The sequence below is a fragment of the Oncorhynchus tshawytscha genome, linkage group LG01, assembly GCF_018296145.1.
Source record: "Oncorhynchus tshawytscha isolate Ot180627B linkage group LG01, Otsh_v2.0, whole genome shotgun sequence".
NCBI classification, from domain to species: Eukaryota; Metazoa; Chordata; class Actinopteri; order Salmoniformes; family Salmonidae; genus Oncorhynchus; species Oncorhynchus tshawytscha.
The window spans coordinates 73,059,081-73,131,169 of record NC_056429.1 but is presented as its reverse complement, the minus strand read 5'-3'; the positions used below and the strand labels follow the sequence as shown (position 1 = coordinate 73,131,169).

Here is a 72,089-nt window from a genome sequence, read left to right as displayed (position 1 = left end):
CACACCAAACGTGGAAGAAGGTGCTCTGGTCAGATGAAACCAAAATAGAAATTTTTGGCAACAATGCAAAACGTTATGTTTGGCGTAAAAGCAACACAGCTCATCACCCTGAACACCATCCCCACTGTCAAACATGGTGGTGGCAGCATCATGGTTTGGGCCTGCTTTTCTTCAGCAGGGACAGGGAAGATGGTTAAAATTGATGGGAAGATGGATGGAGCCAAATACAGGACCATTCTGGAAGAAAACCTGATGGAGTCTGCAAAAGACCTGAGACTGGGACGGAGATTTGTCTTCCAACAAGACAATGACCCAAAACATAAAGCAAAATCTACAATGGAATGGTTCAAAAATAAACATATCCAGGTGTTAGAATGGCCAAGTCAAAGTCCAGACCTGAATCCAATCGAGATTCTGTGGAAAGAACTGAAAACTGCTGTTCACAAATGCTCTCCATCCAACCTCACTGAGCTCGAGCTGTTTTACAAGGAGGAATGGGAAAAAATTTCAGTCTCTCGATGTGCAAAACTGATAGAGACATACCCCAAGCGACTTACAGCTGTAATCGCAGCAAAAGGTGGCGCTACAAAGTATTAACTTAAGGGGGTTGAATAATTTTTCAGTTTTTGATTTGTTAAAAAAGTTTGAAATATCCAATAAATGTTGTTCCACTTCATGATTGTGTCCCACTTGTTGTTGATTCTTCACAAAAAAATACAGTTTTATATCTTTATGTTTGAAGCCTGAAATGTGGCAAAAGGTCGCAAAGTTCAAGGGGGCCGAATACTTTCGCAAGGCACTGTATTTACAACTTTCTTCGCATACCTTTTTATATATATTTTTATTTTCCATAAACACATCTTCAAAACACTCTCCTGCAACCCGCCTAACCAATTTAGATTTTTATTTATTTGATATATTATTTACCTCAAATCTGTAATCCTCCATAGAAGCTAACCAGATGCTAGCCAGAAGCTAGCCAGAAGCTAGCCAGAAGCTAATCCAGAAGCTAATCCAGAAGCTAGCGAGAAGCTAGCCTGAAGCTAACCAGAAGCTAATCAGAAGCTACCCAGAAGCTAGTTAGCTTCTTTACTGGCTAATCGTTAGTATTCAGCTAACTACGGTTTGTGGTCATCAGCTATCCTTTAGCTCGAAAATCTATCGCCAGTTTTGTGCGGCGCGGCTTGGACCGGAACATACCGGACCTATTTTTCTCTCCATGTCCCCGGATTTCAACCGCAAGCTCTGGACATTTATACCTGGATCTCGCAGCTAGCTAGCTGCTATCCGTGTGACTATCACCTTACGTCGATTCCGGAGCAAACATGAATTATTCCGGAGATAGCCAGCTGAAGAGTTCTATCAGTCACTCCTTGGCTACAATCACCTATCCGGACCCGTTTTACTGCCAACGCGGAGCCCCACCGGGCCTTCACAACTGGACTACCGACGTTATCTGCCCGAGGGAGTTATCCAGCTGACTCATCCGTCGCAACGTTACCTGAACGCCCATCTGCGGTCCGCTAACTGTTAGCTGTCTTATCGGCTACTATCTGAATAGACCTATCGAACAATTTTTTTATTTTTTCTTGGGCCTCTATAACTATATCTATTTTTTTTCCGAATTGGATTGATCCCCTCTACCACACGGAACCCCACTAATCATTTTACTCTCTGTTCCAGACGTTCTAGACGACCAATTCTCATTGCTTTTAGCCGTACTCTTATCCTACTCCTCCTCTTTTCCTCTGGTGATGTAGAGGTGAATCCAGGCCCTGCAGTGCCTAGCTCCACTCCTATTCCCCAGGCACTCTCTTTTGATGACTTCTGTAACCGTAATAGCCTTGGTTTCATGCATGTTAACATTAGAAGCCTCCTCCCTAAGTTTGTTTTATTCACTGCTTTAGCACACTCTGCCAACCCGGATGTTCTAGCTGTGTCTGAATCTTGGCTTAGGAAGACCACCAAAAATTCTGAAATTTTCATCCCAAACTACAACATTTTTAGACAAGATAGAACTGCCAAAGGGGGCGGTGTTGCAATCTACTGCAAAGATAGCCTGCAGAGTTCTGTCCTACTATCCAGGTCTGTACCCAAACAATTTGAACTTCTACTTTTAAAAATCCACCTCTCTAAAAACAAGTCTCTCACCATTGCTGCCTGCTATAGACCCCCCTCTGCCCCTAGCTGTGCTCTGGACACCATATGTGAACTGATTGCCCCCCATCTATCTTCAGAGCTCGTGCTGCTAGGCGACCTAAACTGGAACATGCTTAACACACCAGCCATCCTACAATCTAAGCTTGATGCCCTCAATCTCACACAAATTATCAATAAACCTACCAGGTACCTCCCCAAAGCCGTAAACACGGACACCCTCATAGATATCACCCTAACCAACTCGCCCTCTAAATACACATCTGCAACCAAGATCTCAGCGATCACTGCCTCATTGCCTGCATCCGTAATGGGTCAGCGGCCAAACGACCTTCACTCATCACTGTCAAACGCTCCCTGAAACACTTCAGCGAGCAGGCTTTTCTAATCGACCTGGCCGGGGTATCCTGGAAGGATATTGATCTCATCCCGTCAATAGAGGATGCCTGGTTATTTTTTTAAATGCCTTTCTAACCATCTTAAATAAGCATGCCCCATTCAAGAAATTTAGAAGCAGGAACAGATATAGCCCTTGGTTCTCCCCAGACCTGACTGCCCTTAACCAACACAAAAACATCCTATGGCGTTCTGCTTTAGCATCGAACAGCCCCCGTGATATGCAGCTTTTCAGGGAAGCTAGAAACCATTATACACAGGCAGTTAGAAAAGCCAAGGCTAGCCTTTTCAAGCAGAAATTTGCTTCCTGCAACACTAACTCAAAAAAGTTCTGGGACACTGTAAAGTCCATGGAGAATAAGAACACCTCCTCCCAGCTGCCCACTGCATTGAAGATAGGAAACACTGTCACCACTGATAAATCCACTATAATTGAGAATTTCAATAAGCATTTTTCTACGGCTGGCCATGCTTTCCACCTTCCTACCCCTACCCCGGTCAACAGCACCGCACCCCCCACAGCAACTCGCCCAAGCCTTCCCCATTTCTCCTTCTCCCAAATCCAGTCAGCTGATGTTCTGAAAGAGCTGCAAAATCTGGACCCCTACAAATCAGCCGGGCTAGACAATCTGGACCCTTTCTTTCTAAAAGTATCTGCCAAAATTGTTGCCACCCCTATTACTAGCCTGTTCAACCTCTCTTTCGTGTCATCTGAAATTCCCAAAGATTGGAAAGCAGCTGCAGTCATCCCCCTCTTCAAAGCACTCTTGACCCAAACTGCTACAGACCTACAGTGGGGCAAAAAAGTATTTAGTCAGCCACCAATTGTGCAAGTTCTCCCACTTAAAAAGATGAGAGTGGCCTGTAATTTTCATCATAGGTAAACTTCAACTATGACAGACAAAATGAGAGAAAAAAAATCCTGAAAATCACATTGCAGGATTTTTAATTAATTTATTTGCAAATTATGGTGGAAAATAAGTATTTGGACAATAACAAAAATGTATCTCAATACTTTGTTATATACCCTTTGTTGGCAATGACAGAGGTGAAACGTTTTCTGTAAGTCTTCACAAGCTTTTCACATACTGTTGCTGGTATTTTGGCCCATTCCTCCATGCAGATCTCCTCTAGAGCAGTGATGTTTTGGGGCTGTTGCTGGGCAACACGGACTTTCAACTCCCTCCAAAGATGTTCTATGGGGTTGAGATCTGGAGACTGGCTAGGCCACTCCAGGACCTTGAAATACTTCTTACGAAGCCACTCCTTCGTTGCCCGGGCGGTGTGTTTGGGATCATTGTCATGCTGAAAGACCCAGCCATGTTTCATCTTCAATGCCCTTGCTGATGGAAGGAGGTTTTCACTCAAAATCTCACGATACATGGCCCCATTCATTCTTCCTTTACACGGATCAGTCGTCCTGGTCCCTTTGCAGAAAAACAGCCCCAAAGCATGATGTTTCCACCCCCATGCTTCACAGTAGGTATGGTGTTCTTTGGATGCAACTCAGCATTCTTTGTCCTCTAAACACGACGAGTTGAGTTTTTTCCAAATAGTTCTATTTTGGTTTCATCTGACCATATGACATTCTCCCAATTTTCTTCTGGATCATCCAAATGCTGTCTAGCAAACTTCAGACGGGCCTGGACATGTACTGGCTTAAGCAGGAGGACACATCTGGCACTGCAGGATTTGAGTCCCTGGCGGTGTAGTGTGTTACTGATGGTAGGCTTTGTTACTTTGGTCCCAGCTCTCTGCAGGTCATTCACTAGGTCCCCCCGTGTGGTTCTGGGATTTTTGCTCACCGTTCTTGTGATCATTTTGACCCCATGGGGTGAGATCTGACTGTTTGAGGTTGTGGACAGGTGTCTTATATACTGATGACAAGTTCAAACAGGTGCCATTAATACAGGTAACGAGTGGAGGACAGAGGAGCCTCCTAAAAAATAAGTTACAGGTCTGTGAGAGCCAGAAATCTTGCTTGTTTGTAGGTGACCAAATACTTATTTTCCACCATAATTTGCAAATAAATTTGTTAAAAATCCTACAATGTGATTTTCTGGATTTTTTTTCTCATTTTGTCTATCATAGTTGAAGTTTACCTATGATGAAAAGTGCAGGCCTCTCTCATCTTTTTAAGTGGGAGAACTTGCACAATTGGTGGCTGACTAAATACTTTTTTGGCCCACTGTATATCTATCCTACCCTGCCTTTCTAAGGTCTTGGAAAGCCAAGTCAACAAACAGATTACCGGCCATTTAGAATCTCACCATACCTTCTCTGCTATGCAATCTGGTTTCAGAGCTGGTCATGGGTGCACCTCAGCCACGCTCAAGGTCCTAAACGATATCTTAACAGCCATCAATAAGAAACATTACTGTGCAGCCGTATTCATTGATCTGGCCAAGGCTTTCGACTCTGTCAATCACCACATCCTCATCGGCAGACTCGACAGCGTTGGTTTCTCAAATGATTGCCTCGCCTGGTTCACCAACTACTTCTCTGATATTCAGTGTGTCAAATCGGAGGGTCTGCTGTCCGCACCTCTGGCAGTCTCTATGGGGGTGCCACAGGGTTCAATTGTTGGACCGACTCTCTTCTCTGTATACATCAATGATGTCGCTCTTGCTGCTGGTGAGTCTCTGATCCACCTCTACGCAGACGACCGACACCATTGTCTATACTTCTGGCCCTTCTTTGGACACTGTGTTAATAACCCTCCAGGCAAGCTTCAATGCCATACAACTCTCCTTCCGTGGCCTCCAATTGCTCTTAAATACAAGTAAAACTAAATGCATGCTCTTCAACCGATCGCTGCCTGCACCTACCCACCTGTCCAACATCACTACTCTGGAGGGCTCTGACTTAGAATACGTGGACAACTACAAATACCTAGGTGTCTGGTTAGACTGTAAACTCTCCTTCCGGACCCACATCAAACATCTCCAATCCAAAGTTAAATCTAGAATTGCCTTCCTATTTCACTCATGCTGCCAAACATACCCTTGTAAAACTGACCATCCTACCAATCCTCGACTTCGGCGATGTCATTTTCAAAATAGCCTACAACACCCTACTCAACAAATTGGATGCAGTCTATCACAGTGCCATCCGTTTTGTCACCAAAGCCACATATACTACCCACCATTGCGACCTGTACGCTCTCGTTGGCTGGCTCTCGCTTCATACTCGTCGCCAAACCCACTAGCTCCATGTCATCTACAAGACCCTGCTACGTAAAGTCCCCCCTTATCTCAGCTCACTGGTCACCATAGCATCACCCACCTGTAGCACGCGCTTCAGCAGGTATATCTCTCTAGTCACCCCCAAAACCAATTATTTCTTTGGCTGCCTCTCCTTCCAGTTCTCTGCTGCCAATGACTGAAACGGATTACAAAAATCTCAGAAACTGGAAACACTTATCTCCCTCACTAGCTTTAAGCACCAGCTTTCAGAGCAGCTCACAGATGACTGCACCTGTACATAGCCCACCTATAACTTAGCCCAAACAACTACCTCTTTCCCTACTGTATTTATTTTATTTTATTTATTTATTTATTTTGCTCCCCATTATTATTATTTTTATTTTATTTATTTATTTATTTATTTTTTATTTTTTTCTCCCCAATTTCGTGGTATCCAATTGCTTAGTAGCTACTATCTTGTCTCATCGCTACAACTCCCATACGGGCTTGGGAGAGACGAAGGTTGAAAGTCACGCGTCCTCCGATACACAACCCAACTAAGCCGCACTGCTTCTTAAAACAGCGCCATCCTGCCAGCCGCACCAATGTGTCGGAGGAAACACCGTGCACCTGGCAACCTTGGTTAGCACGCACTGCGCCCGGCCCGCCACAGGAGTCGCTGGTGCGCGATGAGACAAGTATTTCCCTACCGGCCAAACCCTCCCCAACCCGGACGACGCTAGGCCAATTGTGCGTCGCCCTACGTTCCTCCCGGTTGCGGCCGGTTACGACAGAGCCTGGGCGCGAACCCAGAGTCTCTGGTGGAACAGCTGGCGCTGCAGTACAGCGCTCAGCCCATTCTTTTTATTTCTACTTTGCACATTCTTTCACTGCAAATATACCATTCCAGTGTTTTACTTGCTATATTGTATTTACTTTGCCACCATGGCCTTTTTTTTGCCTATACCTTATCCCTTATCTCACCTCATTTGCTCACATCGTATATAGACTTGTTTCTACTGTGTTATTGACTGTATGTTTGTTTTACTCCATGTGTAACTCTGTGTCGTTGTATGTGTCGAACTGCTTTGCTTTATCTTGGCCAGGTCGCAATTGTAAATGAGAACTTGTTCTCAACTTGCCTACCTGGTTAAATAAAGGTGAAATAAAAAATAATAAAATGAAAAAAAAATCCCAAGCAGGCAGAGACACTGTCATATAAATCAGAGCCCCTGGTTGTTTCCATCATTGATTCCATCGCAAGAAGCTCCTCTGTTATTTTAAAGTTCTCCTAAATTTCTCTGACAAAAAGTAAAAGTTTAGCAGTGTCTTTGATGTCAGAGTTTTGAGGCCTCCTGGCCTTTTCCTGAGAGGACAGAAAGCTAGCCTAGTTAGAATGCTTGCTTAAGAAATGACGATTTAGATTATATTTCTTAAAAATGGCAACACTTTCTTGGCATACCACTTTATGTCCAATATTAGTAAAAAAGTATTTTTGCTGTCCATTCTTCTTTAAACACACGACATTCAGAGTCCACTTCTCTCATTTTCGCTGGCCTGATTGTGCGGCGTTCAACTGCAAAAAGAAATCCTATGAATAAGAAACGCTCCGCCTAGCTAAACGGGGGTTTGTAAATCAGTAGGTCACGCCACAATATTGCTCTAACGTAGAATAAAGATCAATACGGGGTGGATGAATAGGATATGACGACAAGCTGATCCGATTAGACAGTAGTCTCGTCATATCGTAAAAATCCTATAGGATAATACCAGCTTATGTAGAGGAAGTGAATTAAGTTAGGTGATAAACTATAGGTTGTTTTTAGGTAAAAACGAAGGGTATGCGTGAAAAATCCTATAGGATAATACCAGCTTATGTAGAGGAAGTGGATTAAGTTAGGTAATAAATTATAGGTTGTTTTTAGGTAAAAACAAAAGGATTGGATGAATGAATGAAAATAAATGAATGAATGACAATTCTTTGTGATGAATGAGCAGATTAGAAAGAAGAGGAAGAACAGGCTGTGTATCTGTGACCAACTGGGAATGAGCAGGCCTCTCTGACAGTTAACTGAGTGTAATTTGAGAAAGAGAGCGCATTTAACTCTCACTGGGAAGAGGAATGAAATCGATAAATATTGGGCAAGATAAGTTATACATAAGGATAAAACATTGACTGGATAATGAGTTAAACGACCATTGTAAAAATTACAATACGTGTTAAAAAGAGGTATTAAACAAGGCATGGATAGTATAAAACGGATACGAAGTAGGAAGAAATAACTTAAAAATATACAGATAAACTAAAATATACTGGTTAAAATAAATCTAGGCGGTCTAGAATAAAGTGTGAGAACTGCATGAAAATAGAAGTCTAGAACACATATTAAAAATATCACGAGCCCCGTAAACGAAATAGGAAGCTGCAATTTAAAAACAGCCTCAGGAATTAAACAGTAAAATAGGCTAAGAGAGAATACAGCAAGCGGATAAATAAAGAGATAAGAAAATGGCAGACCAGATACAATGAGTGCATCAACTAACGCACTCAGAAGAAGCACCAGGGGAAAAGAGCCTGAAAAGAAAAGAGACAAACAACCGAAGTTTCCTCCAGTAGGGCCAGAAAGCCCAGAAGGGGGGGGGGGGTTAACATGTCTGCCACTCCTGATGATATACCTGTTGGGGCAGACCTATTTGACAGAAGCCCTCTACAGTGGGACCCCGAGGTATCGCCTAAAGAATGGGAACATCTCTTCCCTGAAATGGACACCTTCCAGATGGAAGCCCAGTCCGGCCTGAGGAGGGAGCCTCAGGGGAAGAAAGAGAAGGAGAAACCCCACAAAGAGGAGGAAAAGTCCAGCAAGCTGAAGAAAATGGGGATTTCCCTTAATTGACTTTTCAGCTCTTGAATTGTCTCCAAAATGAACAATTGAAGTTAGAACCATAGAAGAACAATGACATTGACATAACAGAAGTAACAGTGAACACTAGTATAGCAACAACAGACTCACGCACAATCAAGATGTAGGGTGGAAACAGGAAGAGAAGAGAGGAACCAGTCAAACAATCTAAAAAGACTGACAAGGTTAGAATCTCTGTTCCACCTCAACATATAACTGAAACAGGAAAACAGAAGACAAAAGGATCAAACCCTTACCGGAGATTGCATTCGGTGGATGGACACATCATCGAACGAAGAGAGAAGTCATTTGGGACTCAAAAGGATGTGACCTGACGTTAACCAAAGAAGTAGACGAGTGGGTGCTCACCATGAATCAGATTGAACCAGTTGAAGGTGAAGAATTAATAGTTGAAAATAACGAGAACAAGATTGACCGAAGGGAGTAGCTCCTCAGTCATTAGAATTGAAGAATACCTAAACAGGAAGAGCCTGTGGTAGCTAGAAAGCATCAGAACCAGGAGGGTTCTTTACTGACATTTTGAACTTTTTGACTAACTCTAATGACCTACCTCAAGACAAGAACATTGCAAAGATGACAGACATAGACATATCAGACTCAGACCCACTCAAGGACACCACACAGGAAGAAGAGGTGAAAAACGAATGGTACAAATGGGCTAAGTATACGGCAAACAAACACAGAATGGACCATTGTATTTTGTGTAGAAAATCACCTTTGTCTGATCTTTTGATAGTACCTGAACCTGCATCATTTGAAGAATGTGTTAAATGTAAAATGTTCAATATTCAGAGAAAATACTACATTCCTTTGTGTGACATAGAATGTAGGATTGCTCGAGGGAGCACTAGAGGCAGAACCATATTAAATGAGACTGGGTTGGGAGACAAGGATTGTGCTGCCTATGACATTAGAACTGAATTAAATGGACCTCAATTAGACAGAAGTACTGTGGTTAAAGGAAAATATGAATGTTTTTACAGCCATAGCACCGAAGGAATTGATGTAGGAAACACCACTGTAGAATGTGATACTATTTGGGTACTAGAGACGGCAGGGGTTCGTAGTAATAAAGATAAAGGGTTGATAATGCATAGAAAAGGGGTGTGTGGTACAATAACTCAGGTTGCGCCATCTCTAATTATGCTAAAAAATCAGGACAGAGGTGTTGCGGACAGTTTTTAGATGTGTGGGAAAAACAAACTGTTGAATGTACTGCCAGATGGATGGACTGGTCTTTGTGCCTTAGTTAGAGCAATTCAACAGGTTACTATTATTAAGTCACCCCATGATGACTATGTTAACACTAGAGTTAAGAGGGCGTATGAGAAAGACCCTGAGGTATACCTTGATGCAATTGGACAGCCTAGAGGGGTACCTCGGGAGTTCAAGGCAAGAGATGAAGTTAAATCTGGATTTGAATCTATATTTTTGTGGATAACACCAAATAAGAAATTAGAGTGGATTAATTACATGTACTATAACCAACAGAGATTCATTAACTATACTGACTCGGCTCTAACGGCGTTGGGGGAACAGGTACAGGCTACCAGTAAAATGTCTTGGCAAAATAGACAGGCTCTCAATTGGCTTTTGGCAGAGAAGGGTGGAGTTTGTGTTATGTTCGGGGATGATTGTTGCACCTTTATTCCCAATAACACTGCGCCTAATGGATCTTTTGCAATCGCTATGGCTAAACTTAAAGGTTTACGAGCAGAGGTTAAGGCAAATGCTGGGGTTGACTCTCATGTTTGGGATTGGTTGGACTTAGCATTGGGAAAATGGGGAGCTATGTTTGCTAGGATGGCCATTATGCTGGGAGGGGGGTTATTGGCTCTGGGTATTGTATTTTGTTGTGTTTTACCCTGGGTGAAATCACTTGTGATCCAGACAACAGTTAAACAGATGTTTGTAAGTAGAGCTGACCCTCCAGTGATAGTTAATCCTGTGTCGGGTAGCCCAGGCCACTATACTGATGAAAATGGACAGTTATGCAATACGGTTGGTGGACCCCTTGACTGCCCCTTTGGTAATCCAAACTGCCTATATGGAGTGGTCCCTGGTGGTGGTTACGCTTGCCATGGTTTTCGTAAGGATGGTTTACCTGTATATACTGTCATTCCAGATTCATAAGAAAGTCTACTGATACATATCCACAAAAAGGGTCATTTCTGTAGTAAGTGCAAGAGGTGCTATGTAAGGTTTTAATATATCTACTTTTGCTCACGGCCTTGTGTTTTTGTATGTTTTGTTGAATGTGTTTGATAGGTATATCAATGGATATATCTGGTTTCTTTTAATTAAAAGTTAGTTTTGCCTTCTAAATACTAGGTTAATAAAAAAAAATAAAAAAATAAAAACATGTAGGTAACAGTGGGATATCCCGGTTACAAGTGTCTACGGACCATGTCCTGAATCTTCTAACAGAGGTTGGTATCGCTGGTAACACGTTTGTTGGAGAGGTGTCTGAGAGGGAGGATCATGTTGAAAGCTTAAATTTAGAATGATGTTGTGTCAATTTTATTTTGTAACTGCATGGAGGCCTCGTGTTTTCTCATATTCAATTTATTATTTTACTCATTGCTTTATTATATATATATTTTTTTTTCCCACGTAACTGAGATAACCTCAGGCAAGGCTTTGTACTTACATGCTCATGCTTCAACAAAATGTAATGTATTTTTTTGTTGTTTCTATACCGAACTAGATCTTTTACTCTTATGAAATACTAGAGATGTTTGGTCTAGTTAGGGTTTCTTTCAATGTTTTTAATTGGATCTCATACTCCTATCTATGTTATTGTTTGGAGATGTTTGGTGTAGGTGATTAGGAAGCTTTATTTTTGTTAATCAACTGTTGATATTATGCTCCATATATGTCATTTTAAGTTTTTGGTGCTTATTAAGCACCAGAGGAGGGTTATATGGGAGAAATTATGTACATATATGGAGAAACATAAATACTGTAACACAAGAGAGAGATACACATATAGAGTTCATTTGCCATTCTGGTAAAATACATTGTCTATTGTATAGGAGAGGAGAACTAGAGGAGACACACAGGTGCCAGGACAGCTGGACACACTAAAAACTAGAGGAGACACACAGTCTACTGATCCGAAATAAAGACACACATACAAAGGAACAGATGGAGCTAATTACAGGGTCAAAGCATATAGGGACGTATATTTTCTTTAGGTCAAAGCAAGGGTCTTGTCATCATTAGGATCTAATGGAAAGCAGATGTGGGCGTTATTGGGCTGAACAAGCAGGATGCACAGATGTGGGATGAACTGATATGTGGTGTGTGTATAAAATCAGAGCGAGTGCTCTGAAAAAGTGTGTGTTCCGCGGACCACTCCGGCTTGCGATACTTTTGTATTAAAAGTCTATTGATTTTCACAAAGTTCTTGATTGCGTCATATTTGAACCGATTTTCCACGACATTAAGCACAGTTTTACTCTTAAACTTATTTAGGCTTGCCATAACAAAGGAGTTTAGCTTTTCATATTTAATTCATTTGTAAAGATTTCTAAAAACATATCATTCCACATTGACATTATGGTGTATAGTGTGTAGTCCAGTGACACAAAATGTATTATTTTAAATTCAGGCTGTAACACAACAAAATGTGGAAAAAGTCAAGGGGTGTGAAAACAGTCTGAAGGCACTATAAGTATTATTTATAGGGCACATAGTAGACATGTGAGCTGCCTGTTTTGAAATCTTAAACAACCAGATACAAGCAACATGACAGTCTGATCGGAGAGAGATGGACAGACGAGCAGAGGAACATATAGGCTACTGTAACTACAATACAGAATTGATTTTCTTCTGTCATCTACATTTCAGATTATCAGTAAAAGAGAGAAGTTATTTAATGCTATTGCAACATAGTCTAATCCACTAACCTTCCTCACATACAGCCCCCAATGCCACCGCCTTAGGTGAACTTTGAACCCAATGACCAGGTCAAACTAGATCTATCTGGCTGTAGTGTTGGTTTAAAAAACAAACAACCTCTCCGCTGTGGTAGGCCTTTTCCTGTCAGCCTCAGTCAATACGACTTTGTTGCAACAAGTGTAATGTTGTCCCTCTCTGGGCACTCTAGAACATTGTGTACATCTGGTTCTGGTGTTGACCAACTTTTCTGCTACCCATGTGTAGGCTTATATTGATTCTAAGATGTTTTGTCTGATCTTTGGTTTTCTAGCAAAGTGTTTTATATACCTTCCGGAGCAATAGATCATGGTCCTATTAGACAGATCCCACTGCACAGACATCAATTCAACAGCTATTTCATGTTGGTTCGAAGTAATTTCATTGAAATTACGTGTAAACAACGTTTATTCAGTGTGTTCCCAGTGGGATGGCTGTTGTCAAAAGGATATAGTGAAAACACAACCAGTTTTCAGAGTAGCAATTCGTATGGTATTTTATGATTTCCAATTCGTACAATATGTTACAAAAGTGCTTAAGATCCCGTCAACCTCTTTAAGCAAATTAAACCATTGTAGCACAAGACACTCTGTTACAGAAATAATATGATTGCCTACCCAGTGACCATAGCAATAACCTTTTATGACGGTGCATAGGTTGTGATAGATAAAAATATAATTTAATATCACTCTTCAGCGACAAAAGTCGGAAGTTTACATACACTTAGGTTGGAGTCATAAAACTCATTTTTCAACCACTCCACAAATTTCTTGTTGACAAACTATAGTTTTGGCAAGTTGGTTAGGACATCTACTTTGTGCATGACACAAGTCATTTTCCCAATAATTGTTAACAGACAGATTATTTCACTTATAATTCACTGTATCATAATTCCAGTGGGTCAGAAGATTACATACACTAAGTCTTATAACATAATTTGAGTCAATTGGAGGTGTGGATGTATTTCAAGGCCTACCTTCAAACTCAGTGCCTCTTTGCTTGACATCATGGGAAAATCAAAAGAAATCAGCCAAGACCTCAGAAAAATATTGTAGACCTCCAGAAGTCTGGTTCATCCTTGGGAGCAATTTCCAAACGCCTGAAGGTACCACATTCATCTGTACAAACAATCGTACGCAAATATAAACACCATGGGACCACGCAGCTGTCGTACCGCTCAGGAAGAAGACATGTTCTGTCTTCTAGAGATGAACGTACTTTGGTGCGAAAAGTGCAAATCAATCGCAGAACAACAGCAAAGGACCTTGTGAGGATGCTGGAGGAAACGGGTACAAAGGTATCTATATCCACAGTAAAATTAGTCCTATATCAACAAAATATGAAAGGCCGCTCAGCAAGGAAGAAGCCACTCTCCAAAACTGCCATAAAAAAAGCCAGACTACGGTTTGCAACTGCACATGGGGACAAAGATGGACCTTTTTGGAGAAGTTTAATCTCTGGTCTGATGAAACAAAAATAGAACTGTTTGGCCATCATTATGTTTGGAGGAAAAGGGGGAGGCTTGCAAGTCAAGGGTGGCAGCATCATGTTGTGGGGGGTGCTTGGCTGCAGGAATACTAATCATATTTTGTAAAGAATCACCCACAGTTCTAACATGATTTATTTAGCTCCTATCTCCGAATGCATCTGTTTTGGCAGACAAGGACAGATAATTCAAGACATGTAAACATACAAAAAGTAGACTCAAAAGCAAGTCTTTCACTGCTTGAAAGACAGTAAAAGAATAGTGAGTTTCTTGATTTGATAGTGATACAGTCTTAACAGTGATACCGTAACAGTGAATGGGGATCTGAATAAGTTATTTGAAGAGATTTACTCCAAAAAGATATATATACATTTTCTGAAATGTTTTTAAATGAGCTTTTATTGTTTAAAGCGGCAATATGTAACTTTTTGGGGTGACCCGACAGATCTCTCATTCTCATTGAAAGCAAGTCTAGGAAGCGGATGATCTGTTCTATGTGTGCTATGTCTATGCTTCCCGTTGTTAAGATTAGTTTTTGTGTCTTTTACTTTTGGTTTTGCACAACAGCTTCAAACAGCTGAAAATATAATATTTTTGGTTATGGAAACTATATATTTCACAGTGGTTTAGATGGTACAATGATTCACTACAATATACTTGCTTGTTTTGTCACCTAAACTGAAATTAAGCCAAACTATTAGAATTTTAGCAACCAGAAAATGGTGGAGCATAGTGACATAGTGCATCTTTAATGAAATGACAAAAGAGTGTGTTTTTTTCTAATTATGGCATGGCGTTGTTCAAGGACAGACATACATTTGTTTAAAATCTATCACGTGATGATTTCATTTCAGAGAGACAAATAAACATTCTTTGCTAAATGCTATACAGTATATTCTCCTCACTCTCAGTGAAATAAGTAGTAGGCCCTACTGCTAGATTTTATACAGTCAATTGTAATAAATAACTACATTATCCCAAAAAACTCACTAGTCCTTGCCAATGACAAGCATACCCATAACATGATGCAGCCACCACCATGGATGAAAATACAAAAAGTGGTACTCAGTGATGGGTTGTGTTGATTTGCCCCAAACATAACGCTTTGTATTCAGGACATAAAGTTAATTTCTTTGCCACATTATTTGCAGTTTACTTTAGTGCCTTATTGCAAACAGGATCCATGTTTTGGAATATTTGTATTCTGTACAGGCTTCCATCTTTTCACTCAGTCATTTAGGTTAGTATTGTGGAGTAACAACAATGTTGTCGATCCATCCTCAGTTGTCTCCTTTCACAGCCATTAACCTCTGTAACTGTTTTAAAGCGACAATTGGCCTCATGGTGAAATCCCTGAGCGGTTTCCTTCCACTCCGGCAACTGAGTTAGGGAGGATGCCTGTACCTTTGTACAGCAGTGACTAGGTTTGTTGATACACTATTCAAAGTGTAATTAATAACTTCACCATGCTCAAGAGATATTCAAAGTCAGTTTTTTTATTCCTACCAATCCTACCCTTCTTTGCGAGGCATTGGAAAACCTCTCTGGTCTTTGTGGATGAATCGGTGTTTGAAATTCATGTAACGGCTGTCGTAGGTGGAAGACGGAGAGGTGTGTTCATGATGTTCAGTGTTCATGATATTTTAATTACACTGAACACTGGAACAAAAATAACAAAACAGAACAAACGAAACAGTCCTGTCTGGTACAGAGACAGAGACAGAAAACAACTACCCACAAACACAGGTAGGAACAGGCTACCTAAGTATGGTTCTCAATCAGAGACAACGATTGACAGCTGCCTCTGATTGGGAACCATACCAGGCCAAACACATAGAAGTACAAAACATAGAATGCCCACCCCAACTCACGCCCTGACCAAATTAAAACAGAGACATAAAAAAGGAACTTAGGTCAGGACGTGACAGTACTCCCCCACCAAAGATGCGGACTCCGGCCACAAAACCCAAACCCATAGGGGAGGGTCTGGGTGGGCATCTGTCCGCGGTGGCGGCTCTGGTGCGGGACGTGGACCCCACTCCACCATAGTCTTGGCCCACTTAAGTGGCGCCTTTGGAGCGGCGACCCTCGCCACCGACCTAGGACTGGGGACCCTTGCAGCGGGCTCCGAATAGACGGGAGACTCTGGCAGCGCAAGAGTGAAGGGCGGCTCTGGCAGCGCCGGAGTGATGGGCGGGAGACTCTGGCAGCTCCTGACTGACTGGCGGGAGACTCTGGCAGCTCCTGACTGACTGGCGGGAGACTCTGGCAGCTCCTGACTGACGGGCGGGAGACTCTGGCAGCTCCTGACTGACGGGCGGGAGACTCTGGCAGCTCCTGACTGATGGGCGGGAGACTCTGGCAGCTCCTGACTGACGGGCGGGAGACTCTGGCAGCTCCTGACTGACGGGCGGGAGACTCTGGCAGCTCCTGACTGATGGGCGGGAGACTCTGGCAGCTCCTGACTGATGGGCGGGAGACTCTGGAAGCTCCTGACTGACGGGCGGGAGACTCTGGAAGCTCCAGACTGACGGGCGGGAGACTCTGGCATCTCCGGACAGGTGGGAGACTCTGGCAGCTCCGGACAGGAGGGAGACTCTGGCAGCTCCGGACAGGAGGGAGACTCTGGCAGCTCCGGACAGGAGGGAGAACCTGGAGGGAGGAGACGGAGAGAGCCTGGTCCTCGGAGGAGGCACAGGATAGACCGGTCCGTGGAGGCGCCCTGGAGGTCTCAAACTAAGGGCCTGCACAACCCGTCCTGGCTGGATGGTGATTTTACCCCGGCACGTGCGGGGCACAGGCCCAGGACGCACTGGGCTGTGCAGACACACGGGAGACACAGTGCGCAGAGCCGATGTAGGATATCCTGGCCCGAGGAGACGCACTGGCTGTCTGGAGAGCAGGGCTAGCACCATCCGCCTTGGCTGGATCCTCACCCTAGCCCGGCAGATGCGGGGAGCTGGGATGTAGCGCACCTGGCTAAGAATACGTACTGGGGACACCGTGCGCTCCACCGCATAACACGGTGCCTGACCAGTACGACGCCCTCCACGGCAAGCACAGGGAGTTGGCTCAGGTCTCCAACCTGACTCCCCATGTTCCCCCCACCCAATACATTTTTAGGGCTGCCTGTCGGGCTTCCTTGCCAGCCGTGCCAACTCCTCGTAGTGTTTCCGCTCAGCCTTAGCTGCCTCCAGTTCCTCCTGTGGACGGCGATACTCCCCAGCCTGTGCCCAGGGTCCCTTGCCTTCCAGTATCTCCTCCCATGTCCATTTCTCCAGAAAGCGCTGCTCACCTGTCCAGGAGTCCCTTCCATGCTGCTTGGTCCTTTTGTGGTGGGTAGTTCTGTAAAGGTTGTCATTGGTAGAAGAAGGAGAGGACCAAGGTGCAGCGTGGAGGAGGCACCGGATGGACCGGACCGTGGAGGCGCACTGGAGGTCTCGAGCACCAAGCCTGCACAACCTGTCCTGGCTGGATACTCCCTGTAGCCCGGCAAGTGCGGCGGGGTGGAACAGACCGCACTGGGCTGTGCTGGAGAACCGGGGACACCATGCGTAGGGCTGGTGCCATATAACCCGGGCCAAGGAGATGCACTGGAGACCAGATGCGCAGAGCCGGCTTCATTACTCCTGGCTCAATGCCCACTCTAGCCCGGCCGATACGAGTAGCTGCGATGTAGCGCACCGGGCTATGCCTGCGCACTGGGGACACCGTACGCCTCACGGCATAACACGGTGCCTGCCCGGTCAACCTCTCGCCATGGTAAGCACAGGGAGTTGGCTCAGGTCTCCTACCTGACTTAGCCACACTCCCCGTGTGCCTACCCCCAATTAATTTTGGGGGCTGCCTCTCGGGCTTCCTTGCCAGCCGTGTTCCCTCATACCGCTGGTTCACCTCTCCTGCTGCCTCCGCTCTCCTGGCTGCCTCCACCTGTTCCCATAGGAGGCGATCCCTTCTAGCCAGGATCTCCTCCCATATGTAGGATCCCTTCCCGTCCAGAATGTCCTCCCATGTCCATTCCTCCTTCTTACCACGCTGCTTTGTCCTTGGGTGGTGGGTAGTTCTGTAACGGCTGTCATAGGTGGAAGAAGGAGAGGACCAAGGTGCAGCGTGGTACGTGTTCATGATCTTTTAATTACACTGAACACTAGAACAGAAATAACAAAACGGAACAAACGAAACAGTCCTGTCTGGTACAGAGACAGAAAACAACTACCCACAAACAAAGGTGGGAACAGGCTACCTAAGTATGGTTCTCAATCAGAGACAACGATTGACAGTTGCCTCTGATTGGGAACCATACCAGGCCAAACACATAGAAGTACAAAACATAGAACAAAACATAGAATGCCCACCCCAACTCACGCCCTGACCAAAAAACTAAAACAGAGACATAAAAAAAGAACTATGGTCAGGACGTGGCAATTCAATGCTCGAATGAGGGACTTTAAAGATAATTGTATGTGTGTGGTATAGACATGAGGTAGTCATTCAAATATCATTACTAAAAAATATATATTATTGCACACAGAGTCCATGCAACATATTATGTGACTTGTTAAGCAAATTTTTACTCCTGAATTTATTTAGGCATGCCATAACAAAGAGGTTGAATAATTATTGCTTTTCAGCCAAGGGGGTGGGCTCACTCACAATTTTGCCTAAGAACACAGCCATGAATAAGGGATGGTACCAACACATCCTCTTAGAGCAACTTCTCCCAACCATCCACTAGCCACACTAGCCACTTTAACTATGCCACTGTTTACATACTCATCTCATATGTATATACTGTACTCGATACCATCTACTGTATCTTGCCTATGCTGCCCTGTACCATCACTCATTCATATATCCTTATGTACATATTCTTTATCCCCTTGCACTGTGTATAAGACAGTAGTTTTGGAATTGTTAGTTAGATTACTTGTTGGTTATTACTGCATTGTCGGAACTAGAAGCACAAGCATTTCGCTACACTCGCATTAACATCTGCTAACCATGTGTATGTGACAAATAAAATTTGATTTGATTTGATTTGAACAGTTTGGTGACGTACAATGCCTTTTCCAGCATAATGGAGCACCTTGTCATAAGGCAAGAGTGATATCTAAGTGGCTCGGGGAACAAAACATCAATATTTTGGGTCCATGGCCAGGAAACTCCCCAGACTTTAATCCCATTGAGAACTTGTGGTCAATCCTCAAGAGGCGGGTGGACAAACAAAACCCACAAATTCTGACAAACTCCAGGCATTGATAATTTTCAAGAATGGGGTGCCATCAATGGCCCAGAAGTTAATTGACAGCATGCCAGGGCAGATTGCAGAGGTCTTGAAAAAGAAGGGTCAACACTGCAAATATTGACTCTTTGCATCAACTTGATGTAATTATCAATAAAAGCCTTTGACACTTATGAAATGCTTAAAATTATACTTCAGTATTCCATAGTAACATCTGACATAAATATCTAAAGACGCTGAAGCAGCAAACTTTGTGAAAATTAATATTTGTGTCATTATCAAAACTTTTGGCCATGACTGTATTTGCACCTGAGAGAATATCTGCACCTTAGATATTATTTGTTTAGAAATTCTTTGCACTGACTACCCACACATCCAACCCTTACACACAAACGTACATATGAAACACAGGAGGTTGCCTAGGGGAGGATGGCTCATAATAATGGCTGGAATGGAGTGAATGGAATGGTATCAAACATGTGGAAACCATGTGTTTGATGCATTTGATACCATTACATTTATTATGTTCCAGCCACTACTATGAGCCCATCCTTCCCAATTAAGGTGCCACCTGCCGCCTGTGATTCAAACACACACACACACAAAACACCGATTAACACACACACAAAAGCACCACACGCACTCAGAACTCACATACAGACAAACACATACAGTCTCTTATATACTATGTATTCCACTGCGTAACCAAGTCACTAAACACTGTATATTTGTAAATACAGTATAATATAGTCCATTGTTACTATGCATACTATCCCTGTTATTACTTGTTATTTTTGACTTTACTCTATTTATTGTTATTATTACTATTGACTGATGTACTGCATTATTGAGGGAGCTAGTGCATTAGAATTTCACTGCACCTTTTGTACCTGCTGTAAACTGTGTATGTGACGAATACAATTTAATTTGATGGTATTTTCTGAGGCCCAGAGGAGGCTGGTGAGGGGAGGACAGCTCATAATAATGAATGGAATGGCGGAAATGGAATGGTATCTAACGCATGGAAACCAGGTGTTTTATGTGTTTGAGACCATTCCGTTTATTCCGTTTCAGCCATTACTATGAGCCCGTCCTCCCCATTTAAAGTCACACCAGCCACCACTGCTGAGGCCAGTAAGGTTCTCCCTATACCTAACTTTGTGATAAAGTCCATAACCAGAGGGTGTCGTGGCAATTTCCTGTATTACTAAACATTGAGAGAGCAAACCACACACAAGTCAGAGTTATATTATAAAGTCCATCTTTAATTATATGAGCTTCACCATAGCACAAATTATTGTTCAGTTTGGTCTCCTAAACAAAGTTCTTATCTCATTCTTGGTACAACATAGTACCAAACCATTACCTCATCCAATGGCATATATCAATTGTCAATTCTAGATATTCCCATCTCAAATACAACCCCTCCTGGACAAGATCAGAAAAGACAGTGAGCCTCTTAGGTCATATACTAGGTTAACATCAGAGGGGACATACAATGGTTTCAGACACTGGCATACTCTTCCCCCAAATGGGAAAAGTAGGGAGTGACTAGCACACAGACATTGTGGAGCCAAGAGATAATTGGTTCCCCCTCAATAATCCCTTCACATTGTTTAAAAGACACGTTCACATATGAAGACAAGCCTGACCTCTCCCCTCTCTGGGGCCCAAGTAACTTTTTCCACATAAGCATACTTATAAACATTGATAAAACATCTTATTTATCAATGTTACCTAACTAATTCTGATTCAGCCACGACAAGGGACTACCCGGGGTCCGACTAGACCACTAAAAGGTCATGGTGCTTGCCTACGGAGCAGCAACGGGGACTGCCCCTACCTCCCTTCAGGCTATGCTCAAATCCTATACACCCCAACCCGAGCACTCTGTTCTGCCACCTCTGGTCTCTTGGCTGTCCCACCCCGACGGGTGGTCAGCTCCCGCTCAGCTCAGTCAAAGCTTTTCTTTGTCCTGGCACCCCAATGGTTGAACCAGCTTCCCCCTGAAGCTAAGACAGCAGAGTCCTTGCCCATGTTCCGAAAATGACAGAAACCCTACCTCTTCAAAGACTATCTCAAATTAATCCCACTACCACAGACTCTGCTAACTACTTTATTGAGGGAAAATGTGCTTTCTACAACAGTGGTATGTGGTTATCTCGCCCAGCTGTCTTAAGATAAATGCACTAATTGTAAGTCGCTCTGGATAAGAGTGTCTGCTAAATGACTAAAATGTTAAAATGTAGATCTACCTGCCATGGCCAGGCTCTGGACTGGTACTAGTTCCCAAACTTTTCAAATATTTTTTTTTGCATCTGAGCTCCTAGAGTGTGCGGCTCTCTTTTATTTACTAGTCCCCAAACTAACAAACACCCAGGGCTGAGGTTGAGGCTGGGGCTGTGAGCGGGGCATCCCAGGCAGCACAACCTTGAACCTGCAGAAAGACAAACTGCTGTTAAAAACCTCACACGCAACCCAACTCCAACTCGCTTCTCTCATCCTGTTCGTTCAAGTTTAAGGTCTGACGTTCAGCCAATCCCAAATTGACCCTTCGCTCCTACCCTTTACCACTCCAGATGACTGGATAGGGGTTAGTCTCACAAAGCCGGAAGATCAAGGTCTGATATGTGTAAGCAATATTGCGCTATAAGCAAAAAGCTTTAAGCAAATGGCACTAGCTCCTCGTTGCCGTCTGAAAGGTGGAACTTGTACCATATAGCTATGTGTCACGGCTAGGTGTCGATTTTGAATTGGGAAAGAAAGAAAAAATGAACACATAGGGGGTTTCTACACCTCTGCCACCAAAAAACATTACACAGTCCATGGAAAGCCCCTACACATGCTAAATCAGATTGGTATGTGTCCTCAATAACTTATCTGGTTAGATACACTTGAAAACAACATGGTGCATCTCAAGAGACTTCATCCTGCAAAAAATGAAATAAATAATCTCTCTCTTTGGCTCACACAACACACACTATGCCAGATAACTCTTTATAAAGGTCTGGGAATTAGTAATCACTTCTGATAATAATAATTTTGTTTTTTTTTCATCAGAAATGACAGTGGGTACCTTTATGTGTGTGTCAAATATTACTATTCTCAGATATTTAATACAAAACTTTAGTTTCTTTTTGCAAAAAGCTATATAACCATTGTTTAGCTGGAATGGAATGTTCGTATCCTGTATATTTGACTGTGATATGTGGTTGTCTCACCGAGCAATCTTAAAATGAATGCACTGACTGTAAGTCGCTCAGGATAAGAGCATCTGCTAAATAACTAAACTGTCAAATGAATAATAAAAAAATATACAATTAAATATTGATGTCACAAAGGTATAATTTGTACATTTCTTCAGAAAAAAATTAGTTCTTTGTTAAATTTGACTGTGTTAAACCTAGCAGAACTACTTATTTCTCTGAGAGTATGGCAGATATATACAGTGCAATCGGAAAGTATTCCAACTTTTTCCACATTTTGTTACTTTACAGTCTTATTCTCAAATGGATTAAATAGTTTTTTTACTCATCAATCTACACACAATGCCACACAATGACAAAGTGAAAACAGGTTTACAGGATTTTTGGTGAAGACATCAAAACTATGAAATACCACATATGGAATCATGTAGTAACCCAAAAAGTGTTAAACAAAGATTCTTCAAAGTAGCTACCATTTGCCTTGATAACAGCTTTGCACGCGCTTGGCATTCTCCCAACCAGCTTCAAGAGGTAGGCACCTGGAATGCATTTCAATTAACAGGTGTTGCCTTGTTTAGAGTTCATTTGTGGAATTTCTTTCCTTCTTAATGCATTTGAGCCAATTGAGCTTAACCAGCATGGCTACCACAGCCTTCTACATTGATATGCCATCCAATCTGGTTTGCGCTTAGTGGGACTATCATTTGTTTTTCAATAGGACAATGACCCAACACACTTCCAGGCTGTGTAAGGGCTATTTGACCAATAAGGAGAGTGATGGAGTATTGCATCAGATGACCTGGCCTCCACAATCACCCGACCTCAACCCAATTGTTGAGATGGTTTGCTGTTGAGATGGTTTGCGATGGGTTATACCGCAAAGTGAAGGAAAAGCAGCCAACAAGTGCTCAGCATATGTGGGAACTCCTTCAAGACTGTTGGAAAAGAAGTCCAGGTGTAGCTGGTTGAGATAATACCAAGAGTGTGCAAAGCTGTCATCAAGGCAAAGGATGGCTACTTTAAAGAATCTAAAATTTTAAATATATTTTTATTTGTTTAACACTTTTTTGCTTACTACATGATTCCATATGTGATATTTCATAGTTTTGATGTCTTCACTATTATTCTACAATGTAGAAAATAGTAACACAATTAAGAACAACCCTTGAACGAGTAGGTGTGTCCAACTTTTGACTAGTAGTATACCTAAGTATTCAGACCCTTTACTCAGCACTTTGTTGGAGCACCTTTGGCAGTGATTACAGCCTCTAGTCTTCTTGAGAATGATGCTACAAGCTTGGCACATCTCTATTTGGAGAGTTTCTCCCTTTCTTCTCTGCAGTTCCTCTCAAACTCTGTCAGGTTGAATGGGGAGTGTCACTGCACAGCTGTTTTCAGGTCTCTCCAACGATATTTGATCGGGCTCAAGTCCAGGCTCTGGCTGGTCCACTTAAGGACATTCAGAGACTTGGCCCGAAGCATGTGTTGTCTTGGCTGTGTGCTTAGGGTCATTGTCCTGTTGGAAGGACTTTGCCCCAGTCTGAGGTCCTGAGCGCTCTGGCCCAGGTTTTCATCAACAATCTCTCTGTACTTTGCTCTTTGCCTCAATCCTGACTAGTCTCCCAGTCTTTGCCGCTGAAATACATCCCCACGGCCTGATCTTGCCACCCCCATGCTTCACCGTTGGGACAGTGCCAGGTTTCCTCCAGACATGATGCTTGGCATTCAGGCCAAAGAGTTCAATCTTGGTTTCATCAGACCAGAGAATCTTGTTTCTCATGGTCTAAGAGTCCTTCAGGCGCCTTTTGGCAAACTCCAAGCGGGATGTAATGTGCCTTTTACTGAGGAGTGTCTTCCGTCTGGCCACTCTACCATAAAAGCCTGATTGGTGGAGTGCTGCAGAGATGGTTGTCCTTCTGGAAGTTTCTCCCATCTCCACCGAGGGTCTGGTCACCTTCTTGACCAAGGCCCTTTTCCCCCAATTGCTGAGTCTCTGAGTGGTTCCAAACTTCTTCCATTTTAAAATGATTGAGGCCACGGTGTCCTCCGACCTCATGGCTTGGTTTTTGCTCGGACATGCACGGTCAACTATGGGACCCTAGGGTCATTGTCCTGTTGTGTGTGCCTTTACAAATAATGTCCAATCAATTTAACTTAGCACAGGTGGACTCAAATCAAGTTGAAACATTTCAAGGCTGATCAATGGAAACAAGATGCACCTGAGCTCAATTTTGAGTCTTATAACAAAGGGTCTGAATAATTATGTAAATAAGGTATTTCTGGGGTTTTTCTGTTTTTTCTAAAAAAACTTTTTTTTCACTTTGTCATTATGTGGTATTGTGTGTAAGATGGATGAGGAAAATGTTTTATTTAGTACATTTTAGAATAAGGCTGTAACGTAACAAAATGCAGAAAAAGTCCAGGGCTAATTTCCAAATGCACTGTATAGCATTCAGCAAAAACCCCATGCCATGATTAAATCGTGAAAAAAAAACCCATGCCATGATTATATCGTGAAAAAAACACACCAATCTCTCTCATAATTTCTTTAAACAATAAAAGCTCATTTTCCAGCATTTCTGAAAATGTATATATTGTATAGCGTTTTGGAATTAAACTCTTCATGCATTGTAGCTTTGACATTTAATTCTAGTAAGATTAGATATATCAAGGTAAGACCATGTATCATCTACTGACCTCTCTCTACTTCTCGTTATCTTTCTCTCAGCACGTGCATGTGTAACGGCAGATCTCCTCTTTGTCTGAAGAGGAGTAAGGATCAGACCAAGATGCAGCGTGGTAAGTGTGGTAAGTATATTGTTTTTAATAAAGACAAATGAACACTCGAACAAAAGCAATAAACGATAACGTGAAATCTACAAAAAAAACTAAACAGTACCATGTGGCGACAAACACTCACACGGAAACAAACACCACAGACCAACAGTGAAACCCAGGCTACCTAAGTATGATTCTCAATCAGAGACAACTAACGACACCTGCCTCTGATTGAGAACCATACTAGGCCGAAACAGACACCAAACATAGAAAAACAGACATAGACTGCCCAGCCCAACTCACGCCCTGACCATACTAAATAAAGACAAAACAAAGGAAATAAAGGTCAGAACGTGACAGCATGCTTGCGCACACACATTTGCATGCACACACGCGCACACTCAAACAATATCTCCCTCTCGTATTCTGCAGTCACTCATATTTAGGAAAACTGCAATCGGTCACATATCTAATTTATGTTACCACACGTTTCATGTATACAGTATGAATGTGAGCTATGCCCCCCTCTGTTAGATCCTCCTGTATAACCCTAATAGTCATCTGTATAACTGTGTCTGAGTTTGTCTTTGCAGGGTCCCCGTGGCTCTGTGCCGGTTAAAGTTCATGTGCTTGTGATCTTTGACTTGTCTTTATCCACTGTTTATCCACTTTATCCACTGTTGCACTGAGTCAGCGAGGAGGTATTTAATAACCCACCGTCCACGAGTAAGTAAACCCTCAGACCTGGAAAGAACGGGTGCATGTAAACACTGCATGTGTAACGGATTTCCTCCTCTTTGTCTGACGAGGAGTAAGGATCGGACCAAAACGCAGTGTGGTAAGTGTCCATATTGATTTATTCAAAAACACAACTGAACACTAGAACAAAATAATAAACGTGAAATATCCAAAACCGAAACAGTACCGTGTGGCCCAAACACTCACACGGAAACAAACACCCACAAACCAAAAGTGAAACCCAGGCTACCTAAGTATGATTCTCAATTAGAGACAACTAACGACACCTGCCTCTGATTGAGAACCATACTAGGCTGAACACAAAAACCAACATAGAAAAACACACATAGACTGCCCACCCCAACTCACAGAACTATGGTCAGAACGTGACAGCATGGGGATAGGAGTTACCTCCTATACTGTCTAGGTTTGTTGTATTGTTGTGGTTGATGTCCTCACCTCCTATATAACACAAACCATTTTTGAATGATTGTGATGATTCTTTGTGCTTTCATCCTCAACATGACTATTACCTTCATATATAGCACTTTATAATAACTCCATGTAATAAAGAATTTATAATGGATTATTCATCATTTATGCATCATAATATAGGTCCTTATAAACCATTTACTAATCATTAGTTATGTATTTTTGTGTGGTGTCATCCAAAGCCTATTTTATAAATGTTTTGAGAGACCAGTGTAATTTCTCGCCAGAAAATGGACATGCAATTAGTAGACATTCCAGCAGGTCTCAAGATGGCCCCTGGGACATATCAATGCTTAAACAATAAGCAATGATTTGAGGAAGGTTGGCTCAGAGTTTTCTTTGTGAAGGTGGAGACTTCGCAAACCGGACCTCCCAATTTCTAACCCGTATGGACCCAGAACTGGGGTCCATACTGGGTTAAATGAGATTAGACTGCTCTAAGGAGTGACAGCATTCTACACTTTGGTTTTGACCGAAAAGTCACTGCCAAGAAACACTTATGTTAGCATTTTCAGGCTTAGAACATTATTTTACTCAGCATAGAGTGTGTCTGAAGTTACACATCACTATTACAATACAATAGTGTGACTGTTTTGGAATAAAATTTCAATATTACAGTATTTTCTTAAACATCCTCTGTATTGTGTGCTTATTCTTCAAGCATTGATATGTACCAGCGGATATTTTGAGGCCTTAAATAGCACCAGGTACTGCTGGAATTTCTACCACTGGCATGTCTATCTTTTTGTGAGAAATTACACTGGTCCCTCAAAAAATGTATAAATAGCCCAAACTTTAGATGAGGCCACACAAAAATACAAACTAATGATTAGTAAATGAGTTATAAAGACCTATATTGAACATTTTATGAATAATTATAAAATATTTAAAAGTTGTTTATAAATGTGTGTATAACTAGGTTACTAACATATACAAATGTGTTAGTAATGATGAATAAATAATGAATAAATTGTTTACTGATCCATTATAAATGTGTTATTACGTGGCGTTATTATAAAGTGCTACAAAGCCATATCTCCTTAGTGTCACAGTCCCACTTTAAACTCACAATCATTATCAGCATTTAAACATCCCTAATCCATATAGTATGTGTCTTAATCACCAGACGATAAATTCTGCTTTGGCAACTGTTCGGATTATAATTGATCTATTTTCAATTGCAGTGCCATGACCTTCTTTAACATGTTATATGACACGTGGTCACCCCAGTGATCGATAGACGTTATCTTTCTACACAACCAGAAAGATATTGTCGGTGGTGAAAAACTTACCCTGCTGTATCAGTCAGTCATTAACCTTGGTTTTGTGGAGACAGGTTGCTGCTAAACCACATCTGTCAACTAACCACTGTCTGTCTTTAATGGTTTGTCCGTGAGGGCACACACTTACGCACACTCTGGCACTTACACACAACGCATATGGTATGCAGACACACACACACACACACACACACACACCCACACGCGCACGCACGCGCACACACACACACACACACACACACACACACACACACACACACACACACACACACACACACACACACACACAAACAAAAAACGCAACTCTCCCTGATTTCTGTGGGACAGAGTGCACAATGTACTATACTGAAAATAATTTCATAGGAAAGAACACACAGACATGTATTTGTGGCCAAAACAAACTGTGGTGTCCTCCCCCAGGGATCAGTTGAGGTGTTGGGCAGGCACTGTGTGTCACTGTGTGTCATTGAACTGGACCGTGTCTGGTTCTGAAGCTATTTGGTTTGGGCCGAGGATAGGTGTGTGTGTGTGTGTGTGTGTGTGTGTGTGTGTGTGTGTGTGTGTGTGTGTGTGTGTGTGTGTGTGTGTGTGTGTGTGTGTGTGTGTGTGTGTGTGTGTGTGTGTGTGTGTGTGTGTGTGTGTGTGTGTGTGTGAGTGTTCAAGAGTAGCTAGTTGCCTAGAACTCTGATCCGGGGTAAAAAGTGTTAAATGGTTACGTTAAGGACTGCGGGTGGGATAATCTGGACCTAGATCTGTAGGGTTCTCACTTCAATCACGTGTCAGCCGTTGATCCCTTCTTGTAACCAGAATTATGAAAAAAGACTACCAAAAATTGTGCTTGCAACATTTATCCTTTACTATCAAATGAAGGTAAATGTGTTTATTTGCTGCTATAACATAAACATATAAATGGTGCCATAGTCGATCCAGAGACAGGTTGGACACAACAGGTTCGCAGTTACGGTTGAACACCTGTGGTGAAGTATTACAGTAAGGTAAGATTAGGAGGTGTTAGATAATCACAGCACTCATTACCCCCACAGCCTCTACTACACATTTAACCATTATCGCAGTTTCAGATACTCTACCACTATAATGACTGTCTGTCAGTGACAAAGGGAATATGTGAATATTGCTTTTAAAAAATCTGCTTCTGGTATCCTGACCGGAAAGTATTAAGCTGTTCGCTGCTGTCTTGTTAAAATTCTCCTCTCATTTCTGAGTCAACATTAACTGTAACCAGATCCAGATGTGTGTGTGATTGTGTGTCTGCCTCTGCACCATACAGTTGTATTATATACGATTTGTATAATTATATATATTCTTGGGTGTCTTGCAGTTGCAGCAGCTATTCTTCCTAGGATCCACATAAAATGTACAAATATATGACGAAGTACAGAACAGTTATAGACAAGAACAACATAAGATATGACATTCAACTCAAAATTAAAATTAAAATAAGAGTTATGTATTGGAAAGACACCAAGCGACAACAAAATACTATTTACACAATTCATATATACGTATTCATATTCTTATATACAGTACAGTTAAAATAGATCTTTAGAAAGAGGAGAGACGCTGTGATAAAATATTTTTGGGGTCTATTTTTTAAAGCTAAACTTGCTTTTTGCCTGAGTAACCTCTGGTGGCAGAGCATTCCACGATGATATGGCTCTATACATAACTGAGTGATGCATATATATCAATGATGTCGCTCTTGCTGCGGGTGATTCCCTGATCCACCTCTACGCAGAGAACACCATTCTGTATACAGTGGGGCAAAAAAGTATTTAGTCAGCCACCAATTGTGCAAGTTCTCCCACTTAAAAAGATGAGAGAGGCCTGTAATTTTCATCATAGGTACACTTCAACTATGACAGACAAAATGAGAGAAAACATTTCAGAAAATCACATTGTAGGATTCTTAATGAATTTATTTGCAAATTATGGTGGAAAATAAGTATTTGGTCACCTACAAACAAGCAAGATTTCTGGCTCTCACAGACCTGTAGCTTCTTCTTTAAGAGGCTCCTCTGTCCTCCACTCGTTACCTGTATTAATGGCACCTGTTTGAACTTGTTATCAGTATAAAAGACACCTGTCCACAACCTCAAACAGTCACACTCCAAACTTCACTATGGCCAAGACCAAAGACCTGTCAAAGGACACCAGAAACAAAATTGTAGACCTGCACCAGGTTGTGAATACTGAATCTGCAATAGGTAAGCAGCTTGGTTTGAAGAAATCAACTGTGGGAGCAATTATTAGGAAATGGAAGACATACAAGACCACTGATAATCCCCCTCGATCTGGGGCTCCACGCAAGATCTCACCCCGTGGGGTCAAAATGATCACAAGAACGGTGAGCAAAAATCCCAGAACCACACGGGGGAACCTAGTGAATGACCGGCAGAGAGCTGGAACCAAAGTAACAAAGCCTACCATCAGTAACACACTACGCCGCCAGGGACTCAAATCCTGCAGTGCCAGACGTGTCCCCCTGCTTAAGCCAGTACATGTCCAGGCCTGTCTGAAGTTTGCTAGAGAGCATTTGGATGATCCAGAAGAAGATTGGGAGAATGTCATATGGTCAGATTAAATCAAAATATAACTTTTTGGTAAAAACTCAACTCGTCGTGTTTGGAGGACAAAGAATGCTGAGTTGCATCCAAAGAACACCATACCTACTGTGAAGCATGGGGGTGGAAACATCATGTTTTGGGGCTGTTATTCTGCAAAGGGCCCAGGACGACTGATCCGTGTAAAGGAAAGAATGAATAGGGCCATGTATCGTGAGATTTTGAGTGAAAACCTCCTTATATCAGCAAGGGCATTGAAGATGAAACGTGGCTGGGTCTTTCAGCATGACAATGATCCCAAACACACCGCCCGGGCAACGAAGGAGTGGCTTCGTAAGAAGCATTTCAAGGTCAACGTTTAACGTCTCCAATTAAAAATCAAATCTAGAATCGTCTTTCTATTTCGCAAAAAAGCCTCCTTCACTCACTCTGCCAAACTTACCCTAGTAAAACTGACTATCCTACCGATCCTCGACTTCGACGATGTCATCTACAAAACAGCTTCCAGTACTCTACTCAGCAAACTGGATGCAGTCTATCACAGTGCCATCCGTTTTGTTACCAAAGCCCCTTATACCACCCACCACTGCGACCTGTATGCTCTAGTTGGCTGGCCCTCGCTACATATTCGTCGCCAGACCCACTAGCTCCAGGTCATCTATAATTCGATGCTAGGCAAAGCTCCGCCTTATCTCAGCTCACTGGTCACGATAACAACACCCACCCGTAGCACGCGCTCCAGCAGGTATATCTCACTGGTCATCCCCAAAGCCAACACCTCATTTGGCCGCCTTTCCTTTCAGTTCTCTGCTGCCAGTGACTGGAACGAATTGCAAAAATCGCTGAAGCTGGAGACTTATACTTCCCTCACTAACCTTAAACATCAGCTGTCTGAGCAGCTAACCAATCACTGCAGCTGTCCATAGTCCATCTGTAAATAGCCCACCCAATCTACCTACCTCATCCCCGTATTGTTTTTTATTTACTTTTCTTCTCTTTTGCACACCAGTATCTCTACTTGCACATCATCATCTGCTCATTTATGGGGCGGCAGGGTAGCCTAGTGGTTAGAGCGTTGGACTAGTAATCGGAAGGTTACCGGACAGCTGCAGTTCAAATCCCTGAGGTGACAAGGACCCACTGTTCCTAGGCCGTCACTGAAAATAAGAATTTGTTCTTAACTGACTTGCCTAGTAAAATAAAAGATAAATAAATAAATGTATCACTCCAGTGTTAATCTGCTAAATTGTAATTACTTTGCTACTATGGCCTATTTATTTCCTACCTCCTCACGCCATTTGCACTCACTGTATATAGACTTTATTTTTTCCATTGTGTTATTGACTGTAATCTTGTTTATTCCATGTGTAACTCTGTGTTGTTGTTTGTGTCTCACTGCTTTGCTTTATCTTGCCCAGGTTGCAGTTGTAAATGAGAACTTGTTCTCAACTATCTTACCTGGTTAACCAGAAATAGTCACAGCTTTAATCACTGCTCAAAGGCGAGCTGCTTTGTTTTGAGCCAGCTGCAGCTTTACTAGGTCTTTCTTTGCTGTACCTGATCATATTACCGGATAGTAATCTAGATGGGACAAGATCAGAGCCTGAACAACTAATACAGTTGATCTTTGTGACAAAAATGCAGAACATATTTTTATTAAAGACATGTCTCTCCCCATCTTCACAACAACGTTGTCAATATGACTTGACCATGATAACTGACCATCCAATGTTCCTCCTAGGAGTTCAGCCTTTTAAACGTATTTAATAGTCATATATATGCACAACTCCAGTTGAGATTTAGGTGTAAGAGAATGCTTTGAACCAAAAACAATGTTTTTTGGTTTTAGATGTAGTTTAGATGTATTTAAGACCAGTTTATTGTTAATTACCAATTCTGATTGTACCTCCTTGCTAAGAGTCTCAGTGAGCTCACTGGCTGTAGGTGCTGATCTGTAGAGTGTATAATCATCAGAATACATAGTCATTTTACCTTCTTGAAAGACAAGTGGTAAATCATTTGTAAAAATAGAGAAGTAACGGCCCAAGTTAACTACCCTGAGGGACACCGCACTGTACTGTACACACAACATCTCCACTCCACTGATCCGCAACACTGGGGCCCAACAAGTGTGCGTTCTCAGCCCCCTCCTGTATTCCCTGTTCACCCACGACTGCGTGGCCATGCACGCCTCCAACTCAATAATCAAGTTTGCAGACGACACAACAGTGGTAGGCTTGATTACCAACAACGACGAGACAGCCAACAGCGAGAGCCCTCAATGTTAGCAAAACAAAAAAGATGATCATGGACTTCAGTAAACAACAAAGGGAGCACCAACCTATCCACATCGACGGGACAGCAGTGAAGAAGCAGGAAACTTTTAAGTTCCTCGGTGTACATATCACCGACAAACTGAAATGGTTTATGCACACAGACAGTGTGGTGAAGAAGGCACAACAGCATCTCTTCAACCTCAGGAGGCTGAAAAAAATTAGGCTTGTCACCGAAAACTCTCACTAACTTTTACAGGTGCACAATCGAGAGCATCCTGACGGGCAATATCACCGCCTGGTACGGCAACTGCACCGCCCACAACCACAGGGCTCCCCAGAGGGTGGTGCGGTATGCACAACGCATCACCGGGGGCAAACTACCTGCCCCCCAGGACACCTACAACACCCGATGTCACAGGATGGCAAAAAAAGATCATCAAGGACAACAACCACCCGAGCCACTACCTGTTAACCCCGCTTCCATCCAGAAGGCGAGGTCAGTACAGGTGCATCAAAGCTGGGACAGATTGAAAAACAGCTTCTATCTCAAGGCCATCAGATTGTTAGACAGCCATCACTAGCACAGAGAGGTGGCTGCCTACCTACAGACTTGATATCATTGGCCACTTTAATAAATGGAACACTAGTCACTTTAATAATGCCACTCTGCCCATATATCATTTAAGGCGCTCCAAAATATTTTTCCATTGTTGTTTTATGTAATTTATCTTGTTTTAGTAATTTAACTTATTAATTTATGTTTAGTCACAAAATGTTACATTTGTTGTTAAATTTATTTTCACCATAAAATGTTTCAATTTATCATTGATCCGGGGGTCTCTAACGTTTCTCACAGTTAGTTTCTTAATAAACAGGTGCATATTTGTAAACAATTGGCAAGAATACTTTTACAAATACTCCAATTGCTGCATCTGGATTCTCCTCCTCATACACATCAGACCAATATGCATTTTTTACAGCTTCAACAAAATAATCTGTTCGTACTTTTGCTTTCCTTGTTATTGCCACAATGTTATGGTCGCTACAGCCAATGGGAACTGATACTGCTTTGGAGCAAAGCTTTGCAGCATTAGTAAAGATACAATATGATCAATACAAGTGGATGTCACAGATCCAACACTATTGGTATACACTCTACTGTAGTTGGTTGAGAGACAACCTGGGTTGTGTTACAGGCATTAGTCACACTAAGATGCTTCCTCTTGAGGGGACAACTAGATGATAACTAGTCAATGTTCAGGTCACCAAGAAAACAAATGTCTCTATTAGCATCAGAGATCATCCTTGAGATGTTTCTGCAACTTGGAGTCCACCTGTGGTAAATTCAATTGAGTGGACATGATTTGGAAAGGCACACACTTGACTATTTAAGGTCCCAAAGTTGACAGTGCATGTCAGAGCAAAAAACAAGCCATCAGGTCGAAGGAATTGTCCATTGAGCTCCGAGACAGGATTGCGTCGAGGCACAGATCTGGGGAAGGGTACCCAACAATTTCTGCAGCATTGAAGGGCCCCAAGAACACAGTGGCCTCCATCATTCTTAAATGGAAGAAGGTTAGAATCATCAAGACTCTTCGTAGAGCTTGAGCAAATTGAGCAATCGGGGGAGAAGGGCCTTGGTCAGGGAGGTGACCAAGAACCCGATGGTAACTCTGACAAAGCGTACCTCTGTGGAGATGGGAGAACCTTCTAGGACAACCATCTCTGCAACACTCCACCAATCAGGCCTTTATGGTAGAGTTGCCAGACGGAAGCCACTCCTCAATAAAAGGCACATGACAGCCCGCTTGGAGTTTGCCAAAAGGCACCTAAGACTCTCAGACCATGACAAACAAGATTCTCTGATGAAACCAAGATTGAACTTTTTGGCCTGAATGCCAAGTGTCACGTCTGGAGGAAACCTGGCACCATGACATGCTATTCTATAAAATAATTTCTCCGTAATTAATATTACCTGATTGAGCTAATCATGTAAATGTAATTAACTAGAGAGTCGGGCACCACGAAATAATATTTATAGAGCTGTTATCTTCCGAATAAACTCTTAAAGACCTAGTAATATTTTACATCAGTAGCAGTCAATATTAATCGTCATCTTAATTCAGTCTCATCTGAAAGTTGTAAATTCTTGGGTATCTGCACGAACCCTGGCTCACAAGTTGAATCAGCAATACAAAATTGGGTTTAATTATTTATTTACTAAATACCTAACTAATCACACAGAATTATACATACACATAATTAAATCATAACTTGATTACAAATTACGTCATAAAGGAAAACGTCCCTAGCGGGTGGAACAGGTATGACAGCTTGTTACACAAAGGAAAAGGGCTGGGTTTGAGTGAAAGAGCGGGAAGACTGAGGGACACAGGGAGAAGCTGTGCTATCGTAAATACAGTATCTGATGCATTCTAAATTACCGCCCATTTGGAAAAGGAAAATGCAATAAATATTTACTCTGAGCTGTGCTTCGGTAGGTTGGTGGTAGATGAAAGGCAGTGTTGCCAAACCGAGTCCTTTGAAGAATGTCTCTGGTTGTCAATTGGATATGCTGTAGTAACGTCGTTGGGTGATAGACGGGATACTCTATCTGTTCCTTCCTAACCCTCGTTGCATCTGCTGTTGCTAACTCAACGGCTAGGAGGTATCACTTATGTAGTGAATAAGAGTTCAAAGTTCATACCATTCGCAACCATAGCTCACACTGATGTTGGCTTCATGCTGTAGTTATTATCTGAACTATTCTGACATCGGAGCGTTGTCCTTGCTCACAAAAGATTTTTCAGTTCAGCCCACTAATTTTCTATAGGATTGAGGTCAGGGCTTTGTGATGGCCACTCCAATACCTTGAATTTGTTATTTTGCCACAACTTTGTAGGTATGCTTGGGGTCATTGTCCATTTGGAAGACCCATTTGCGACCAAGCATTAACTTCCTGACTGATGTCTTGAGATGTTGCTTCAATATATCCACATTACTTTCCTCCTCATAATGCCATCTATTTTGTGAAGTGCACCAGTCCCTCCTGCAGCAAAGCACCCCCACTACATGATGCTGCCTCCCCCGTGCTTCTCGGTTGGGATGGTGTTCTTCGGCTTGCAAGCCTCCCCCTTTTCCCTCCAAACATAACGATGGTGATTATGGCCAGTTCTATTCATGTTTCATCAGACCAGAGGACATTTCTCCAAAAAGTACGATCTTTGTCCCCAGGTGCAGTTGCAAACCGTAGTCTGGCCTTTTTACGGTAGTTTTGAAGCAGTGGCTTCTTCCTTGCTGAGCGTCCGTTCAGGTTATGTCGATATAGGACTCATTTTTCTGTGGATATAGATATTTTTGTACCTGTTTCCCCCAGCATCTTCACAATGTCCTTTGCTGTTGTTCTGGGATTGATTTGCACTTTTTTGCACCAAAGCAAGTTCATCTCTAGGAGACAGAACGCGTCTCCTTCCTGAGTGGTATGACGGCTGTGTGGTCCCATGGTGTTTATACTTGCGTATTATTGTTTGTACAGATGAACGTGGTACCTTCAGGCGTTTGGAAATTGCTCCCAAGGATGAACCAGACTTGTGGAGGTCGACAATTGTGGCTGATTTCTTTTGATTTTCCCATGATGTCCAGGAAAGAGGCACTGCGTTTGAAGGTAGGCCTTGAAATACATCCACAGGTACACCTCCAATTGACTCAAATGATGTCAATTAGCCTATCAGAAGCTTCTAAAGCCATGACATCTTATTCTGGATTTTTCCAAGTTGTTTACAGTCACAGTTAACTTAGTATATGTAAACTTCTGACCCACTGAAATTGTGACACAGTTAATTATAAGTGAAATAATCTGGCTGTAAACAATTGTTAGAAAAATGACTTGTGTCAAGCACAAAGTAGATGTCCTAACCGACTTGCCAAAACTATTGTTTGTTAACAAGTCATTTGTGGAGTGGTTGAAAAAACTCCAACCTAAGTGTATGTAAACTTCTGACTTCAACTGTATATATATATGAGTAATAATGACAAATAAGGAATGAATGGATTTTGGAGCAGATTATGTTTAGCAGATGCTAGTAGACTACAGTAGACAAGCTTTATTAATCCCAACAAGCAATTTCGCTTTGCAGCTGTCAAAATACAAGAGAGCAACAATTAGATGGAAAGTACATTGAAAGAAGACTAAAATTACTTTAAAAATACTACGAATTTATGATACTGCTTTTACCATAATCTAAAAGTATAATACATTCCCAACACTGATTGCATCATCTAAAATACAGCATAAATGTGACTTACACCGAAGTGTGTGTGTACAGAATCAGCTGTACTTTTATATTCAATCACTGTCAGATCAGTGGGACAGTGAGTGAATGTACTCATCATGCCACTGTGTCCTCCCACATCCCACTCTCTGCAATGGATGCCATGTGTACATTGTATTTACAGATTTTTTCAATCACTTTGGTGTCATTTTCACAACTCTTAGTACAAAACTCAAAACAGATCATCAAAAAGGCAGTTGTTTCAAAACTTTAAGGACATTTTCAATTGACAACACACACAATCATACAGTTACAGAAATGTTCAAATCTCCCTTAGAAATGCTGAAAGTAATATGCTATATACTCCAATGTGTAATCAAAGGTGTGATCAACGAAGGCATCCTCTATAATCCTTCATGCAATCCTTTCAGATATACAGTAATTGTAACATAGGTGTAATGTCTAATCGAATGTAAGAAATTAAATTAAACAAATTAAATGAATGGAAATAAAACTATGTTTAGCAGGCATTCATTTGCATCAAGTGTGGCTTTTGCCACAAATTCTAAACGTCTTCATTGTTCATGCTGTCACGTTCGTTGGAATGAATATCGGACCAAGGCGCAGCGGATGTTGAGTTCCACATTATTTATTAAAGAAGTGAAACTTAGCAAAGACAAAAAGCAAATAAACAATAAACTAACAACGAACCGTGACTACAGAAAATGCTACGTGCACTAACTCAAAACAATATCCCATAACACACAGATGGAAAAAATGCTACTTAAGTATGATCCCCAATTAGAGACAATGATAGCCAGATGCCTCTAATTGGGTATCATACCTAAAAACACCAACATAGAAAAATCTAGAACCCCACATAGAAAATATAAACTAGACTAAACCCCTAGTCACACCCTGACCTACTCTACCATAGAAAATAAAGGTTTTCTATGGTCAGGACGTGACAGTACCCTCCCTCCCTCCAAAGGTGCAGACTCCGTCTGCAAAACCTGAAACAAAAACAAAAAGGGAGGGTTAGGGGGGGTGTCTAGTGTCGGTGGCGGCTCTGGTGTGGGGCGACGTACCCGCTCTTCCCGCGGATCCGCCAACATCGGATCCGCCAAATTCGGGGGAGGCTCTGGTACGAAGAACCCGCTCATCCCGCAGATCCAGCCATGGACCCAGGCTGAACACTGTGCCTGGACTGGATCTAGGTGCAGAAGAAGACTCCTTCCATGGAGCGGGACTGGACGCCGTGTCTAGACTGGGCATCGGGGCAGAGAAGGGCTCCTGCCATGGAGCTGGACTGGACGCCATGTTTGGACTGGACATCGGCGCAGGGGAAGGCTCCCACCATGGAGCGGGACTGGACGCCGTGTCTAGACTGGGCATCAGGGCAGAGAAGGGCTCCTGCCATGGAGCTGGACTGGACGCTGTGTTCGGACTGGACATCGGCGCAGAGAAAGACTCCTGCCATGGAGCTGGACTGGACGCCATGTTTGGACTGGACATCGGCGCAGGGGAAGGCTCCCGCTGTGGAGTGGGATTGGACGCTGTGCCTGGACTGGGTACCAATGCAGAAGAAGACTCTGGCCTTGGAGCTGAAAAGGACGTGGTGCTCTGACTGGGCATCGGCGCAGGGGAAGGCTCTGGCCATGGAGCTGGAGGTTCCGAACCGTTGACCGTCGCAGGAGGTTCCAGACTGTGGACCGTCTCAGGAGGTTCCGGACCATGGACCGTCTCAGGAGGTTCCGGATCGTGGACCTTCTCAGCTCTGGACTGGTAACCGTCGCCGGAAGCTCTGGACTGGGAAACGTCACCGGAAACTCTGGACTGGGAACTGTCGCCGGAAGCTCTGGACTGGGGATCGACGTACTGGGCTGTGAAGCGCACTGGATACCTGGTGCGTATAGCCGGCCTTCAATAGTACCGGAACTTTAACACACTTCTCAGGACGAGTACGGGGAGCTGACTCAGGTGGCATCGGACGACTAACACGCTCCTCATGGCGAATGCCGTGCATACTACGCCAAACCAACAGCTCTCTCGCTTCACTCTCCTCCAATTTATCCAACAACTCCTCGAAGGTCTCTAACTCTCCCCTCCATTCACTCTCCTCCAATTTATCCAATAACTCCTCAACGGTCTCTGACTCTCTGACCACCCCATGTCCCCCACCAAAACAAATTGGGCTGTCTTCTGGGCTTACTCTGTGGACACGAACCCCGGTATCATCGCTGTCCTTCCTTCACCGCTTGCGTCTCCTGTCATGGAAGGTGATCCTGTCCTGCTAGGATTTCTTCCCAAGTCCAGGATCCCTTCCCATTCAGAATCTCTTCCCAAGTCCAGGATACTTCCTCCTCCTGGGCATGCTGCTTGGTCCTTTGTTGATGGGATATTCTGTCACGTTCGTTGGAATGAATATCGGACCAAGGCGCAGCGGATGTTGTACATTATGTATTAAAGAAGTGAAACTTAGCAAAGACAAAAAAACAAATAAACAATAAACTAACAACGAACAGTGACTAACAGAGAATGCTACGTGCACTAACTCAAAACAATATCCCATAACATACAGGTGGAAAAAATTATACTTAAGTATGATCCCCAATTAGAGACAACGATAGCCAGCTGCCTCTAATTGGGAATCATACCAAAACACCAACATTGAAAAAACAAACTAGAACCCCACATAGAAAATATAAACTAGACTAAACACCTAGTCACACCCTGACCTACTCTACCATAGAAAATAAAGGTTTTCTAAGGTCAGGATGTGACACACGCAAAGCAAGAAAAACCTTTTGGCATGGCGAATCCAAACTTGACATGGGTCTGCATTGATGTTGTCGCATGCCTCATCCATGGGCAGGAGGGTGGCAAGCTCATGGGGACGGTGGTTGTACACCTTCCACCATGCTGAAAAACAGGGGGGCAGGTATAGGGTCAATAATTGGGGGTGGGCCCAAAACAATGCCTGAACCACTCTGCATGGTGGAACCTGACATTTTCCCACACAATGACAAAGGTGACCCCTTCACTTGACAAGCTTGCTCAATTTCATTGAGAAACACAATGAGGTGTGCAGTTTTGTAGTATGCAAGTAATGGCCTACATCCTACCACACCATCTTCAGAGATCGCTGCGCACATGGAGATGTTTCCCCCACGTTGTCCAGGCATTTGTATGGTTTCCCACTGTGTTGAGTTTTGGCCAGGTTGAAGCTTCATCAACGAAGATATACTTGTCATGGTTCACAGCAGCATCAAACACTATCGCCCTCTAAAAATATATTTTGGTTAGTTTATTTTTACCGTATGGCTCCTATATGATATTGTGAAGTTGCATGTGCATCCTATAGTAACAGTAATACTTTAAGGGCTGACGCAGGAGTAGAGAAGCAGGTACGTGGAGTCAACATTTAATAAGGAACAGACATGGAACAAGACAGGAACAGCGTCAGCACACGGGTAGCACAACGACATACGACAATTAATCCTGAAGCCAGGAACAGAGCATGGGAACAGACAGATATAGTGAAGCGGTAATGACACAGGTGATTGAGTCCAGGTGAGTCCAATAATTGCTGATGCGCGTGACGGGTGAAGGCAGGTGTGCGTAATGAGGGTGGCAGGAGTGAGTAATGCTTGGGAGCCTGGCGCCTGGGAGCGGGAGCAGGCATGACAAATACATTATAATAGTAATGTACCTAAACATAATTGACCCGCAGTTGTTTGACCCGGTCACTGTTTCTCTCAAAAGGCACCAGGTAAATATGTTTCATAGATACAGTGCCTTGCGAAAGTATTCGCCCCCCTTGAACTTTGCGACCTTTTGCCACATTTCAGGCTTCAAACATAAAGATATAAAACTGTATTTTTTTGTGAAGAATCAACAACAAGTGGGACACAATCATGAAGTGGAACGACATTTATTGGATATTTCAAACTTTTTTAACAAATCAAAAACTGAAATATTGGGCGTGCAAAATTATTCAGCCCCCTTAAATTAATACTTTGTAGCGCCACCTTTTGCTGCGATTACAGCTGTAAGTCGCTTGGGGTATGTCTCTATCAGTTTTGCACATCGAGAGACTGAAATTTTTCCCATTCCTCCTTGCAAAACAGCTCGAGCTCAGTGAGGTTGGATGGAGAGCATTTGTGAACAGCAGTTTTCAGTTCTTTCCACAGATTTTCGATTGGATTCAGGTCTGGACTTTGACTTGGCCATTCTAACACCTGGATATGTTTATTTTTGAACCATTCCATTGTAGATTTTGCTTTATGTTTTGGATCATTGTCTTGTTGGAAGACAAATCTCCATCCCAGTCTCAGGTCTTTTGCAGACTCCATCAGGTTTTCTTCCAGAATGGTCCTGTATTTGGCTCCATCCATCTTCCCATCAATTTTAACCATCTTCCCTGTCCCTGCTGAAGAAAAGCAGGCCCAAACCATGATGCTGCCACCACCATGTTTGACAGTGGGGATAGTGTGTTCAGGGTGATGAGCTGTGTTGCTTTTACGCCAAACATAACGTTTTGCATTGTTGCCAAAAAGTTCAATTTTGGTTTCATCTGACCAGAGCACCTTCTTCCACATGTTTGGTGTGTCTCCCAGGTGGCTTGTGGCAAACTTTAAACAACACTTTTTATGGATATCTTTAATAAATGGCTTTCTTCTTGCCACTCTTCCATAAAGGCCAGATTTGTGCAATATACGACTGATTGTTGTCCTATGGACAGAGTCTCCCACCTCAGCTGTAGATCTCTGCAGTTCATCCAGAGTGATCATGGGCCTCTTGGCTGCATCTCTGATCAGTCTTCTCCTTGTATGAACTGAAAGTTTAGAGGGACGGCCAGGTCTTGGTAGATTTGCAGGTCAACATTGGATCATTCAGAGATCCTCACTGAACTTCTGGAGAGAGTTTGCTGCACTGAAAGTAAAGGGGCTGAATAATTTTGCACACCCAATTTTTCAGTTTTTGATTTGTTAAAAAAGTTTGAAATATCCAATAAATGTTGTTCCACTTCATGATTGTGTCCCACTTGTTGTTGATTCTTCACAAAAAATACAGTTTTATATCTTTATGTTTGAAGCCTGAAATGTGGCAAAAGGTCGCAAAGTTCAAGGGGGCTGAATACGTTCGCAAGGCACTGTACATATGAGATGAGTATGTAAACAAAGTGGCATAGTTAAAGTGGCTAGTGATACATGTATTACATAAAGATGCAGTAGATGATATAGAGTACAGTATATACATATACATATGAGATGAATAATGTAGGGTATGTAAACATTATATTAGGTAGCATTGTTTAAAGTGGCTAGTGATATATTTTACATCATTTCCCATCAATTCCCATTATTAAAGTGGCTTTAGTTGAGTCAGTGTGTTGGCAGCAGCCACTCAATGTTGGTGGTGGCTGTCTAACAGTCTTATGGCTGGCTGAAGAGTCACTGGCTTACTGGGGCTCTCTCATGCCGTCCCTGGAGGGGGTGCGTCACCTGAGTGGGTTGATTCACTGATGTGGTCATCCTGTCTGGGTTTGCGCCCCCCCTTGGGTTGTGCCGTGGTGGAGATCTTTGTGGGCTATACTCAGCCTTGTCTCAGGATGGTAAGTTGGTGGTTGAAGATATCCCTCTAGTGGTGTGGGGGCTGTGCTTTGGCAAAGTGGGTGGGGTTATATCCTTCCTGTTTGGCCCTGTCCGGGGTGTCCTCGGATGGGGCCACAGTGTCTCCTGACCCCTCCTGTCTCAGCCTCCAGTATTTATGCTGCAGTAGTTAATGTGTCGGGGGGCTAGGGTCAGTTTGTTATATCTGGAGTACCTCTCCTGTCCTATTCGGTGTCCTGTGTGAATCTAAGTGTGCGTTCTCTAATTCTCTCTTTCTCTCTCTCTCTCTCTCTCTCTCTCGGAGGACCTGAGCCCTAGGACCATGCCCCAGGACTACCTGACATGATGACTCCTTGCTGTCCCCAGTCCACCTGGCCGTGCTGCTGCTCCAGTTTCAACTGTTCTACCTTATTGTTATTCGACCATGCTGGTCATTTATGAACATTTGAACATCTTGGCCATGTTCTGTTATAATCTCCACCCGGCACAGCCAGAAGAGGACTGGCCACCCCACATAGCCTGGTTCCTCTCTAGGTTTCTTCCTAGGTTTTGGCCTTTCTAGGGAGTTTTTCCTAGCCACCGTGCTTCTACACCTGCATTGCTTGCTGTTTGGGGTTTTAGGCTGGGTTTCTGTACAGCACTTTGAGATATCAGCTGATGTACGAAGGGCTATATAAATACATTTGATTTGATTTGATTTGATGGCCTTGAGATAGAAGCTGTTTTTCAGTCTCTCGGTCTCAGCTTTGATGCACCTGTACTGACCTCGCCTTCTGGATGATAGCGGGGTGAACAGGCAGTGGCTCGGGTGGTTGTTGTCCTTGATGATCTTTATGGCCTTCCTGTAACATCGGGTGGTGTAGGTGTGATGGAGGGCAGGTAGTTTGCCCCCGGTGATGCGTTGTGCAGACCTCACTACCCTCTGGAGAGCCTTATGGTTGTGGGCGGAGCAGTTGCCGTACCAGGCGGTGATACAGCCTGCCAGGATGCTCTCGATTGTGCATCTGTAGAAGTTTGTGAGTGCTTTTGGTGACAAGCCGAATTTCTTCAACCTCCTGAGGTTGAAGAGGCGCTGCTGCGCCTTCTTCACGATGCTGTCTGTGTGGGTGGACCAATTCAGTTTGTCTGTGATGTGTATGCCGAGGAACTTAAAACTTGCTACCCTCTCCACTACTGTTCCATCGATGTGGATAGGGGGGTGTTCCCTCTGCTGTTTCCTGAAGTCCACAATCATCTCCTTAGTTTTGTTGACGTTGAGTGTGAGGTTATTTTCCTGACACCACACTCCGAGGGCCCTCACCTCCTCCCTGTAGGCCGTCTCGTCGTTGTTGGTAATCAAGCCTACCACTGTTGTGTCGTCCGCAAACTTGATGATTGAGTTGGAGGCGTGCGTGGCCACGCAGTCGTGGGTGAACAAGGGAGTACAGGAGAGGGCTCAGAACGCACCCTTGTGGGGCCCCAGTGTTGAGGATCAGCAGGGTGGAGATGTTGTTGCCTACCCTCACCACCTGGGGGCGGCCCGTCAGAAAGTCCAGTACCCAGTTGCACAGGGCAGGGTCGAGACCCAGGTTCTCGAGCTTGATGACGAGCTTGGAGGGTACTATGGTGTTAAATGCCGAGCTGTAGTCGATGAACAGCATTCTCACATAGGTATTCCTCTTGTCCAGGTGGGTTAGGGCAGTGTGCAGTGTGGTTGAGATTGCATCGTCTGTGGACCTATTTGGGCAGTAAGCAAATTGGAGTGGGTCTAGGGTGTCAGGTAGGGTGGAGGTGATATGGTCCTTGACTAGTCTCTCAAAGCACTTCATGATGACGGAAGTGAGTGCTACGGGGTGGTAGTCGTTTAGCTCAGTTACCTTAGCTTTCTTGGGAACAGGAACAATGGTGGCCCTCTTGAAGCATGTGGGAACAGCAGACTGGGATAGGGATTGATTGAATATGTCCGTAAACACACCAGCTGGTCTGCGCATGCTCTGAGGGCGCGGTAGGGGATGCCGTCTGGGCCTGCAGCCTTGCGAGGGTTAACACGTTTAAATGTTTTACTCATCTCGGCTGCAGTGAAGGACAGGCCGCATGTTTTGGTTGCAGGCCGTGTCAGTGGCACTGTATTGTCCTCAAAGCGGGCAAAAAAGTTATTTAGTCTGCCTGGGAGCAAGACATCCGGGTCCGTAACGGGGCTGGTTTTCTTTTTGTAATCCGTGATTGACTGTAGACCCTGCCACATACCTCTTGTGTTTGAGCCGTTGAATTGAGATTCTACTTTGTCTCTATACTGACGCTTAGCTTGTTTGATTGCCTTGCGGAGGGAATAGCTACACTGTTTGTATTCGGTCATATTTCCGGTCACCTTGCCCTGATTAAAAGCAGTGGTTCGCGCTTTCAGTTTCACGCGAATGCTGCCATCAATACACGGTTTCTGGTTTGGGAATGTTTTAATCGTTGCTATGGGAACGACATCTTCAACGCACGTTCTAATGAACTCGCACACTGAATCAGCGTATTCATCAATGTTGTTGTCTGACGCAATTCGAAACATATCCCAGTCCACGTGATGTAAGCAGTCTTGGAGTGTGGAATCAGATTGGTCGGACCAGCGTTGAACAGACCTCAGCGTGGGAGCTTCTTGTTTTAGTTTCTGTCTGTAGGCAGGGATCAACAAAATGGAGTCGTGGTCAGCTTTTCCGAAAGGAGGGCGGGGCAGGGCCTTATATGCGTCGCGGAAGTTAGAATAGCAGTGATCCAAGGTTTTTCCAGTCCTGGTTGCGCAATCGATATGCTGATAAAATTTAGGGAGTCTTGTTTTCAGATTAGCCTTGTTAAAATCCCCAGCTACAATGAATGCAGCCTCAGGATGTATGGATTCCAGTTTGCAAAGAGTCAAATAAAGTTTGTTCAGGCTGTGATTATAATCGAAGAGAATTCCCTTGGTAGATAATGCGGTCGACATTTGATTGTGAGGAATTCTAAATCAGGTGAACAGAAGGACTTGAGTTCCTGTATGCTTTTGTGACCACACCACGTCTCGTTAGCCATAAGGCATACGCCCCCGCCCCTCTTCTTACCAGAAAGATGTTTGTTTCTGTCGGCGCGATGCGTGGAGAAACCAGCTGGCTGCACCGACTCCGATAGCGTCTCTCCAGTGAGCCATGTTTCCGTGAAGCAAAGAACGTTACAGTCTCTGATGTCCCTCTGGAATGCTACCCTTGCTCGGATTTCATCAACCTTGTTGTCAAGAGACTGGACATTGGCGAGAAGTATACTGGGGAGTGGTGCACGATGAGTCCGTCTCCGGAGTCTGACCAGAAGACCGCTACGTTTCCCTCTTTTACGAAGTCGTTTTTTTGGGTCGCCGGCTGGGATCCATTCTGTTGTCCTGGGTGAAAGGCAGAACACAGGATCCGCTTCGTGAAAGTCATATTCTTGGTCGTACTGATGGTGAGTTGACGCTGCTCTTATATTCAGTAGTATTCAGTAGTATTAGTAGTATCAGTAGTATTCATATTCAGTATTCTTCTCGACTGTATGTAAAGAAACCTAAGATGACCTGGGGTACTAATGTAAGAAATAACACGTAAAAAAACAAAAAACTGCATAGTTTCCTAGGAACGCGAAGCGAGGCGGCCATCTCTGTCGGCGCCAGAAGTACACTGTGTCCCAACTATATTCAATGTGCAATACAAAATTGAGGCTATAATTAAGAAGTTGGAGCTCTTCTCTGTCTGCATTCACAAGAACTACACACAGGTATTTCCATCATTGTATGATTTATTTTTTTTGTGTGCAAATGAACTCAAGCTTACGGACAATGTCAAATGTGATATAACGAAGCACCTGAGTGAATTGGGGGATCAATTACGCAGTTGCTTTCCCAAAACGGATGACCCAAACAACTGGATTTGTTATCCCTTTCATGCCCTGCCTCCAGTCCACTTACCGATATCTGAACAAGAGAGGCTTATCGAAATTGCAACAAGCGGTTCTGTGAAAATTGAATTTAATCAGAAGCCTCTGCCAGATTTCTGGATTGGGCTGCGCTCAGAGTATCGTGCCTGGGCAAATTGCTCTGTTAAGACACTGATGGCCTTTGCAACCACGTACCTACGTGAGAGTGGATTCTCGGCCCTCACTAGCATGAAAACTAAATATAGGCACAGACTGTGTGTGGGAAATGATTTAAGACTGAGACTCTCTCCAATACAATCCAACATTGCAGAGTTATGTGCATCCTTTCAAGCACACCCTTCTCATTTAAACTGTGGTGAGTTATTAACAATTTTCAATGAAAAATAAGGTTTTATATGTTAGATAGTTAAATAAAGAGCAAGATTATTGATTATTATTATATTATTATTTGTGCCCTGGTCCTATAAGAGCTCTTTGTCACTTCCCACGAGCCGGGTTGTGACAAAAACTCACACTCATTCGTATGTTTAATAAATGTATTGTGTACAGTGTGTGAGTGGCAGGCTTACAATGATGGCAAAAAACAACATCTCAGAAAAAAAACACTCCTTAGCTCTTGGAGTCCCATGCAGGAAAAGCTAGACTAGAATAGCTTGCTGGACATTATTTTGGAGGGCATTTCTTATACTAACAGACTATTCAACAGGGACGCAAGCTCTTTTTTTCATGGATGTTAAATACAGCAGCCAATAGAACTCATGGGTAGTTTGAAAGAAGAGTGAACGTGATGGAAGTAGGCTATAGCAGTTATTTATTCAGACCCATTACCATTCAATCTTCATGCAGAGAAGTGAAAGTCTTCTGCATCTAATTCTAGTCCCATATTATTCAAGGTCGTCATTAGAATGATGAAGATAAGGACAACAAAACGTATTTCATGTAACTTTTTAAAGTGAGGAAGGTGTGACGACCCTCCCACTGTCTGCCATATTCTCTCTTTGTTCTTGTTTCCTTATTAGGATGCCGGTGGGCGGAGTTTGGAGGGTCGTCAGCTACATGGGAAACACCTGGGCCCGGTGTGTCCCAGGATAAATACACCACTTCCCCATTCATGGAGGAGACTCTCTCCATGCAGACACCTTTATAGATTTTGTTGTGTATCTTGGTGGTTTTTAGTTGTTTGTTTTGGCACCTTTCAACACCCTGCATTATCACATTCATGCATGCAAAACACTTACTTACACTACTGATTACTGATTACACACACCATTGTATATTGTACTTAGTTTACTTTACTTAATAAATATATGTTTTGTTACTCCTTATCTCCACGTTGTCTCCCTTTTGTTACGGGCTTTGAGCCAGTTCGTGACAAAGGAATGAAGCAACAATAGAGAGAAAAAGAAGAGGTAGGCTAATAACATTAGGGGAAATATTATGAATGTGTCAGCTATACTAATTATACAAATAGGCACTATTATGTTTCAAAATTAAAATCAAATTCTGTAGCATATACTGCACCAGAATCGTATGTTCTCTTCTGCTTTATCATTGAACGAGAATTCCAAGAGTGTGCAAAGCTGTCATCAAGGCAAAGGGCTACTTTGAAGAATCTAAAATCTAATATATATTTTTATTTGTTTAACACTTTTTTGGTTACTACATGATTCCATATGGGTTATTTCATAGTTTTGATGTCTTCCCTATAATTCTACAATGTAGAAAATAGTAAAATAAAGAAAAACCCTTGAATGCGAAGGTGTGTCCAAGCTTTTGACTCATACTGTACATTGGATAACAGCACAATCATTTGGGCTTGGGCTCATTAAATGTCATTAATGTAGGGCTCATAAAATGTAGGCTATTTAATATATGGCTCAGGTAGCATCAGGTATGCATTTTCATGCTGATCAAATCGCTAATCAAATCCAGACACATTTATATGCTTTATAATGCTTTTGAATGACACATCCGGCTTTGGTGGAAAATACTGGGTCATAAGTGATTTATTCCCAGGATGGAACATTTGTAAAATACTGGGAAAATATTCAACCCTAACATCAACTATAGAAATGTTTATATTGTTCAATTCTCTCCATCTATTTTCCTATAAATAAAATGTGTTTTTTAAAGACCAAGTTATATTGCCAAACCAAAGTAGCTGAGGAAAGGTAGTTAGCAAGGTAGATTGCGTCATCTATAAAAGCCTCTCTCTTTCTCTCCTGCTTCATACCTTTACACAGCCCCAGCTCAATCCTAATGGAGAGCTAACCAACCCGGAGGATAGAGGGGAGTGATAGTTTGCTTTCTACAGCCCAACAAAAGTATCTGGACTCCAGCAGCACCCCGTGGACGACAGAAGTTGTAGATTCCTTCCACCATTCAGGATTGTGGAAAGAACAAGGGTTGAATTGGGACTTGACTAAATTTTAAATCCCCTCCTTCAACAACTCCCCCCTGGAATGGTCTGTCCCATGGGTTCACCACATGATGTGTGTGTGTTTTCTCTTAGCCATATATAGGACCATGTGTAGATAGTCCAGGAGTTCTGGATAGAGATCTGGATAGACAGACAGTCAATTGAACGCACGGCTGCAACCCTCACTCTTTCTACCTTCTCGAGCAGGAATATAAAGCTCTCAGCAGATCTATTTGGCTGCTGTTGAAGGAAACAGAGGAACTTCTCTGTGTTTTTGAGTGGTTCTGAGCACCTGCCTATGTCAAAATGAGTGACACTCTGCTGGATGATGAGTCCTTCATGTTCACTTCGGAGTCTGTCGGAGAGGGACATCCAGGTGAGTCTTCTCCTGGTTCCATTTTACTTGCTCTTTACATGCTCTTTACCAGTACTCACAATTTTTTCTAGCCGTGGCCCAACAGCTATAGCAACATGCTCAATGAGAACCTACATCTGTGCCTGTCAGATGAAGTGTGAATAGTTACTCAATGTTGATAATGCACATTATATATTTGTTGCATGGCTACAGTTTGACACAATCAGAGTTCAAGTGTATATAGCCATCAAATTCAAATCTGGATATCAAAGTCAGTTCCAGTACTTTTTTCATACTTCCCCTTTAATCAGGGATTGATTTAGACGGGTGCAATTAAATATCAGGAAGGACAGAAAAACCAGCAGTAGTTTGGACCTCGTGTCAAACTCATTCCATGGAGGGCCGAGTGTCTGAGGGTTTTTGCTCCACCCTTGTACTTGATTAATGAATTAAAGTCACTAGTTAGTAAGGGACTCCCATCACCTGGTTGTCTAGGTCTTAATTTAAACTAAAACCTAAGACACTCTGCGGAAGGAGTTTGACGCCCCTGTCGTAGCGTAGATCTGAATACCCCTGGTATATAGTATGAGATATAAAAGATGGAAAAACACTTTTTGGGAAAGAATTGAACTAAATGTCTACATTTGCTCAAAAACTGATTACCGTGCTGATGTAGAAACACAGCGTAATGGTGCTCTATGACACAAAGATAGTATCTAGTCAGCCACTATAAGACCCTGGAGGTAGTTAATCTGTCTGTGCTCCTGGCAGACACATTTACACATTTACTATGAGAGCATATGGATGGTATTCCATTGATAGACTACCCCCATGGCTCTCTCTTTTTCTCACTCTGTCTCTCTCTCTGTCTCTCTCTCCCTGATGGGGGATATTGAGTAGAGGTCTGGTGTAGAGTTGCATTGCTGAGAGAAAGGGAGAGAGAGAGTGATGTATGCTCCCACAGTACACTATTGCCAGCACGCACACACATTCACACAAACAGTCTGATGATGCATCACCCACCAATACAAGCACAGCGGTGGGCCGATAGTGACACACAGTACATACATTGCTCACACTGTTCCACAGAAATCAGTAAATCAATTAAGTTTGATAAGTTGTGGTGTGTGTGTTTTTTTTGGGGGGGGGGGTACAATGTTGCAGTTTGATTGGCTCTTATTTTAACATGTTCATTCTGCTAAAGCAATCAACGGTCTGGGGTCCCGTACACTCCGTCCCCTCCAACCATGTTAACTCCAACCACGTCCAATCAAAAATGCTAAAACCTATTCTGCCCTCTTTGGGTGAAGTGAAGAGAAAAAAATGGGATGTGGTACTTAGAGGACTTTTTTATGCATGATAGTACTTTAAAAAACTGTCAATATTTTGAGAATAATGTGGCAATAATTCAAGAATAAACAATGAAGCAGGGGTTTTACGCAAAGGTGTTTGTGGGAGGGTTAATACAGGTAACCACACAGACTTCAATGAAATAACTCACCTGAGTCTGTGTCATTCCTCCTTCTGAAAATAATCTGTGGCACAACTTCTTCCAGGTCCTAATAGGCCTACTTATAATAATATGGTTATTATGTGCTAAAATAGATAGGATTTCCTTGTTACTAAAGCCAATTCTAAAGTATAGTTTCACCAGGTCATCTAACTTCATGCATTTCAATGGTGGCGCACACAGCAACAGGGAGCCAGGGCGAAAAAAAACTATCCAAGTATCACCACCCATTGCCGTTGTTTTCTCTCTTCACTTGGCCCTAATACTCTTCTGTAGTTAACAGTATGTAACAGTACAGTGTATTGGTATTTCTATATTGCCTTTAAATTGTTTAACTTGGGTCAAACGTTCCAGGTAGCCTTCCACAAGCTTCCCACAACAAGTAGGGTGAAATTTGGCCTCTTCCTCCTGACAGAGCTGGTGTAACTGAGTCAGGTTTGTAGGCCTCCTTGCTCACACACGCTTTTTCAGTTCTGCCCACAAATGTTCTGTGGGATTGAGGTCAGGGCTTTGTGATGGCCACTCCAATACCTTGACTTTGTTGTCCTTAAGCCATTTTGCCACAACTTTGGAAGTATGCTTGGGGTCATTGTCCATTTGGAAGACCCATTTGCGACCAAGCTTTAACTACCTGACTGATGTCTTGAGATGTTGCTTCAATATATCCACATAATTTTCCCCCTCACGATGCCATCTGTTTGTAAAGTGCACCAGTCCCTCCTGCAGCAAAGCACCCCCACAACATGATGCTGCCACCCAGGTGCTTCACGGTTGGGATGGTGTTCTTCGGCTTACAAGCCTCCCCCTTTTTCTTCCTAACATAACGATGGTCATGATGGCCAAAAAGTTATATTTTTGTTTCATCAGACCAGAGGACATTTCTCCAAAATGTATGATCTTTGTCCCCTCAGAAAAAAAAATTGTAGATGGTTTTGGAGCAGTGGCTTCTTCCTTGCTGAGCGGCCTTTCAGGTTATGTCGATATAGGACTTGTTTTACTGTGGACAAAGATAATTTTGTACCTGTTTCCTCATCATCCAGCATCTTCATGAGGTCATTTGCTGTTGTTCTGGGATTGATTTGCACTTTTTGCACCAAAGTACGTTAGTCTCTAGGTGACAGAACGCGTCTCTTTCCTGAGCGGTATGACGGCTGCGTGGTCCCATGGTGTTTATACTTGCGTACTATTGTTTGTACAGATGAATGTGGTACCTTCAGGCATTTGGAAATTTCTCCCAAGGATGAACCAGACTTGTGGAGGTCTACAATTTTCTTCTGAGGTCTTGGCTGATTTCTTTTGATTTTCCCATGATGTCAAGCAAAGGCACTGAGTTTGAAGGTAGGACTTGAAATACATCCACAGGTACACCTCCAATTGACTCAAATGATGTCAATTAGCCTATCAGAAGATTCTAAAGCCATCATTTTCTGGAATTTTCCAAGCTGTTTAAAGGCACAGTCAACTTAGTGTATGTAAACTTCTGACCCACTGGAATTGTGATACTGTGAATTATGAGTGAAATAATCTGTCTGTAAACAATTGTTGGAAAAATGACTTGTGTCATGCAGAAAGTAGATGTCCTAACCAACTTGCCAAAACTGTAGTTTGTTAAACAATACATTTGTGGAGTGGTTTAAAAACAAGTTTTAATGACTCCAACCTAAGTGTATGTGAACATCCGACTTCAACTGTAAGTATATTTTAAACCACATACCTTTAGACTTTTACTGAAGTAGAATTTTACTGGGTGACTTTCACTTTTACTTGATGCGATTTCTATTAAGGTATCTTTACTTTTACTCAAGTAAGACAATTGAGTACTTTTCCCACCACTGCCTCTTTTGTTGCTGAGAAAATGCAAACCTGTAGTGTAAAAAACAATACCCCAAAAAATGTGAGTTTAATTGTGAGTTCTAATCCACATAATAATTCACATTTCCTGTTGCTGCAGGATTATTTTGCTGCTGTAGCAAACTGGCTCAAATGAAGATCCTACATCTGTATGTACACCAGGGCTTGAAATACAGTGGTAAATTTAAGATCCAGATTAAGATTATTAATGTGAGATAATGATGCCTTTGGGCATGTGCATCTGTATTGCATAGTTTTGCTTGCCAGGCATAGGATACAGGGCCTTCAGAAAGTATTCCTACCCCTTGACTTATTCCACATTTTGTTGTTTTGCAGTCTGAATTTAAAACAAATCTCACCCATCTACACACAATACCCCATAATGACAAAGTGACAAAGTTTTTAGAAATGTTTGCAAATGTATTGAAAATGAAATACAGAAATATCTCATTTACATAAGTAATCACACCCCTGAGTCAAAACATGTAAGAATCACCTTTGGAACCTGTGAATCTTTCTGGATGTCTCTAAGAGCTTTGCACACCTGGATTGTGCAAATATTTGCTAATTATTATTTTCAAAATGTTTTAAACTTTGTCAAATTGGTTGTTGATAAATGCTAGACAACCATTTTCAGTTCTTGCCAAATACTGCTCTTTTGTACTTTGGGATTATCCCCCAAAAAAGGAATGTGACACTTTTTAAAGATTTCACGAGTTCAATGGGTACAATCCTGTTCATGAGGATATTATTAATTCGCATCACGCTCAAATACACTTTGTTTCGGTGTTTCTTGATTCAAGCCATGTGCTGGGTGGCGGGCATCACTCCAACGACTCATAAATGTATTTGTGTCTGCTTTGTATCCTTTGTTCTTTTCATTTATTATTGTCATCTTTCTGTCCTTTTCCAGACAAGATATGTGACCAGATCAGTGATGCTGTCCTGGATGCTCACCTGAAACAGGACCCAGATGCCAAGGTTGCCTGTGGTGAGTTAGAGGGGGACACATTTAAAGAAAACACACAGAATAACAGGGTCATGGTGAGTGAGGGGACACATTTAAGTGAATCACACAGACCAACAAAGGCAAATGTCCCAAAAGCATTTCACCATGCATTCCTTCTGTTCTGTCTAAAGCTAGCACTGCTTTCTGTTTTGTTTGAACTCAAACCCTTTGATTTTGTCTTACATAACTTCTTAATTTCCAAGAAAAAACTCAAGGAAATAAGCTTATTAGAATAGTTGGGACACACAACACATAAGAAACCCACTGACCCCATATTGGGATATTGACCTAATGTACATTCTACACTTATCTATGTCCACTATGAACTCAAAACTATTTGTTGTTGTTGTTGTTGATTTGTTTCCCAAGGTAGAGGTCTACAAGTTCAAAATACCTTACCAATCAATTACACAACACTTGAGACATACTTACATAGAATACCACTTATCTAAAGATAAGTGTCATTGGTTGTTATTACACAGTTATAAAGTGTTAATGGTTGTCTTCACCCTGTGTAGAGACTGTGTGTAAGACTGGCATGGTGCTGCTGTGTGGAGAGATCACATCCCGGGCCAATGTAGACTACCAGAAGGTTGTCAGAGACACGATCAAACACATCGGCTACGACAACTCAGACAAAGGTGAGAAACAGGCTTCTGTTGTACTCAAACCAGTATGTTTCTACTGAACAAAAATATAAATGCAGCATGTAAAGTGTTGGTCCCATGTATCATGAACTGAAATAAAAGATCCCCGAAATGTTCCATACACACAAAAAGCTTATTTCTCTCAAATGTTGTGCACAAATTTCTTTACATCCCTGTTAGTGAGCATTTCTTATTTGCCAAAATAATCAATCAACCTGACAGGTGTGGCATATCAAGAAGCTCATTAAACAGCATGATCATTACTGTTCATTTCTCTACTCTTCACCTGAAACGGGACCCAGATGCCAAGGTTGCCAGTGGGAGTTAGAGGGGGGCACATTTAAAGGAAACACACAGGGTCATGGTGAGTGAGGGGACACATTTAAGTGAAACACACAGACCAACAAAGGCAAATGTCCCAAAAGCATTTCACCATGCATTCCTTCTGTTCTGTCTAAAGCTAGCACTGCTTTCTGTTTTGTTTGAACTCAAACCCTTTGATTTAGGCTTACATAACTTCTTAATTTCCAAGAAAAAAAATCGAGGAAATAAGCTCATTAGAACAGTTGGGACACACAACACATAAGAAACCCACTGTCCCCATCTTGGGATATTGACCTAATGACACAAGTGTTCTCTTCTCTACCAATGTTGTTTTAGACAATTTGGCAGTACGTCCAACCGGACTCACAACCACAGACCATGTGTAACCATGCCAGCCCAGGACCTCCACACCCAGCTTCTTCATCTGAGACGATCGTCTGAGACAAGCCACCCGGACAGCTGAGGAAACTGTGGGTTTGCATACCCGAAGAATTCGGTTATGCAGAAACCGTCTCAGGTGCGTGCTCATCGTCCTCACCAGTTTCTTGACCTGACTGCAGTTCGGCGTCGTAACCGACTTAAGTGGGCAAATGCTCACCTTCGATGACCACTGGCATGCTGGAGAAATGTGCTCTACGTGGATTTCAACTGTACCAGGCAGATGGCAGACGGCGTGTATGGCGTTGTGTGGACGAGCGGTTTGCTGATGTCAACGTTGTGAACAGAGTGCCCCATGGTGTTGGTGGGGTTATGGTAAGGGGCAGGCATAAGCTGTGGACAACGAACACAATTGCATTTTATCGATGGCAATTGGAATGCACAGATATACCGTGACGAGATCCTGAGGCCCATTGTCGTGCCATCACCTCATGTTTCAGCATTATAATGCTCGGCCCCATGTCGCAATGATCTGTGCACAATTCCTGGAAGCCGAAAATGTCCTAGTTCTTCCATGGCCTACATACTCACCATACATGTCACCCATTGAGCATGTTTAGGATGCTCTGGACCAATGTGTACGACAGCGTGTTCCAGTTCCCACCATTATCCAGCAACTTCGCACAGTCATTGAAGAGGAGTGGGACAACATTCCACAGGCCACAATCAACAGCCTGATCAATTCTATGGGAAGGAGATGTCGCACTGCTTGAGACAAATGGTGGTCACACCAGATACTGACAGGTTTTCTGATCCACAACCTTACCTTTTTTAAGGTATCTGTGACCAACAGATGCATATCTGTATTCCCAGTCATATGAAATCCATAGATTAGGGCCTAATGAATTTCTTTCAACATACTGATTTCCTTATATGAACATTAACTCAGTAAAATCGTTGAAACTGTTGCATGCTGCATTTATATTTTTTTGTGAGTGTTCTACTATACTATAGTGTAGATTGCATAATGTAGAAAATCAGAAACATACTAGAGGATGAATCATGACCCTCTGTCTCTCTTTTCCTCCCTCTTTCTCTTCCCCTCCATCTCTCTCTTTCTGTCCCTACCTTTCTCCCTCCTCTCTCCCCAGGTTTTGACTATAAGACGTGCAATGTGTTGGTGGCTCTGGAGCAGCAGAGTCCAGACATTGCTCAGGGTGTCCACATCGACAGGAAAGAGGAGGATATGGGAGCTGGAGACCAGGGTCTGATGTTTGGCTATGCTACAGACGAGACAGAGGAGTGCATGCCTCTCACCATCGTCCTGGCTCACAAACTGAATTCCAAGATGGCCGAACTCAGACGCAACGGAACCATCCCCTGGCTCCGCCCCGACTCTAAAACACAGGTGAGACTGAGAGAATTACCAATGAACTCTCTCTCTCTCACTCTTTCTCTCTCTGGGGGGGATATACAGTTGAAGTCGGAAGTTTACATACACCTTAGCCAAATACATTTAAACTCAGTTTTCCACAATTCCTGACATTTAATCCTAGTAAAAATTCCCTGTCTTAGGTCAGTTAGGATCACCACTTTATTTTAAGATCGTGAAATGTCAGAATAATAGTAGAGGGAATGATTTATTTCAGCATTTCTTTCTTTCGTCACATTCCCAGTGGGTCAGAAGTTTACATACACTCAATTAGTATTTGGTAACATTGCCTTTAAATTGTTTAACTTGGGTCAAACGTTTCAGGTAGCCTTCCACAAGATTCCCACAATAAGTTGGGTGAAATTTGGCCCATTCCTCCTGACAGAGCTGGTGTAACTGAGTCAGGTTTGTAGGCCTCCTTGCTCGTGCATGCTTTTTCAGTTCTGCCCACATATTTTGAGGTCAGGGCTTTGTGATGGCCACTCCAATACCTTGAATTTGTTTGCCACAACTTTGGAAGTATGCTTGGAGTCATTGTCCATTTGGAAGACCCATTTACAACCAAGCTTTAAGTTCCTGGCTGAATTCTTGAGAAGTTGCTTCCATATATCCACATAATTTTCATCCTCATGATGTCATCTATTTTGTGAAGTGCACCAGTCCCTCCTGCAGCAAAGCACCCCCACAACATGATGCTGCCTCCCTCATGCTTCACGGTTGGGATGGTGTTCTTCGACTTGCAAGCCTCCTCCTTTTTCCTCCAAACATAACGATGGTCATTATGGCCAAATAGTTACATTTTTCTTTCATCAGACCAGAGGACATTTCTACAAAAGGTAAAATCTTTGTCCCCATGTGCAGTTGCAAACCATAGTCTGGCTTTTTTATGGCGGTTTTGGAGCAGTGGCTTCTTCCTTGCTGAGAGGCCTTTCAGGTTATGTTGATATAGGACTCGTTTTACTGTGCATATTGATACTTTTGTACCTGTTTCCGCCAACATCTTCACAAGGTCCTTTGTTGTTGTTCTGGGATTGATTTGCACTTTTCGCACCAAAGTACGTTAATCTCTAGGAGACAGAGCGCGTCTCCTTCCTGAGTGGTATGACAGCCGAGTGGTCCTATGGTGTTTATACTTGCATACTATTGTTTGTACAGATGAACGTGGTACCTTCAGGCATTTGGAAGTTGCTCCCAAGGATGAACCAGACAAATGGAGGTCTACACATTTTTTTTCTGAGGTCATGGCTGATTTATTTTGATTTTCCCATGATGTCAAGCAAAGAGGCACTGAGTTTGAAGGTAGGCCTTGATATACATCTACAGGTACTCCTCCAATTGACTCCAATGATGTAATTTAGCCTATCAGAAGCTTCTAAAGCCATGACATCATTTTCTGGAATTTTCCAAGCTGTTTAAAGGCACAGTCAACTTAGTGTACTGTATGTAAACTTCTGACCTACTGGAATTGTGATACAGCCGATTATAAGTGAAATAATCTGTCTGTAAACAATTGTTGGAAAAATGACTTGTGTCATGCACAAAGTAGATGTCCTAACAAACTTGCCAAAACTATAGTTTGTTAAAAGGTATCGGAGGCAGCATTTTCATTTTTGGATAAATAGCGTGCCCAATTTCAACTTCCTGCTACTCATGCCAAGAATATAAGATATACTATTAGTAGATTTGCATAGGAAACACTCTGAAGTTTCTAAAACTGTTTGATTCATGTCTGTGAGTATAACAGAACTTATGTAGCAGGCAAAACCCCGAGGACTAACCGTTCAGAATTGTTTTTTTTAGGTCTCTGTCTATTCATTGACTTCTCATTGGGAAACGATATTTCTTAGAAACTTGTTTTCAGTTTCTACCGCTTCCAATGGATGTCACCAGTCTTTGGAATTTGGTTGAGGTTATTCCTTTGTGCAATGAAGAAGTATGGCCATCTAGGAACTGCGTTGCACTATTGAGAGTTGCGCAAGACTTGAAAAGTAGCTTGGTTTGTTGTCTTCCTGTATTGAACACAGATAGACCCATCTTCAATTTGATCGATTATTAACGTTTAAAAATACCTAAAGTTGTATTACAAAAGTAGTTTGAAATGTTTTGGCAAAGTTTACAGGTAACTTTTGAAATATTTTGTAGTGACTTTGCGCAATTTGGAAGCTGTTTTTTCTGGATCAAATACACCAAATAAATGGACATTTTGGATATATATGGACGGAATTAATCGAACAAAAGGACCAATTGTGATGTTTATGGGACATATTGTGCCAACAAAGTGCCAACAAAAAGAAGCTCGTCAAAGGTAAGGCATGTTTTACATTTTATTTCTGCGTTTTGTGTAGCGCCTGCAGGGTTGAAATATGCTACCCTCTTTGTTTACTGTTGTGCTATCATCAGATAATAGCTTCTTATGCTTTCGCCGAAAAGCCTTTTAAAAATCTGACATGTTGGCTGGATTCACAACGAGTGTAGCTTTAATTTAGTATCTTACATGTGTGATTTAATGAAAGTTTGATTTTTATATAATTTTATTTGAATTTGCTGCGCTGCATTTTCCCTGGCTTTTGGCCAAGTGGGACGCAAGCATCCCCTATACCATCAGAAGTTAACAAGAAATTTGTGGAGTGGTTGAAAAACAAATTTTAATGACTCCAACCTAAGTGTATGTAAACTTCCGACTTCAACTGTATTAGAAGAGAGGTGGTGTAGGGTTGCATATAGAGAATAAGAGAAAGGGAGAGAAATTAATGAAGAGAAAGAAAGGGAGAGAAAGTAAGGAAAAGAGAGGGAGAACAATTGAGAGAGATAATTTAATTGAAATATAATTGAGAGAGAGAGAGAAGCATGTGGTCCCCACTTGAAACCATGACTCCTCACTGAGAGTTTACTCAGGTGTTACCATGAGACTATGTGACTAGTCTGTTTTCACCCCTGAGTGAGAATGAGTTGACCCCTAACCCTGACCCGTCTGGAGCAAAGGAGACCAGCTGTGGTCTTGTCAATCATAGCAAACGGTCTGGTTCCATTTCAACTTCTACCTCTTCTCATAGCACCTACTCCTTTCAATGTTCACAGATCTAAAAGGATTGGAGAGGTGTCAGTAATGTGGTGGAAGCTCCACTGAGGTTGCCCTAAACTACACGTCTAGCATCCAAGTTGGGAGAAGGAGCAAGGAGCTGAAATGGAACAGACCAAAATCCAATGGATTCTTTCCTCAGGCAGCTGTAACCTTATGGGTAATTCTTATTATGTTATGAGCGGGAAGTAAGAGGGAAGGGTCTTCAGTTTTAGGGGTATTTTTGAATGGGGCTGGAAAAGGAATGGCCCAAACTAGGATCTTGTGAGAGGGATTACATTCAGGCATTAGGGGGGGGTTAAGTTAGTTAACCAAGGCCCTCAGAAAATGTTATTGATATCTGATAACATTGACAGGCACGTGTCTTGGCTTCAGGACTGAACATAATAAAGACAAGCATGTAGCAGAACATGTGATGATATTAATTAACAGTGCAAATTGTCCAAACAGATCCTCAAGGTAGATGGATGATTTTAAATATGTTATTGGACCATAAACAGATATAGCTTTTTAACCTATACGGTCCGAATAATGATGATCCACGCTTCTTTTAAAATATATTTTATAATTTATCAACCCTACAAGCAACACTAGACTCTATTATTATGGTGGGAGATTTTAATATGGTTTTAAATACCTCTATGGACCGTAAAGGAAATCACACTGCAAACTATACCCCTCAGGCACTTAAGGAAATCATGAATGTCATGGATATATTGGAATTAGTGGGTATATGGAGGCTTACTGTAAATACCCTGACCTAGTAAGATATACAGTGAGGGAAAAAAGTATTTGATCCCCTCTCAATCAGAAAGATTTCTGGCTCCCAGGTGTCTTTTATACAGGTAACGAGCTGAGATTAGGAGCACACTCTTAAAGAGAGTGTTCCTAATCTCAGTTTGTTTCCTGTATAAAAGACACCTGTCCACAGAAGCAATCAAACAATCAGATTCCAAACTCTCCACCATGGCCAAGACCAAAGAGCTCTCCAAGGATGTCAGGGACAAGATTGTAGACCTACACAAGGCTGGAATGGGCTACATCGCCAAGCAGCTTGGTGAGAAGGTGACAACAGTTGATGCGATTATTCGCAAATGGAAGAAACACAAAAGAACTGTCAATCTCCCTCGGCCTGGGGATCCATGCAAGATCTCACCTTGTGGAGTTGCAATGATCATAAGGAATCAGCCCAAAACTACACGGGAGGATCTTGTCAATGATCTCAAGGCAGCTGGGACCAACCAAGAAAACTATTGGTTACACACTACGCCATGAAGGACTGAAATCCTGCAGCGCCCGCAAGGTCCCCCTGCTCAAGAAAGCACATATACATGCCCATCTGAAGTTTGTCAATGAAAGTTTTAGAAATTCAGAGGACAACTGGGTGAAAGTCTTGTGGTCAGATGAGACCAAAATGGAGCTCTTTGGCATCAACTCAACTCGCTGTGTTTGGAGGAGGAGGAATGCTGCCTACGACCCCAAGAACACCATCCATACCGTCAAACATGGAGGTGGAAACATTATGCTTTGGGGGTGTTTTTCTGCAAAGGGGACAGGACAACTTCACCGCATCAAAGGGACGATGGACGGGGCCATGTACCGTCAAATATTGGGTGAGAACCTCCTTCCCTCAGCCAGGGCATTGAAAATGGGTCGTGGATGGGTATTCCAGCATGACAATGACCCAGAACACACGGCCAAGGCAACAAAGGAGTGGCTCAAGAAGAAGCACATTAAGGTCCTGGAGTGGCCTAGCCAGTCTCCAGACCTTAATCCCATAGAAAATCTGTGGAGGGAGCTGAAGGTTCGAGTTGCCAAACGTCAGCCTCGAAACCTTAATGACTTGGGTGTGGGACAAAACCCCTACTGAGATGTGTGCAAACCAAGTATTAAGTCATGTTTTGCAGAGGGGTCAAATACTTATTTCCCTCATTAAAATGCAAATCAATTTATAACATTTTTGACATGCCCTTTTCTGGATTTTTTTGTTGTTATTCTGTCTCTCACTGTTCAAATAAACCTACCATTAAAATGATAGATGGATAATTTCTTTGTCAGTGGGCAAACATACAAAATCAGCAGGGGATCAAATACTTTTTTCCCTCACTGAACATGGCGGAGGCTTAATCAAGCTAGTCGTCTTGATTACTTTCTTATGTCATTCTCTCTGGCACCAAAAGTTTAAAAAGTGTTGATAGGGGACAGAATGCGGTCGGACCATCACATAATTGGCATATAAATTACGCTTACAGAATTACCATGTGGGCAAGGATATTGGAAATGTAATCAAAGCCTACTTGTTTTTAACTAGAACAGAATAATTTATAACTGGCTTTTTCTGATATAACGTATGTATAGCAGGTCCCCTTAGTGCATGGGACTCTTTTAAATGTGCCTTTAGAGGCCATGAAATTCAGTACTCATCAATAAAACAAAAGCAATTTAGGTAAAAAGAGTCCATATTAACAAAAGAAATTGAAGGACTAACAGTACAGATAGAGAGCAATCAAAACTGTCCCATAGAGGCACAGGATAAGTTAGAGGAAAAACAAAAAGAAATGGAGGAACTTATTCAAGAAAGATCCAGTGTAATATGTAATAAAAATAAAGCGAACTGGATGGAATATGGGGAAAAATGCACCAAATTATTTTTACATCTTCAACATAGAAATGCTACCAAAAAATGTCTTGTTACAAATGACGGAGTCGCTCAGGATTGACCGAACGATATTTTGAAAGAGGAAGTAAAGTACTTTAAGAATATGTTTTAGTTTCAGTCTCCTCCATTTCCACTAACTGAACCTAATTGTATGGATTGTTTTCCTATTAATAATGTAAAATTAACATCTGTACAGAAAGACTCATGTGAAGGCCAAATTACAGAGGAGGAACTTCTTTATGCATTTAAAGCCTTTAAGTCCAGGAAAACTCCAGGGCTGGATGGCACACCAGTGGAAGTATACCAAACTTTTTTTATATACTAAGAGGACCATCATTAGCATGTTTTAACCACTCCTATATAAACGGTAGATTATCGGACACGCAACAAGAAGGTCTGATTTCATTATTACTGAAACAGGATCCAAGTGGTGTATATATATATATAAAGATCCAGTCCATTAAAAGAATTGGAGGCCTCTTACACTATGATGCAAAAATTATAGCAAAATGCATATTGCATAGAATTAAAAAGGTATTGTCAGATATTATTCATCCTAATCAGACAGGTTTTTTACATGGACGATACATTGGATATAATATATGACAAGTACTGGAAACAATAGAACACTATGAAAAATCTGGGAAACCAGACCTGGTATTCATAGCTGACTTCAAAAAGGCATTTGATAAAGTACGACTGGAGTTTATATGTAAATACCTGGAATATTTCAATTTGGGAGAATCTCTTATAAAATGGGTTAAAATTATATATAGTAACCCTAGGTGTAAAATAGCAAAAATAATGGCTACTTCTCAGAAAGTTTTAAACTGTCCAGAGGAGTAAAACGAGGTTGTCCACTATTGGTATAGCTATTTATTATTGCCTTCGAAAGGTTAGCTGTTAAAATCAGATCCAACAATTAATATCAAAGGGTTAGAAATCCAGGGCTTAAAAACAAAGGTGTTATTGTACGCTGATGATTCATGTTTTCTTTTTAAATCCACAATTTGGATCCCTTCACCGCCTCATAGAGAATCTAGATACTTATTTAACCTCTCTGGATCACAAAACAATTATGTAAAAATAACTTTTACATTACCGTGTAGTTTACCAATAAAATGTTCTGATGGTGATGTGGATATACTCGGTATACTTATCCCAAAATAAATACATGATCTCACTCCAATAAATGTTAATAGAAAGTTAGCAAATATAGATAAGATCTCGCTACCATGGAAAGGAAAATATCTGTCTATTGTGGACAAATCACCATGATTAACTCTTTAGTCATATCCCAGTTGACCTATTTGCCTATGGTCTTGCCTACACCTAGCAAGTAAACTGTTCTTTTATTATATGAGCAAAAATATTCAATTTGATTTGGAATGGAAGGCCAGCAAAAATGTAAAAGGGCCTATTTATATGATGAATATGAATTAGGAGGGCAAAAAGTAAATATTAAAGCATTAGACCTCTCATTAAATGCGTCAGTTATACAAAAGTTATACTTAAATCCGAACTGGTTCTCTAGTAAGAATTTGTCACCTCTTGTTGAATAACTTTTTTCCTTTATTCAGATTACAACCTCTCACTTTTGGTTATTTGAAAATGAAATAATCTCCAAAATATCTCTAATTTTAAAACAAGCCATAGAAATTTGGTTGCAATTTGATTTTTTTCTGTCACCAGAAAAGACAGAAAAAATAATACAACAAATATTGTGGTTAAATTAAATATACTCATTGATTTAAAAAAAAATAAAAACATTTCAATAAATAAATCAAATAAAAAAGGTATCATCTTTGTAAATTATATCATAAACAGGACTGGTAGAGTTATGTCACACATGCAGCTAACATAAATATATGGAAATGTCTGCACTACCCAAAATTAGAATCAATTAATTGCAGCATTACTGCAAAAATGGAAGAGACAAGTGGAAGGGGGTCAAAGTAAGCAATGTCTGTCAGCCCTGCATTAAAGACCAAAATTGGTTAAAGAAAATTGTGATAAATAAAAAATGTATACCAGTTTCATGTATAAATAAAAAATGTATAGCAAAAAAAGACAGCTGTGCCATATAGATTGCAAAAGTTTTGGGAAGAGATTTTCGATGTACCGATTCCATGGCACATGGTTTATGAACTGATATGCAAAACGATCCTGGGTTAAAAACGTATAATTTGTCAATTATTATTATTATTATACAAATGTATTGTTCCAATAGAATGATATATACTGTATGTGGGGGATACAACCTTCCCAGCTCTGCAGATTTTGCTGCGAAGAGACAGAGGCATCAGATCTTTTTTTAAGTACTGTCCATATGTAGCTTGTGTTTGGTCACATGTCCAGGAATGGCTGAAGAATTGCAACATTTACCTGGAGCTAACTCTGCCTTGAATTCTAAATCATTTTATTTATACATTTTTTATTTCACCTTTATTTAACCAGGTAGGCAAGTTGAGAACAAGTTCTCATTTACAATTGCGACCTGGCCAAGATAAAGCAAAGCAGTTTGACACATACAACAACACAGAGATACACATGGAGTAAAACAAACATACAGTCAATAATACAGTAGAAACAAGTCTATATACGATGTGAGCAAATGAGGTGAGATAAGGGAGGTAAAGGTAAAAAAAAAGGCCAAGGTGGCAAAGTAAATACAACATAGCAAGTAAAACACTGGAATGGTAGATTTGCAGTGGAAGAACGTGCAAAGTAGAAATAAAAATAAATCATAATAAATCACAGATAGTGTCACCAGCAAAGCACCCCCACACCATCACACCACACATGCGGAGATCATCCGTTCACCTACTCTACGTCTCAGAAAGACACATGGGTTGGAACCAAAAATCTCAAATTTGGACTCATCACACCAAAGGACAGATTTCCACCGGACAGATTTCCACCGGATGGATTTCCACCGGTCTAATGTCCATTGTTCATGTTTCTTGGCCCAAGCAAGTCTTCTTCTTGTTGGTGTCCTTTAGCAGTGGTTTCTCTGCAGCAATTCTATCACGAAGGCCTGATTCACACAGTCTCCTCTGAACAGTTGATGTTGAGATGTTTGTTACTTGAACTCAGTGAAGCATTTATTTGGGCTGCAATTTCTGAGTCTGGTAACTCTAATGAACTTTTAACAAGGCACACCTGTTAATTAAAATGCATTCCAGGTGGCTACCCCATGAAGCTGGTTGAGAGAATGCCAAGTGTGTGCAAAGCTGTCATCAAGGCAAAGGGTTGCTACTTTGAAGAATCTCAAAAATAAAATATATTTTAATTTGTTGGTTAATTTTTTGGTTACTACATTTGTTGGTTAATTTTTTGGTTACTACATGATTCCATATGTGTTATTTCATAGTTGTGATGTCTTCAATATTTTTCTACAATGTAGAAAATATTAAAAATGAAGGAAAAGCCTGGAATGAGTAGGTGTGTCCAAATTTTTGACTGGTACTGTATATGTATGTGTATTTATATGTATATATATGTATACAGTGGGGCTGTTTTTTTAAAAGTATTTAGTCATTTGCAAATAAATTCATTAAAAATCCTACAATGTGATTTTCGGATTTTTTTTCTTATTTTGTCTGTCATAGTTTAAGTGTACCTATGATGAAAATTACAGGCCTCTCTCATCTTTTTAAGTGGGAGAACTTGCACAATTGGTAGCTGACTAAATACTTTTTTGCCCCACTGTATGTATACTGTATATATTGTATATATTGGAAAATATGCAGACAATGGCATTGATGGAGGCTACAATCTCTCTGCAATATTAAAGCTGATCTACCCCATAAAAATATAAAAAACATGTAGCAGAACAAATATGATAACATATCTCATCTCCTCCCCTCTTCTCCCCCCTCCATCCCTCCCTCTCATCGCTATCTCCTCTTCTTCATCAGGTGACGGTACACTATGAGCAGGAGAATGGGGCAGTGATCCCTATAAGGGTCCACACCGTGGTCATCTCTGTTCAACATGATGACTTCATCGGCCTGGAGGAACAGAAGAAGGTGCTCAAGGAGACGGTACGTACTCAGGGCCTGCCCTCCCATTAGGCAAGATTAGGTGGTCGCCTATGGCGGCACTTGAATTTGGGGCGGCATTTTGAAAATTGGCTACTGCCTTCCCGTGCCCCTGATCGGCTACTACACCGCTGCCGGTGCCCCAGCCACCAGCTCATAGCCATTGCTGCATCTCATAGCCACCCACCCCATTCCCGCTTCTCCCAAAGTTCACTCCCCCTATCCTTGGTAGCTATGGTTATATGTGTGTGTTTTTAGGGGATTATCCAATTGTGAAACATGAATAAAAATGAATCTGCCAATTATTGTATTGTTTTTTATGTTTGTGTGTGATGAAGATGATTGGTGATTAAGGCAGTAGCCTAACCTAGCCTGTTAATGTTAGCTAGCTACTAGTGGAAATCATTTCAGCTAAAGTAAGCTATAGAGATTTGCAACCAAATTTTCTACCATGTCTAAGAGACAAAAACCATCAGGAAGTGAATATATATTTTAAAAAACTGATAAGAAAAGAGGCACAATCTCTAAACCAAAGAAATTTGCTGCTGAAATTGATCAGCATAAAGCAATGTCCATCACCCGGTGTGGAGAACGATAAACCGCCAAGGACAGGCCGTTAATTTGCAGAGAAGGACGAGCCCCCATTCACTGGTTCTAGCAGCCAAGAGGACGAACCGGAGGAGTCTGAGCCATCCACTTCCACAGATGATGACAGCTCTCTGGGTAGACAAGAACAGGTGGTTGCACCAGGCCTAGCCACATCTCCAAACAATGCCGGCAGAGACCTTGCTATCTGGGACACGGACTCAGATTAGTACCTCTACGTCCCTGATGACAGTGGTGCTGCTGCTGCTAAATCCGACTCTCAGACAAAAACATGAAAGATCCCGGTGAGGGGCCCAAATATATGAATGGATCTTTACGGGATATGTTAGTGCGGGCTGGGCCACATCAGAATAAGGAGGGGAATTTCCCAAAAGATTGTTGGTGGCCCAATACAATAGGAGAATGGCAAATGGGAAGAAAGTGGAGAGACCATGGCTTGTTTATTCCAAGAAAAACGATGAAGCCTTCTGTTTTTGCCGCAAACTTCTTTCACACGAGTGCAAATCTGCGCTGGTCAGGAATGGAACCAGGGACTGGAAGAATCTGTGCCACCTCCTCATCTCACAGGAGAAGTCGCATGACCGCCTAGATAGTTTCCAGAGGTGGAAGGAGCTGGAGATCAGGCTGGTGTCCAAACAAACTATCGATGCCCAAGCCCAATTGACGGAGAGACTCTCCATTGGCAGCAGTTGCTGCAGAGGCTCATAGCCCTGATACGCGTAATTGCCACCCAGAACATTGCGCTTGGTGGGACCACTGACAGGCTGAATGAGCCAAATAATGGGAACTTTCTGAAGTTTGTGGAAATGCTGGGTATCTTAAACACAATTCGTTAAGGCGGGGTCTCTGACAGAAAGCTTGTTTTACACTGCTCCAGCGAAACGAGGCCCACCATGCAATTATGAAAGCACTTGTTTCCAAAGCTCAAACGATCTCACTCTTTTTACATTTCTACAGGAATATTACATGATAGGTTAAATATGTTAAATAAAAGTGTTATTTTTATTGTAACAATTGTGGGGTCCTACAATGTGGGATAATAGGTGTCATATTATTAGTCAGAAACTATGTTTGATTGCAACATTGTAACTCTCTGATGCAGCAGTTGAAGTAAAATTCCGTTCTGCCCAGTAATGAACCTCCTATTTGTGCACGCGCGCACCAACTATTTTTTATTGGCCTAATTATAGAATTACATATAGAATTGGAGCCTATTTCGTCCTATTCAAAAACGTAGTAGGCTTACCTGTTTGACAAACACAATTATGCTATCCATAGAAGTCGGTATAGCCAAATCCTCCAATACTGTCGCATGCACTCCTAAAATACCTCCATGTCTGGTAAGGGCTTGGTGTGTTTGGGTGTTAGGGCTCAAATTGAGTGAGGGTATATCTACTGGTACCGCAGGTATAAATACATAAGAAGAATCCAGATTATATAAAGCATTCTATAACAATGAACTCCATGATTCCTCATGGTAGAAACAAGCTTTAAAATGGCCAAAAAAGACGTGACTCCAATGCATATGGGGATATATTGATTCCTCTCTGTGACATTCTGAAGTCGAGCTGCAGCCTATAGTATTCAAGGAGACAAACAAATTGACTTTGCTATTCTGTCCCTATTAATTGAGCTTTTCACTCTCTAAAAAGAGAATATGTCTGTTTAAACCCAGGCAGCTTTTAGGGAAGCACTTCTGTTTTTTTGGTTATTTAATTTTTTTAACCTTTATTTAACTAGACAAGTCAGTTAAGAACAATTTCTTATTTTCAATGACAATCTAGGAACAGTAGGTTAACAGTAGGTTAACAGTAGGTCCAACACTAACCACTAGGCTACCTGCCACTAGCTCCCTACCTGCCGCAATGGAGGAGTAGAGGCTAAGTTGAACCTTACATTTTTCTGCGTTAGAGCGTCTGTCTGGGTGGAAAGGTAACTTTTGAAAGATTAAAATATTTGCAAACAGCATTGCATACAAGACAATCTGGTTTGACATTAGAGAAATATGGTGAGAATGCCTATTTCTCTCTCCATTCTTACCTGAAACTTCTATTTTCATTATCCTATATTCTTTTGAGAATTTTTCAGCCCAACATTTTATTTTGATTGCAAGATGTTTTTCCCCAATCAACACACACAGAAATATATAAAACGAATGTAATAGACATTGGTGATTTAGCCTAATTGTTGTTTAATTTGTAGTGTAGGACTATGAATTGGGCTGTTAACATGTTCCTCCAACTTTTAGCTGAGAAAAAAATTGGCCCAAGACCAAACCTATTGCCAACCCCTGCTGTACATAGTCTAGCGGGGGATGGGAGGTCGGCAGCAGGTTCTTGTCTCGCCTAGGGCGGCAGAATGTTCAGGGCCAGCCCTGTGCATGCTGGATGATATGGCTAGGAAGTTTATTGAAATTCCAATTCAAGTATTTTTTCTAAACTTGGCCAAAGTATCTGTATGGTGTGGCTCTGGTGGTGGATGCAATGTAAAGCACTTTGATGCATTCTGAAAGGCTTCATAAAAATGTACTATATTATTCCCTCCTATCAGGTGATCAAGGCAGTGGTTCCAGCTAAGTATCTGGATGATAAGACCATCTACCATCTGCAGCCCAGTGGACGCTTCGTCATCGGAGGACCCCAGGTGAATGTCATAGCCTAGATGGGTGCAATCACGCATGTAAATAGACACAAGTTCACTCACCTCCCCTACACACACACACAAACACACAGCTCATTCTTTAAAGACCAAAGGATATAATGCAAGATCAAACCTCAAAACAAACACAATATCAACTCCTGCTATCTTCTTCCTCTGCCAGGGTGATGCTGGAGTGACGGGTAGGAAGATCATCGTTGATACGTACGGAGGCTGGGGGGCCCACGGTGGTGGAGCTTTCTCTGGTAAAGACTTCTCCAAGGTGGACCGCTCGGCTGCCTATGCTGCCCGCTGGGTGGCCAAGTCCCTGGTCATGGCCAAACTGTGCAGGAGGGTGCTGGTTCAGGTGAGGTCTTATCATGGTTCTCCTGGTTGTCGTAGTTCTACTCCACAATAAAATAGCAACCAAATACATCAGTTCTCCTGACAGAGCTGACATCAGCTAATGACTTTTGACTTTATATTGTCACTACCACTGTAGGTTTTATCAGTGGTTGTCTCAAAATGTTGACATGAGCATTGAGGGCATTATGTCTGTGTGACTGTAGGTATCCTACGCCATCGGAGTGGCCCACCCTCTGTCCATCTCCGTGTTCACCTACGGCTCGTCACAGAAGTCTGAGAGAGAGCTGCTACATATCGTCAACAAGAACTTTGACCTACGACCTGGTGTCATCGTCAGGTAAACACCTCACCTCTAAAGTCACACCATCTTGTCGTCATCAAAGGAAAACTGTTGTTTGTAATACATAGATAATCTCACACAACAATAAATTAACCATAGAGGTCTATATCAGTCTTAAGGTACATTTTTGTCCATATTATTAGCTCAATGAAAGAACCCATCTCGAGAGCTGCAAAGTTGTAAGTCATGCTTATCATGTCATTGAGAGATTTGTGTGGACATTTACGTTACACAAGCAGTGGTAGTGTACATTTGTGTATTCCGTTACAGGTGTGTCTTTCCCACCTCTGATGTGTGTTTCATGGCTCGCTCCACAGGGAACTGAACCTGAAGAGGCCAATCTACCAGAACACAGCGTGCTATGGCCACTTTGGCCGGAGTGAATTCACCTGGGAAGTCCCTAAAGAGCTCACCTACTAAACATCCCCTCCTGGTGGTCAAATATATAACGAGCTGATGTGGAGATTGAAAACAGGCCCCCTCTACAGGCTACAACCACAAATGGTTCTGCTTTTTCATTGGCTAGTGTTGAGGTTAAAGGGATACTTCGGGATTTTGGCAACGAGGCCCTTTATCTACTTCCGCAGAGTCAGATGAACTTGATTATGCTATCAGATCCCCATAGACTTTCAGTCATTGCGCTAACGCTAGTTAGCATTCGCTCATGAAACTACCTCTACCATTTTTACATAACTGTGTCCAGTATGAAGGAAGTTAGAGGTAGTTTCGCAAGCGAATGCTAACTAGTGTTAGTGCAATGACTGGAAGTCTATGGGGATCTGCTAGCATAATCAAGTTCATCTGACTCTGCGGAAGTAGATGGATGGGCTCATTGCCAAAATCCCGAAGTATTCATTTACGTTTTATGGCTTGGAGTTATGATTAGGGTAAAAGGTAAGGTTTGGACTTGTGCTGATCAATCATTAATGTTGTTGCAGCCCATAGAGTGGGATTTGTTTGTTTATTCTTCTTGTCATCTCTCTTCTCTCTCTCTTTTCTCTCAAACAAAACCAACCATATAATAATCAATAAAGTTAAATATTGAAAAAAATTTAAACTGTGAATATACTGTATAGCAATACATCCCCTCCACTCTGTCCATATCACTTCAAGATGGTGCTATAAATCCTGTATTCATCCATAATCTAAGGGGAATATGTATCTGCAGGTTCAATCAACCAAAGTATATTTATCTTTTATCAGTAGGGTCTTTCTATCCCATCTAATGTTAGGAGGGAGATCACCCTCTAACTTGGGTTTTGGCCGCGGTTACAACTATTTTCTTTGCACTGTATCAAACTCGTTTGTATTATAAGTAGCTCTGTAAAGATCAAATCCACATGAAAGTCTTAATTTTATAATTATCATTGATGCTGCAAGACTTTCTTTTATCTTTTACAGTGCATTACTACTACTACTACAACGACACAACAGCAGCAACAATGACAGGTTTATAGTCAGATGACACAGGTTTCTTATACCGGGGATGTGTCGGGACGTATACTGTACCTCTTACCAGTGTGTTACAGTTGACCAGATGTGGCAGTGGAAATAGACTTGCAAAATAATGCTTCATAACCATTTATAAGGCATCATAATGATGCTTTATAACTGTTTATAAGGCCTTATAATGCTTTATACCTGTTTATAAGGCCTTATAATGCTTTATGATGCATCTATTAACCCCTGCTCAGTCCTGTTTGATTATGCTATTTGTATCTTCATCTGTAAAGCTGCTGCTGGGATCTATCTCACTGGAAACAATATTAGCGGCCTTGAATGAATGAACTGTTCTCATCTCAACTCTGATGGCCCATAGTGGATAAGGTTTGATGTATTTAGTTTTTTGACTTGATTGTGAGTTAATTGTTGTGATTATTTGTCTATGAATAGATTATGCATAGATTACCTAACTGCATGTTGCCAACAGTAGGCATATTATTTTGTGGACCAATGTTTCTACATTT

General features: G+C 42.1%; 1 protein-coding gene across 3 annotated transcripts; it reads left to right on the top strand.

The window, feature by feature from the left end:
* The first annotated feature begins 48,995 nt into the window (after positions 1-48,995).
* Positions 48,996-70,891, top strand: LOC112256433 (S-adenosylmethionine synthase). Of its 3 annotated transcripts, none has more exons than XM_024429700.2 (9): positions 48,996-49,262; positions 53,516-53,593; positions 54,130-54,252; positions 56,112-56,368; positions 66,051-66,176; positions 69,330-69,422; positions 69,601-69,783; positions 69,986-70,119; positions 70,440-70,891. In XM_024429700.2, exons 1-9 carry the CDS (start codon positions 49,193-49,195, stop codon positions 70,540-70,542), a joined length of 1,167 nt encoding a protein of 388 aa, XP_024285468.1. In that variant the 5' UTR covers positions 48,996-49,192; the 3' UTR covers positions 70,543-70,891. The 3 variants fall into 3 exon arrangements, with proteins under 3 accessions (XP_024285468.1, XP_042181283.1, XP_024285477.1); XM_024429709.2 differs by lacking the exon at positions 48,996-49,262 and adding an exon at positions 52,679-52,780; XM_042325349.1 differs by lacking the exon at positions 70,440-70,891 and having other exon boundaries at positions 69,986-70,123.
* The last annotated feature ends 1,198 nt before the right edge of the window (positions 70,892-72,089 follow it).

What these genes read in the sequence shown, in the direction of transcription:
- LOC112256433 (XM_024429700.2), top strand. Translation starts at nt 49,193, where the DNA reads ATGAGTGACACTCTGCTGGATGATGAGTCCTTCATGTTCACTTCGGAG. An exon ending in TGTCGGAGAGGGACATCCAG is followed by an intron (nt 49,263 to 53,515) that starts GTGAGTCTTCTC and finishes GTCCTTTTCCAG; the next exon opens with ACAAGATATGTGACCAGATC. An exon ending in AGATGCCAAGGTTGCCTGTG is followed by an intron (nt 53,594 to 54,129) that starts GTGAGTTAGAGG and finishes CACCCTGTGTAG; the next exon opens with AGACTGTGTGTAAGACTGGC.